General features: G+C 44.3%; 1 protein-coding gene across 1 annotated transcript; it reads left to right on the forward strand.

Moving 5' to 3' along the window:
* Nucleotides 1-3732: 3732 nt before the first annotated feature.
* On the forward strand, nt 3733-52448 carry SMAD9 (SMAD family member 9). The gene is made up of 7 exons (XM_075592088.1): nt 3733-3926; nt 36811-37412; nt 39504-39761; nt 44691-44795; nt 45555-45776; nt 50063-50319; nt 51306-52448. The coding sequence occupies exons 2-7, from the start codon at nt 37001-37003 to the stop codon at nt 51447-51449; spliced, it is 1398 nt and encodes a 465-aa protein (XP_075448203.1). The 5' UTR covers nt 3733-3926; nt 36811-37000; the 3' UTR covers nt 51450-52448.
* Nucleotides 52449-55090: the final 2642 nt, after the last annotated feature.

The following is a 55090-nucleotide window of genomic DNA, read 5'->3' on the forward strand; positions in this document are numbered from 1 at the left end:
GGGTGCACTGTGGGGCCTGCGGACACCCGTCGGGACCGCCCGGGAACCCCCGCTAGCCTGAGGTATTAATTATGTGTGTAAAAAAATAAATCATGGTTTTATGTGGGGGCACAGGGGTGGGTTGTGTATTAGATATTGTAATGTTTATTGGGGGCCTAAGAGGTGGGTAGTAGGTCTGTTGTGAGTGTTAGTGTTTATTGTGGGTAGCGGGGTGGGTGAAGGGGGTAGTAGCTCCAAAGATGGGTGTTTAGGCCTTGCGGGTGGGTAGTGTGATGGGTTAACCCCTTCATTACCTTAGTGTTATTAACCGCTAAGGTAATGAAGGGGTTAAATCTGCCCACAAGCCCCCCCCCCCCGAGGCCTAAACAGCCACCAAGGGCCAAACACCACCTTTACATACCCCCGCTACCCACAATAAGCCTGGCACTGGTGGTTAACACCTTCATTGCCTTAGCGGTTGGCCTTTTTCTGTTTAGCGGCTAGCCTGTAAAAGCATTTGTTATGCGTCTGATTCATGCCGGTGGTCTCCGGTGCTAATATTAATGGGTATCAGCTCTGGTGACCCAGGGATCAATCTGATACAGGAAACATGCATTTTTTTTCTAAGTCCCGTCTCGCCGCTCATCGCCGCTTCTCACCACCCTCCCGCTAACTTTTTCTGGCGCTTGTATTTGGGGAGAAAATCACCATTCTAGAGCCACAAAAGGCGTCGATAACCTACTCGTGGCTACTAGAATTGCATGAGTTTTATGAACATTCAGAAAAGCGGTGATAAGTGGCTTACCGCCGCTCACTCAGCGATTTGTTTTTGAACAAAATAGTTTTTGGCGATGCAGACCTTTATCGCCCACTTATCGAGGCTTACTGAATAGCAGTAGGCATTTTGGGTGATAAGTGGCTTATGAACAATTACTGCATAGGCCCCATAGTGTGTGTTTAGCCTTTAACTCGTTCCCAGGGTTAGCTGAAGCCCACCTCTTAGACCGAGAATGGTCTAAGTCTCTTTATTGAGCATGCTGCTAATCACCAGTGGCTGCAGCCTATGGGAAGAGGAAGGACCCTAGGCTCTGTACCTACATGGAGCTATGTCCGAAGTATGGCCCCTCATGTATCCTGTGGTGGCAGTAAAAATGGAGGAACCTAGCTCCGGTTCCGCTCAAGATGTTGCCCCGGTGGCTGAAATTTCCCTGTCCCAGACAGGTCCCAGCAGAAATGAGACTAGTCAAGAGTCAGTTAAGGGCCACCGGCCTGGTAGCAGATGCAGCAGCCCGTTGGGAGAACCAGCGCTCGCAGAAGTAATACAGCAGCTGTCTGACAATCTAGCAAAGTCATCACAGGCTCACCACTACCGAAAACTAAAGTAGCAAATGAATAGGCAGCTGACAGTTACACTGTCAATACCTGGTGTATTTATGAACACCTTAGCTGTGCAGTACAGGGTGTATATATTTACACCTTGGCTGTACAATAAGACTGTGCATGTGGTCAGCCTGGTGTATTCATGAACTCCGCTTGTAGAAATTAATGTTGAACCACAGATAATAGTAATCAGTTAGCACACGAGGAGGAATTAAGCAGAAATGGCAGCCTATGGTGTGTATATGAACCACCACCAAGGCTGTGATCGTTAGTAAAAAAATACTACAAAATACCTTGGCCACCTATGCCTATGCCACAGCTAAGGTGTTCATAAATACACCAGGTATTGACAGTGTAACTGTCAGCGGCCTATTCATTTGGTTATTCTGCTCTGGGATTTAATGGCAACTTCAGTGAGGGGTGCTCATTAACACACCAAGCTGACTATCCCAGCTGTTAACCCCTCAAGCCCTGGTATTTATATAGACACCCGTGTCGTTTTCAAGAGACTGAAACCAATCATCTAGATTGCTAGTCATATTATCATACAGGCAGTCCTCGTTTTACAACGCTTCGTTTTACAACGAATGGCTTATCCAACGCTATGCAATGTATACCTATATTCATTTTTACAACGGCTTATCCAACGCTCTTCCGACGCTTTGCGACGTTGTTTAGGTATATATATGTCTATAAACAACGTTGCAAAGCGTCATAAGAACGTATATATATATTTATATTATACTATATAATATATTATTTATTATGTTATAATATATATATATATATATATATATATATATATATATAATACAGTATATTCACTATATAATGTATGTGTGTGCTGCATATCTTATTGCCTGCGTAAAATATTTGGTGTATTTTAGTGTTAAAAATGCCTTCAGGAACGGAACCGTTCATTTAAACAGTGTTCCTATGGGAAAAAGTGTTTCGCTTTACAACGTTTCGCTATCCAACGCCATTTTGAGTAACGCATTGTGTCGGATAACCGAGGACTGCCTGTATTAAGCTCCAGTATGCCACATTGCTTGTTCCACGATTTTATTAAAACTCTCAGATAGGGGTCAAACAGGCACCTCCAAGGCACTTCTGTTTTGACTTCTACATATGCCTACTTCTGGTTATCACAACAGTATGTAGAAAGCATGATCAGGATATAATAGGGACTATACCATTTACTTACCTGATAATGTTCTAGGCTGAGCAAACCATCTGTGTGCCTGTACAACCTTTGGTACACCTTGAGCTGCCGAACCTACAGGTACCCTGTGTGCAAACATGATCTCTAACAGGAGTCTAGTCCTTGAGGATATATTGCACCACTCACTGTTTATACACCCGTCTGGTAGACAGTCCAACACTAATCATAGTCGGGCCCCTTAACCTGTGTGTACATCCTGGGTAGCCGACACCCTGTAGCTACCACAATATTTACCTACCCCTACGTCTGAATAGAAGCCAATCAGATATTGGATATTAGCATATCCTATAACTGAGTGAGCGTACCAGTTTAATAATAATTTTATTACATATCACTTTATCAGTGATCAGTTTGTTCATGTGCTGTTTGTTATTTTCTTTTGTTCACCTATATTTTATCCTCTATTAACCATTAAAGGTTAAGTTTTAAACCTACTCATATTTACATTTTGGAGAGTGCTGTACAATAGGGGGGATTTTTACTTGCTTTGGCAAGTTGTTTTGTTCCTCATATCTATACCTCTGGCACCACCAACTTAGCACAGACTGTAGCAAGAGCTCTCCCTCACCCCCTGTCCCTTTTATTAATACATCGTTGTCTTTTCCCTTTGCTCAGTCAAAATATCTGCCAGGTCTGAGGTGGCTTTATCTCTAACATTGAATCAAATTTGGGAACAATTTCCTTTGTCTATTCTTACAAAGCAATGATAGTTTCTTTATCCTCATATTTAATATGATTGTGCTGTCTTGAGATTGTCAAATGTTTTTTTTTGTGTGGTGATGATAATACTGTGGTGTGTGCAGTACCACTACTTTTTATTTCCAAACTTTCCACTTTCTCAAGGTGATTGTATTCCTCTGGTTTCTGTTTTTTTAGTGGGGAAAATGATGTCAGTACTCTTTCAGGAATTCAGGAGCAAGACCTTTCAAGAGTCACTTAAAATCAGGGATTTAACCTTCCCGTTTTAAACCTCACTGGATAAGTCACAGCACCTTAAAATTTGTATGCCACTTCAACCAGTAACAAAACCCCCACATGTCTCAACCATTTGGGTCCCAGGACCGTGGCAGCTGCGAGCAGTGTGAGTGCAGCAGGGGGTATGTGTGTGTGTGTCTGTCTGTCTGTGTGCGTGTGTATGTTTATGTAGGAGACGTGTCCTGGGTCAGTTCCAGCTCTGCGCAGTAATACTCACTGACAGAGCAGGCTGTGGGGCTCCAGCCTGACTGACGCCTCGCTCTGTGCCTGTGTTGTTGCCGCTGCTCTGCCTGCTGCAGCCCTTCCTCCTTCACATGCACACGGCGGCCAGGGGGGAACCAGCGCCCGGCCAGCAAGGGTCAAATCACAGGTAAGACATGGTCACCTTCTCTTTTGGTTTCGACACTTTGTGTGAGCGTTTCCCAACTTCTTCATCCCATCCCTGCAGTGGGATCGGGGCAAGCAGTGCAGGGCTGCAGCCAGATGGTCTGCAAAACTGGGACGGACCCTGAATCCTGTCTGCTGGCAGTGATGACCTCACCTAAGGCTGCATGGGGGTGACCCACTCAATGATAATGTACAATGTACAGTTCTTCTAATAGGTCATGATACATACACTCGCATGTCTTGCAATGACATGAACCGTGTTTCCTATTTATAGATTGCCATACAGTCATATTGTGACGATCAACTTTCAGTTCTCAACATATCACTGGTCTCAGAACTGCTTATTGTAACAAGTGTAACTATAGGAAAGGTTGCAAAATTAGTCACTGTGTGGAAAAACAGAGCAACTATGTTTAATTCCTCAGAAAGTGGGGATAGTATATACAGTATGATCAGTCAATACCCTACAGCACTAGGATTGATTATTGCAGCAAAAGGTTATATGTAACGAATACACTGATAATGCAATTCATGGGTGAAATTGATCAATACATTAAACCTCTTCACTGTTGGACAGGCTAGATACGCAGCATTTAGCTTTCATTTGTAAATATTGCTTATTGGAGCTGGCATTTTTATAGGATATTATCTGATCATGCAAAATACTGTGACTGATGAAGAAATTTAATCTCTGCGCTTCTAAAAGTCCTTGTTCCCTCAGAAGCCAAGGGGTTAACTAGTGCGTGTTTGTACTGTCTAGTGTTAAGAAAAATGAAGTGAAAGGAACAGTATTGGTATCTTGGAGGTTGCTTGACATGTTTTCAGTTTTACAGCGTGATAGTTATTTGCATTTTAGGGGAGGTGGGAGGGACGGAATAGAGGAGACAAACTGACGCCAGTATTGTGATCAGGAGAGAAGGAGAAGGAGGAGCTGTCCAGGACAGCATATTTCTCTTAGTGGCTAATCTCTGAAAAGACTCAGCATCACTTATTTCTATAGAAATAACATTATGACGCATTATAGACGACTTTGTGGTCTTGTGAAATGAGAAATGACTATCCTCTTTGTTGTTTGCTAAGTCTGTCTGATATTTATGAGTTGAACTGCACCTGCAGAAAGATATAGCACATTTCCCCCATCCCCCCTTGCAGAGATCCTGAGCAGACCATCTGCAGAACTCGGTTCCCTATTAATACATTCCCATGCTTGTGTCCAATGCTGCCTTACAGATAAAGCCCTAGGGATTCTGCCAGAAAATACAATTAAAGTAGAGGGCAAAGACCAACTAAAGGAAATATAAATGTGTAAATATAAAGGTAATATTATTGTTCAATTTCTCTGATGCATAGATTTTAAGGATTGAATAGTTATTACTTCTTAGAGTGAGACTTTACTGGTGAGTGTAATGTCATTGATTATGCATGAGTTCCAATGACTGTCACATTCCCAATGACTGATTCTTGATAGGCCTGCATGGCCATAAGGTAAAAGTATAGTATGTCACAAGCAAAGGAAAAATCAGCCATTCAATTACGATTTCCATGTACAGATTTTTAGGAACAGCATGTGAAGTAAACTTATTTTTTTGTTAAATATCAGTTACCTCTGTATTAGGCTTACCCACTAAAAAAATATCACAGACGCCAAATATTTGTTTTCAAATACAAAGGGGATAATGTATCAATGCCTCCTGGCTACAAGAGAAGGGCAAAAGTGGAGCAAAATAAAATATATCAAATAAAAAGGTCCAATATGAAACAGTGGTATTTTTCTTTCTTTGATTGTTTTGCTGCAGATTTTTGCTGCACGTTTGACCCACTTTTCCAGCCAGGTGACTCTGATACATAAACCCCAATGTTTCCATATTAAAATGGCATGGTGCAAACTGAATCCATGGTCCCCGAGGAAATAGGAATTGTTTTTAGATTGTTATACCCTGAACCAACAAGAGATTATGGACCGTATTTACTAAACATACTGTGCAGTGCTTTGCCAGAAGACACATTATGGCCTATTCAAGTAAATGGATAGTAAGGGGTTTCCAGAGCCAGAAGGTATTTTATGGCATAGCAGCACTTTACAAAAAAGGGCCTAACATCTTCATATCTGTAATAGAATGTACAGATTTCACAAATCATTCTTCTGCACCTAGGGTAAGCGAGCAAGTGGATGCAGCACACAAACCTTAGATTCTTCTCTACAGATGCCTCTTTACTAGAACCACAATACAAAGCACAATATTTGAATACAAAAGAGTTATGGTGCATTTAGAGCTGTTTTAATCACACTGTGGTCCCTGTCACTCCATAGGTCCTCAAAGACTTGTGGTGTTCCCTGAAAGTCTTGAAAAATTCACTTCAGACTGCTCTCTCCTGCAGTCTGAGCCTTTTTATCGCTACCAAGAGCTGTCGTTTAGACACAGATTGTTTTTTCAGATAGATTATGCATGTAAATATATTGATGAGGAGAGTTAAAGTAAGTATGAGAAAATGTGCGATTCACTTTGATACGTACACACAAACATGTAGGCTTATTAGTGATAGGGTAATTACTAAAATATTACGTTACCATGCTGCTCTTCTTTTTAGTATTAAAAATACAAACGCTTTTCAGAACAATATCTCTACTGACAATGGTAAAACTCTTTTCATTGACAAATCCTGATGTCACCTTGTTAATCCATTCAGACACTCCCTGTATGCTGGTTATTCAAATGAATCTCAGCTCATCTTGCGCTGCATTGTTCAGTATGCGTTTTTAGAAACTACTCTTAAAGAAACAATCAAATCACCTTTAAAAAAAAAAAAGCTGTGTGTGCTGTGCACGCGCATAGTAAGTGAAACTTCTTTGACTTTTGTCACAGAAATTTTATTTGTGTTGGTGATGTTTTAATTAAAAATCAAAATACAATCTCAATGACAAAACGCAAATAAATTTGACTTAGAATGCGCGTGCTCGGCACACATCCCCTGTATTAGCTATTTTCACTAAGTGTGAATTCCTCGTGTGACTGAGAGTGTGCCTGTGACTGAGAGTGTGCCTGTGACTGAGAGTGTGCCTGTGACTGAGAGTGTGCCTGTGACTGAGAGTGTGCCTGTGACTGAGTGTGCCTGTGACTGTGCCTGTGAGTGAGTGTGCCTGTGACTGTGAGTGAGTGTGCCTGTGCCTGTGACTGTGAGTGAGTGTGCTTGTGACTGTGAGTGAGTGTGCCTGTGACTGTGCTTGTGAGTGAATGTGCCTGTGACTGTGAGTGAGTGTGCCTGTGACTGTGAATGAGTATGCCTGTGAGTGTGAGTGACTGAGTGTGACTGAGTGTGCATGTGACTGTGAGTGTGTGTGTGACTGTGAGTGAGTGTGCCTGTGAGTGTGACTGAGTGTGCGTGTGACTGTGAGTATGTGTGTGACTGTGAGTGTGACTGTGAGTGTTATAACCGGCAGCCTGTCTCCTCTCCTGTGTGTGTCTGGTTACCTCTCTGTGTGAGCCTCAGTCCCTCTCCTGGTTACCTCTCTGTGAGTCACACGGTGACAGCCTCCCTGCTGGCTGTGTGCTCACTAACCTGTTGCTCTCACACTCTTTCTATCGAGGACTCCAGCACATCTAGTCTCCCCTCCTCCTCCTCCTCCTGTATTACACTAAGCAGCACCCCTAGTCTGCCCCCTGTCGTCTCTCAGCTCCTTCCCCCCACCTCTCCGCTCCTTCCCCCCACCTCTCCGCTCCTTCCCCCCACCTCTCTGCTCCTTCCCCCCACCTTTCCGCTCCTTCCCCCCATCTCTCCGTTTCTTCCCCCCACCTCTCCGCTCCTTCCCCCCACCTTTCCGCTCCTTCCCCCCATCTCTCCGTTTCTTCCCCCCACCTTTCCGCTCCTTCCCCCCATCTCTCCGTTTCTTCCCCCCACCTCTCCGTTTCTTAATCTCTTCCGGGATCTCCGGCTTTGTCTGGACTGGGGAGGAGCCGGGGACTTGGGAGGAGCCGGGGACTGGGGAGGAGCCGGGGACTGGGGAGGAGCCGGGGACTGGGGAGGGGAGGAGCCGGGGACCGGAGGAGCCAGGGAGGGGTGAAGAGGCCGGTACTGAGCCGCCCGAACGTCCTGCTCCTCTCACCAACGGCTCCGCTGCCAGCCGCTTCTGCGCATGTGCAGAAGTTCTTAAGCATCGCCATTAGTAGTGCGCATGCGCGGCATGGCAGCGGACATGTGGGGGGAATGGCAGCCATTAGGAGCGGCGGTGGCGGCGATATGTAATCGCCCGTGTGGGGGGAGCAGCGCCGTTTGGGGGGGAGCAGCACCCGTTTGGAGCGGGGCCGGCGGCTATCGCCGCCGCATGTGACACCAGACGTGTGGGGGGAATGGGGGGGGGGGAGCCGTGACGTCACTTCCGTTTCACACTTCACCCCCCAACTCTCCATTTTACCCCATCAGAATAGGTGCCACTAAAGAAGTTTCACTTAAAAAAAATGTGTGTGTGTGTGTGTGTGTGTGTGTGTGTGTGTGTGTGTGTGTGTGTGTGTGTGTGTGTATATATATATATATATATATATATATATATATAATTTTAATATATGCAGCCTTTTATTACCTTTATTGAAAACGAATTATGTAAGGTGCCGATCAATTGGTTCTCCTGTGACCGATCAGCAAGATCCTGTTTCCCAGGGTTCACTGAATGGCTGCCTTTCAGTTTCAAATCAATCCTTCAATCAGTGTAACTCAGCAGCTACAATGTATTCTTACTGTATATTACTAAGGTAACATTATCTATTGTTACAGTTTGCAGCTCAAACTGCTGAGAACTTTGGCAACAAATTATCACAAACAGGAAAGTGTTACAAAGATGTTGCACTGCGGGGGAGGTGGCTAAAACCTGCTATAGAAATCAAAGGATGCTCATTATATTAAAACCCATTAAAAATGGCTTTATGAGTTGAATTTTAAAATACAATTTTATAGTAAGTATTATCTAATACAGGGGAGCGCAAACTTTTGATGCTGCGCCTCCTGCCTGGCTACCCCCGGTCTCACGCCCCCTCTCCTACCTGGCAGCAGTGTCAAATGACGCTCTAGGGTCACGTGACATCAGGTCACGTGACCCGCAGCGTCATTTGATGCCAGTGACGTCACATGACCTCGCATGACCTCGCAGCGTCATTTGATGCCGCGTTGCCATGGAGACGCGTCTGAATCCTGGTAAGGTTTAGTGTTGCAGAGCCCCCCCCCCCAGACAAATCTCCCGACCGCACGAGGTCTCTGCAACTTCATCTTTCCGGGATTCAGCTGTCTTCTGGTCACGTCGCCATGACAACACGGTGAAAATGACGCCGTGGGGTCATGTGACGTGAAGCGTTGTCATGGAAAGGCGCACGTCAAATGACGCTGCAGGGTCACGCGACCTCGCGTCACATGACCCTCGGAGTCATTTGACACCAGATCACTGGAGAGGGGGGGCACCAGCTCTGGAGTCGGTACACAGCGGGGGCGCAGCAAAAAAACTTTGCGCGCCCCTGGTCTATTATACTGTACAACAGGGCTAATCAACAGCTGAAACTGCAGCATTTGCTAAATATGTAACTTAACCCAGCACACTGGGGCGCTTTGAAGACATATTCCCTGTGCTGGAGAAAAGTCCAGCTCCATCCAAATGAATGGGAATACAATCTTCCCAGCACAGGGAAGGCATCATCACAGTATATTGAATATGGACACATAGCAGTTACTGTATATGTCTCACGTAGTTGAGTTGTATGGGGTAAGGCTTGTACCAAAAGCTTAAGGCAAAGAAAGTTGATATGGTTCTCAGATAAGTATTGTAAAGGCAAAAAAAGAGTTAGGAAATATAGTGAGACTCATAAGGCTAAGGCCCGCTCCCTCAGTCAGCGCGCCCGCACTGCAGACAGGCGGGGCGCTGACAGACACAGACCGCGATATGCGGTCTGTAGGGAGCGGGAACCGGAGCAGGAGGTGGGCGGGAGTGGGAGGGGGGGGCGTGGCTTGAGCGGAGGGACCCGCTACTCCACCCCCCTCTCTCCCTCCACGGGCTCGGGCTGCAGGAGGGAGCTGCTGCGGGCTGCTGTAAGGTAAGCATCTCCCTCCCCCTTCTGCCACAAAAACACACACACACACACACTACCTTGAGTAGGAAGCTGCCTGATGACAGCTCCCGCTCCCGCCCCTGCCGCTGATTGGCTCATCAGCACACCACGTGACGAGTCACCGCTCTGGATCACAATTTTCTTGAATCCCCTGCCGGCTGACGCGTCACAGTGCGTAGTAAGCCGTCAACGAGGGGGGACTGGGACCGGCTAGGGAGGATTCCCCTGCTGGTGGGGAACGCTTGCGCGGCCGTCTGCGCCGCCGAGCGCAGCGGGTCCCAGCCCTAAGGCAGAAGATAGAGAACTACAGCAATATCAAGCTAGGCAGAAGGAGGCCAAGCAAATTATCAGATGTGCAAATGCCCAAGGAGAAGGGGAAATGGCTCAGTCAGTATGGAAGAGGGACAAAATATAAAAGGTGGAATAATAAGACTAAAGACAGAACAGGAAAGTCATATAGAGGGGGACAAACGTATAGCAGACAACCTTAATAATTAATTTTGCTCAGTCTTCACAGCAGAAAGGGAAGGAGAGGGACTACAGTTAGGGAACAAGAATATAAATGGAAAGAAGGTCCTAATAGACGTTTTACAAGTGAAAGTGGATAAATCAATGGGGTCAGACCATTTAGCAAGTCATTATCAACAATTATAAGCTAAAGCTGGTAAATTCCAGGCATTATTGAAATCCCTGCTCTCTGATTGGTTAAAATTCCGGACATTATCCAATCAGTAATGGCCTGGAATTGTTGGCACCTTGCCAAGTTTTACAGCCAATCAGCTTTCAGTTCTCATTCACAAAGAGTGAGATTTGCTCTTAGGCTGAGTTCAGGGTGGATGCTACGCGACGTGCGCGTGCACGTCCGTCACAATTTCGGGTTGTTCGGTGGGAGTTTTCAAACTGAAAACACCACCGGCGGCGAAGTACAGCGTTGACGCTGCTACATTTTGCTGCTACAACCCAAAATGATATTTGGGGCTACAGTTGCGCCACGTGACACGTTCGCCACACCCCCAAATGCCGCGACCCAACTCCTACAGCTAAGTCACAGATCGCTGAGCTGCAGGAGCAAGCGGCGGAGGCGCTGCACGGAAGCTCGCGCCCATAGCATCCACCCTGAACTCGGCCTTAGACAGGGGAGGTGATTGGACAGGTGGCAGCAGCAAGGCACTGACTCCTCCCCCTTCCTGCCTGCACAGAGCTCCGCACAGGAGAGTGAGGGGAAAGGTGTGTGTCTGTGTGTGTTTTGTGGGTGTACAGAGGGCCAGCAGAGTGTTTTATTGGTATGTGTGTCTTCTGTTGGTGTATGTTTTGTGGATGTAGAGGGGGCCGGCCACAGCGTCTGTTTTGTTGGTGTGTGTCTGCTGTGTGTGTGTTTTGTGGATGTAGAGGGGGGGCAGCAGTGTGTGTTTTGTGGGTGGAGGAGGGGTGCAGAGTGTTTTGTTGGTGTGTGTCTGCAGTGTGTGGGTTTACAGGGGGCTTCAGTGGGTGTAGTGAGGGTGCTGCTGGTGTGTGTTTTGTGGATTTAGAGGTGGCAGAGTCTGTTTTGTTGATTTGTGTGTGTCTCTGCAGTGTATATTTTGTAGGTGTAGAGGGGGGCTGCAGTGTGTGTCTTGTGGGTGGAGGAGGGCTGCAGTGGGTGTTTTGTGGGTGCAGAGGGAGGGCTGCAGTGTGTGTGTTTTGTGGGTGGAGGAGGGGTGCAGAGTGTTTTGTGTGTGTCTGCAGTGTGTGGGTTTACATGGGGGCTACAGTGGCTGTAGAGGGTGGGGCTGCTGGTGTGTGTTTTGTGGATGTAGAGGGGGCAGCATTTTGTTTTGTTGGTGTGTGTTTTGTGGGTGAAGAGGGGGGCTGCAGTGTGTGTGTGTGTGTGTGTGTGTGTGTGTGTGTGTGTGTGTGTGTGTGTGTGTGTGTGTGTGTGTGTGTGTGTGTGTGTGTGTCAGTGGGTGTAGATGGTGGAGGAGGGCTGCAGTGTGTTTTGGTGTGTGTGTGTGCAGTGTGTTTCGGTGTTTGTGTGTTTGTTGGTGTAGAGGGGAGGCTGCAGTGTGTGTTTTGTGAGTGTAGAGGGTGAGGGAGGGCTGTAGTGTGTTTTGTGGGTGTAGAGGAGTGGTGCTGCACAGTGTGCAGTGGGGACTGCAGAGTGTGTTTGTGTATATAGAGGGGGGGGTTGCAGAGAGTGTGTGTGTGTGTGTGTGTGTGTGTGTGTGTGTGTGTATATAGAGGGGGCTGTGTATATGTACAATTTCCTTTTAATAAACTTGCAGTAAAAGCATTAGAATGTAGGCAATCATGCTGATAAAAATCAATATGACTACAAAAATGTATCTTTTTTATAAAAATTAAAAAAAAAAAATATAAGCCTACGTTTAGCCTATAATAGTAATAATCCCCTCAGGGCATTCACCTCGCCTTGGGCCTTCAACTCTTCCAGCCAGGGCATTATTGGCCAGTAATGCCCTATTCTGAGGGGATTATTACTTAATTATAGGCTAAAGCAGGAAAGTTCCGGGCATTTTTGAAATCCCTGCTCTCTGATTGGTTAGAATTCTGGGCATTACTCATTCAGTAATACCCGGAATATTTGGCCACTTGCCAATTCACCTTTCAGAGATACAGGGAGAGCGCGTTGAGAAAAAAACGCCAATTTTAAAAGTTAACTGTAAATACCTCTCCTGGTCCATGCTCCGGCAGCACCTCCGCTCCTCTCCTCACTCAGTTCAGCAGCATATGCAGTCTCTCCCTCTCTCACCAGGGCCGCCAACAGAAATCGTGGGGCCTGGGACAAACATTTTAAGCAGCCCCCCCGTGTCGGCGGTATTGCCCGCCGCCCCCCCCCCCCTCCATTTCACACCTCACGAGCCCACTCCCCATGTATGTCTTGAAAGGGGACTCACGTGAGCGTCCGCAGGCGTGCTGAGGCGTTGGGGTTTTCAGCCAACAGCCGAAACTGTTTTTCAGCACGCAGTCCGCTGAAAACCTCCAATCACAGCAAAGCAGTGTCAACGTCACAGCGCCGTGACGTCGGCGCCGTGACGTTGATGTCGGTGCGTCGTGGGCTATTGGCCCAACGACATCAGTGCCCCGCCTCCCCCCACCTTCCGATCGCGCACGCTGGCTCGCCTGCCAGTCCATGGGATTGCTGCTGACCGGGCAGGCGACCCTCAGCGTCAGCACGGAGGAGCGCGGGCTGAGGCTCTATGGACACAGCCTGACTCCCTTTTCTCGCTCATCCCCTCTCTCCTCTCCCACCGTCAATTACCCCAAGCTCACTCATTCCCTCCCCCCCACACAATTCCCCCCATAAGATATATACCAAAAAACTTCCCACCCCCAATGCCAAAAACTTCCCACCCCCAAATACATTTAAAAAAATCCCCACCCCCTCAAATATATACAACCCCCCAAATGCATACAAAAAACCCACCTACCCAATACATATTTAAAAAAAATACATATAACTATATATATACACCCAACTCTATACAACCCCCCCAAATGCATACAAAAAACCCACCTACCCTATACATATATATAAAAAAAAAATATATATACACACACACACACACACACACACACACACACACACACACATATATATATATATATATATATATTATATATTATATATACACCCCAACAACCTCCCAAAACACATATACATAAATCATACTTACCTTCGGGATGATCGGTTAGGCCTGTGGCTGCAGGGAGGGGGGCGTGGCGTGCCGGTGGTGGTGGTGCTGCGGTGGAGGGGGGCGATGGCTGCGGGGGCCCCCGATGCTGTGGGGGCTGGTGGCACGGCTTGGTGCAGCGCGTGGGGGGGGGGGCGGAACGTCATTGTGCTGTGGGGGAGTGGAAGGACGACCCTGCACTGCGGCGGGGTGGCGGGACGGCGGGGGGGGAGGGGCAAGGGGGCCCTGTACTGTGGTGAGAGGGCCCTGTGCTGCGGCCGGTCTTGCGGATGGATCCTTTGCAGAGGGATCCTTTGCTCCGGGGGGCCCGGTCCTGTGAGGGGGGGGGGGGGTTGACGGTGCTGGGGGAGGGGAGGTGACGGCCCCGCTGCAGGCACCTGTTCCACAATGCTGCTCCCGCGCGTGTGCCGGGCCTCCCTCTCGCGCCGGAAGCTTAAGCCACTTGACTTCCGGCGCTGTCGATAGGGAGTCCTCTCACCTCTCTCTTCTCCCCTCACCTCTCTCTTTTCTCCCCTCACCTCTCTCTTTTCTCCCCTCACCTCTCTCTTTTCTCCCCTCACCTCTCTCTTCCCCCCTTACTTCTCTCTTCCCCCCTCATTTCTCTCTTCCCCGCTCACTTCTCTCTTCCCCCCTCACTTCTCTTTCAAAAACAAAAGGTAGATTAGAGAAATGGTCTAGACAGTGGCCATAATTTAATGCCACAAAATATACAATCATTCACTTGGGCCACACAATTCAAATACCCGATTAATGGCACTATAATGTCAACCACTACCGGGGAAAGGGACCCGAGAGCCATTATTTCTGCTGACTTAAAAGTAGGCCAACAATGTAAAAAATAAAAAAGCACTGAGAGAGCCTCAGGATGCCAGGTCCCCCTTCTTCCGGAGATACTTACCTCTGAAGAAGGTGCCAGTAGCTGTTCTCCTCGGCTGCCAGGGGTCACGTTATGGCCGCTGTTCAAAGATCTCGCGCCCTGCGGGCCAATAGGAAGCCATGATGTCATCGGTGCGGCTTCCTATTGGCCATTTGTGACACGGGAGCTTTAAACTTTAAAGCCCAGCCTGCTCAGCCGGAGTGGCTACCGCCACCTACTGCGGAAGTAAGTATCTCCGGAAGTAGTGAGTCCCCGGAGCTCCGGAAACTCTCTGCTTCAATGGTATATAAAAAATGATTCCTCCTTTAATATGTACATCTTGGAGGGGAGAAAAGAAATATGATCGAAATGGCAAAATAAAATAAATAAAGCGTTTTCAACAAGGTACACAATGGTAGCATATTTGAGCGTAAGAGATGGGAACAAGGGAACAGTATTTCTTCATGTAAAGGGTGGTGGATTCTCAAGAAATGCCCAGCGTGGGAAGAGAGGCAGGCCCGGTTTAGGAGACAGGGAGGCCCAGCGTGGGAAGAGAGGCAGGCCCGGTGTAGGAGACAGGGAGGCCCAGTGTGGGAAGAGAGGCAGGCCCGGTGTAGGAGACAGGGAGGCCCAGTGTGGGAAGAGAGGCAGGCCCGGTGTAGGAGACAGGGAGGCCCAGTGTGGGAAGAGAGGCAGGCCCGGTGTAGGAGACAGGGAGGCCCAGCGTGGGAAGAGAGGCAGGCCCAGTTTAGGAGACAGGGAGGCCCAGCGTGGGAAGAGAGGCAGGCCCGGTTTAGGAGACAGGGAGGCCCAGCGTGGGAAGAGGCTGGCAACAGTTGCTGAGAGCCGGTGCCCGGCGGCAGCAACCAAAGTTAAGTGGTAATTGTATCTGGGGAGGGAAGGGGGTTAGTGGTAATTGTATCTGGGGGATAGTAGTAATTGTATATGGGGGTAGTAGTAGTTGTATATCGGGGTAGTAACAATTGTATATCGGCGGTATTAACAATTGTATATCGGAGGTAGTAGTAATTGTATCTGGGGGAGGAAAGTAGTAATTTTATCAGGGAGGTAGTATTAATTGTATATAGGGATAGTAGTAATGGTATCTGGGGGGTAGTAGTAATTGTATCTGGGGGTAGTAGTAATTGTATCTGGGGGGTAGTATTAATTGCATCTGGGGGTAGTAATAATTGTATCTGGGGGGTAGTAGTAATTGTATATGGCGGGTAGTAGTAATTGTATCTGGGGAGTAGTATCAATTGTATCTTGGGGAGGGTGGTAGTAATTGTATCTGGGGAGTAGTTATAATTGTATCTGGGGGGTAGTAGTAATTGTATATCAGGGGTAGTAGTAATTGTAGTTGGGGCGATTAGTAATTGTATCTGAAGGGGTAGTGATGTCTGCATTTTGGGGGTATTATGTGTATTTAGGGGCAGTAATTAGTGTGTGTGGCAAGAGGAGGAGGGGAACATGAGTATAAGGAAGGCAGGGGGCCAGTGGCAGATTTTCCATTAGGCCCGGGCTTAAGGCGGCAAAATTTGGGGGCAAAAAAATGTCAGCCCCATATACATTTGCCGCGCTCTCGGGCCTATCGAGCCTGATGGGAAAGCACTTAGCTGTAGCGACCACCTCCTTGCTGCCACCCTACTCACCAACGTGACATCACACAGGGTTTCATTGCCATGGCAATGCGATGTTACAGCGTCAAATGGCGCCATGATGTCGCGTTACCATGGCAACGCGATGCCATGTGACTTCACGTCGGTGACGTACACACCATCATTTGCGATTCAAAAGGAGTAGAGCAGCAGCATGGAGGTCGGCCACCACAGCTAAGTGCCATGGGTCAGCAGATTTTGAAATCCACCGCTGCAGGGGTCCACATATGGGGGGGAGGGAGGTTGAAACTGTAGTCCTGGACCCCGGGAAATCTGTCGGCGTCCCTGTGTGTGAAAGAGCATGCATGTGTTTGTGAGAGCGTGCCTGTGAGAGAGCGTGTGCGTGTTTGTCTCTGTGTGAGAGAGAGTTATAAAGGCTTTATGCACCGTCCCTCCTTTGTGACGCTAAACCAAATAATGGAGACCACACAATGTTGGAAGAAAAGGTCACAGCTTTATTTTAACATCCGCTGTTAAAATCCTACCAGCCTGCCCGCCAGCCAAGTATGCTCCATGCAAAATGGGGGGGAGATCCTTGCCCAGACAGCCAGCAATTGGCCCGCTCCCTCCCCCCGCCCGTAGCATGTGAATGGGGGGGAGATCCTTGCCCAGACAGCCAGCAATTGGCCCGCTCCCTCCCCCCGCCCGTAGAATGTGCATGGGGGGGAGATCCTTGCCCAGACAGCCAGCAATTGGCCCGCTCCCTCCCCCCGCCCAAAAGCACTGTAAAATGGGAGGGGGAGATCCTCATTCAGCCGATGTTGGGCTGCTTCCCTCCCCCTCCCGCCCCTAGGGTCAGCTTAGGCCCAGCCCTAAAGCTGGTGCCCAGCCTTTTACCAGCGTTTATTGGGCATAGGCCGGCCCGGCCCTACAGCCGGCGCCTCCAGCCTGCCGCGCTGTTCTAGGGGCTCCAGCTGAGGGACAGACCCTAAAGTCCTCGCCCTTTCTCCGTCTCGTGAGCTTGGCTGGCGCGGCAGCTCCGCCACCCGGAGGCCCCTCTGCCGGGCACTGTCTACCCTGGGGCCGACACGCCCACCCAAAGCTGCGACCTCTGATCTTAATTCTTCCCGCAAAAAACCTTTGATGTTACTTAAGAACATCTCCAACCCTTTTGGTGATAGATGCACACAGTCCCTCTGTGCCAGCTGCACTCCTTGGTGTCAGTCTCTCTGCGCTTTAAGAGTTTTACCGCCGCTATAGGATGAATTTTGCCCATGGCCTTATTTACCTTCCTCCTAGCTTTCTCTTTCTGTGGCCCTTTTAAAATTTGCTTTGGACTAATTACAGACCAAATGATTAAAACCTCACTCCACCGAGCCTTCAAGCGAGCGCATTCCTGCTGTAACCGCTAAATCAACTCTAGTGTTTTGTTGTTGGCTGGGTCATTCCCCACGAGGTGTAGCAAAATAACATCCGGTTTCACCTGAAATTCTGCTCACGCCTTGTCCAGAGCCTATTACAGATCAACCAAGCACCTTCCTCTCTTCCCAAGCCAACGCCAATTCACCCCCTCCCCCGTACACCACAGCTGCTGGCCGCACCGCTGATCCTTCGCCCATACGTGCGCCCACTGAACGAAGGATGACCCATGATCCACACTTCCAGGGTCCTTGTGCAGCTGTCTACTGAGAGGGAAAAACATGTTAATCTTCTTGGCTCCGCACGTTGCTGTGCCCTTTGGCCCTGATGTTACCCCCTACAGGCACTGGGTTTCCACCTCCCCGGTTTCCACATTTGGTCCGGCATACAGCCGTTCTCAGCTGCCGCTGTAGCGGCACCAATTCTAAAGCAATGGGTACCAAATACACTGGGATCCATCCCCCCTAGCAGCAAGGCACCGCCTAAAACGCTTTGAAATTGGCACCTTGTGAGTGGTGTTGCGTCCTGATGAATGATGAAATTGCCCCCAACCTTGGGCCTGTGCCTTACGTACCCCTTACTCAACGCCACTGGGCAAACTTCTGTTATCCTCTATAGTGAGGTGGACCCACGCTCCCCTTCCCGCTTGGTCGGTTTTAGACCTGTGAATCTTGCATGCCACCGACGTAGCATTGAGAATCCTGCTCGTGAAAAACAAGCCCGAACCCTGGATTGTTTAAGATGCCGCCACTAGCTCGCCAACCCTGGAGGCACCAAGAAAGCCACGGCAAATACTACTCTGAACAGTCCCCTTTTCCGCTGTACTGAAACATAGCTCTTTTGCTGCCATCATCAATACCTTGAAAAAGAACGCTGTGACGTTCGAAACGCGTTGTATGGGTCTTTTTTCACATTAAAGTGCCCTTTTATTTATTTATTTATTTATTTATTTTTGAATCTGGGTCCTTCCTGCTCCGTTTTTGCTATTGCCCTTTTGTTCTCCATTTTCCTGTTATACTACATATCTGTAGCTGCACAGCCTGCCTACCACTCCTAGGATGTGAGTATTGCTTATGTTCAGGGGAACCTGGCAATGAGACTGAGGGTGAGTGGGCTTGTACCCTCTACCACCTGTCTTCAGGAGGATAGTACCCATACTATTGCATATTAAGTACTATATCATACTCATTTTATATACCTTGGCTTAGTGGTTTGGCTCACTTTATTTCATTATACCTGCATAGAGCGCTTTAGCCTATTTTACTATCATCAATACCTGAAGCTTGTCTGGCGTTATCGGCTCCCTACTGTCAGTTCACTTGGCTTCACCCCTATCCCAACCTATTATTAGGGTTCTCCTAACTATGAAATCCTTAGTTATGTCCCTGCAGATGTGCTATTTCAGAAAAACAGACAGTCCTGCCATCATGGCCCCAACCCTGGTCTGTGTCGCCCCAGCTGCCTTCTGGGCCTGTAGGAAGCTAATGATCTACGCGCTGCTACCTCGCTTACCCTCGACTCTGTCCTTTTGCTTGAATACTAGCCATGTGTGCCAAGCCTGGAGGTAGGTTCTCCAAGTGCGTGGGGCTAGCGACTTCTGGATCAGGTCCGTAAGTCCGCTATCCCCATCTGCCCAAGGTGACGTGGGCATGTATTAGTGTAACCTTCCTAGCACCCTAGCATTCCTGAATAAGGCTCCTCAGTGTATGGGCCGTGAGTGAAATGGTCCAGCCATGCGTCCCAGGCATCCTCCTTGGTCATTTTCTCCTGTATGACATGCGGGTATATAGAGGCGAATTTAAGATTGCGACTTGCGAGTGTGGTTACCAAATTCTAAACATATTCTTACCGCGATGTTCCCCCATATGTTTTATATGTGTCGCATCTAAGGTCTATGTATTTAAGGACGTTCAGACCCTCTTCTGGGTGCTTCTCCAGCACCTCCTCCTCCTACTTAATTGAAGCTCACCCCCTCCCACATTTAAATGGTTAAGGGCTCACTCCATAGCATCTTCCACACAGGGGAACTTGTTAGCTTGCAGGATGGTTGTGACAACTCTAATACAGAGTGCTTTTCCTGGTAATGTACAGGTTAATAAAGGCTTCAATCAGACTTAGAACTTTGCAACTAATATTGACAGATTTACTATAAATTATTCTTCCTGTTATTACACAGGTTATTAAGAATTTATATTAGCGTTAGGGACCCCTGAATTGTGGTCTGCCGTGAAGTTGGCTCAGGGGCTTACAACAATTTTGGCCAAAAATGTCATACTAAAAGACCATTTCACTTAATAGATATTTATACATATATATTTAGGCACTGTACCATGTATGAGTTTCACTGGATGTGCTAAAACTGAGCTTTGTCTGTGTTTTATGTTCTGTCTCTGGTTTTAAATGCTTCTCCAGCAGGCAGCTGGCTAACACAAGGTAACCTCTTAGCCAGTTGTCCATGGTTTTATACTTACTAGCTCTCTCCTCACCTGTAGCCTTTGCTTTTTCCCTGGCCTGAAACCCATCAGCAAAAGGTCGTGTACGTCCGTGAACTTTCCCTTTTATTATCTCACTTTGTGTGTAGATAGAAGAATCCGTCTAGCTACTTCCAGAGCAAGCAGGTAAATAGTGGCTGAACCAGCCCGGGTGGTGAAGGATTGATACTGGTCCCCCCGCGCCCCCTGCTTGGCTTCGCACCCAGAGCGGGTGTCTGGCTTCCCTCCTCGGTGTCCGTCCGATCATAGTGGTACGGGGTAGAATTGATCAGCAGTACTGCTGCTCCTATCTAGACTAAAACTCACCAGTGAAGGAATGAACAAATAATTTATTAAACCACCTAAAACGGATACACCAACAAACAGAAAAGAGAACCTCCTCCCACGCGTTTCAATTGAAATGGTCTTTCTCAAGGCGTGTAAACCGACTGGAGAGACGTCATAGCGCCGGCGTAAGTGTCCTTCCCTTTACATTAAAGTGTAAGCTCTTCCGGGCAGGGACTCTTCCTTAATGTTACTTCAATGCCTAAAGCACTTTATTCCCATGATCTGTTATTTATATGATCTGTTATTTATTTGATTACCACGTGTATTACTACTGTGAAGCGCTATGTACCTTAATGGCGCTATATAAATAAAGACATACAATACAGTACAATTGCTGGCGCTTACGCCGTCGTCCTTAATTTTTGGGGCCTTGCTCTCCCGCGCTGCCCCCTGCTTTGTACCGCTTGGCCTAGCCTTAAGTGACCGGTTAATCACCGCTGGCTCTTTAGGAATTTATACATACATGTTTTGTGAAATTGCGCTGCGCTCTCAGACGCTGAAATGTCGCTGTCACTATCTGAATCGCTATTACCCGTACTAGACTAGGATTTATTTCCTTACCTGGAATCTCGTTGCTCGGGTTAGTACCCTGCGCTGACCTGGCCTGAAGCGCGGCGACTGGCCTCGGCGCCTGTCCCCCTACTCGCCATGCGTCGGTGAAGGCGAGTAGGGGTCCTGGTCCACATTCCATGCATGCAATGACCAGTCATTGGCCGTCGCTTCCTGCGAAAACTGAGAGGACCCCATGCAGGATCCCGGGGCTGGGTCGCCTTAAATCCTCTCCTCCCACCCCCACCGGTGACAGAGCAGAACGCCCGTCTCTGCGCTGCAGTTAATATGCCCGACACAGCGTGGCCCATGGGTGGGAGGGGCAGGGGCCCCACGGTGGCTGGGGTGGTTATACACTGGACCGCCCGCGCCCCTGCCAGCTGGAGGTAAGTAGGTGGGGTGGTTGGGTATGGCGTGTGGCGGTATGTAGTATGTTGGTGTTTCACGGTAGTACCCTGCTCACAGTCTGTCCTGTACTGTGAGGGGTAAGGGAGTAACCCCGCTCACAGTCTGTCCTGTACTGTGAGGGGTAAGGGTGTAACCCCGCTCACAGTCTGTCCTGTACTGTGAGGGGTAAGGTTGAGGTCGCCCTGAGGGGTGAACTTGAGGTCGCCCTGCAGTACCGCTAGGGGCCTCGTGGTGGAGCTGCTGCAGAGGAGGGCCAAGGTAACAGCCTGCCTCTGCAGACCTGCCTGTGACCTCCTGTCTCTTTAATAAACATGGGGAGAGAGGGAAACACCCCCTCCCCAGAGAAACCCCCCCTCCCTCTGCTCACAGAAGCCTGGGAGCCCGCGCGGGAGAAGAGCGCCCCTCCCTCCCCTGCTGCAGCACATTGGAGGGAGGTGAGTCATGGTGCCGAGGAGCCAGCAGCACCGCACGCAGGCCAGAGGGGTGAGTGGGATGGGGGTGAGTGGGATGGGGGCGCGGGACGGAGCCAGATTGTCCCTGTGGTGGAGGGGTGGGGAGGCTGTGTGGTGGGAGCCGGCGCGTGGCCACCCCCAGCAGAGGGGTAAGCGGCCTGTTGCAGTGGAAGCCGACAGGCGCGCTCCCCGGCCGGCGCACGCGGTGCCTGATAGCCCCCGCGGTCGAGAGAGATGGTAGGGGGGGGGGACCTGGGCATCGGGCGCCCTGCTCGGCGCGCGGCCGTCACCTGCAGAGTGGTGAGCGGGCTGGCGGCGCTGGGGCTGGCGGCGGCAGCACAGGAGCGACGCCCCCCTCCCCGCCGGGACCGCGCTTGGGCAGAGGGAGCAGGGCGCTGGTGGCGGGGCCTCGCCGAAGCGCAAACCGGGAGGGGGGACAGGGCCTGGGAGCAGGGGAAGGAGAGGGTGTGGGAATAGAGGCCAGGAGGCTCCGTGGCCCGGCGGGGGAATCAGTAGTGAGGCGGAGGGACCTTGCAGGGGAAAAAGCCGAGAGGTGGCGGGGCACAGGCTGGGGGGTGGGGGGCGGATAGGGGGGCATAAGGCTGGAGGGGGCCCCAGGGAAGGCGCGGGAGCATGGTGGGCTGCAAGCAGGTGCCTGCACTTGGCGGGGGAGCTGGAAGGGCTGTGGGATGGGGAATGGGGATCCCTACCTGCACCTCAGCGCTGGGATCTGCGCGGGGCAGGGACACTTACCGGCTCCTCCAGTGCCACAGCATCAGCGGGCTCCTCAAGCTAATGGGTGAGGCTGGCAGGACTCGGGGTCTTCATACAGCGGAGAGCTGCTGTAGTCACTGCGGCCTTCCCTCGCGGTCTTGAAATGGCAGCTCAGCAGCAGCAAGCGTTCCTGCAAGGTAAGGGGAAAAATTCCATTAGCTCTGTCTCTCACCTCTGGGGCCCCACTCTTTATACCCTCTCCCCCTGCATGGGAGGGGACAAGCAGCCTTCCCTCTCCGCGTGGGAAGGGGGAGAGGGTTAGCCGACCCCCCCCTACCAGCTCTCGCCAATCAGGACGTCGCAGCCCTTAAGGAGCCTACGACCCCATGCTGGGGCCTCTGCCTCTTCATTGTATGTGTGTCACAGATACACAGTGACACACACAGTGACACAGAGCCGCTGACGGGTGAGAAGGGGCACCTCTACCTGATATCTTTTGGTTTTCAACAAAAATAGCGGATTCTAGTCAGTCTCCTTAACCCAAAAAATGTTCCTGGTATTTTTTTTCATAGCATTAGCCAATATTTGATAAATCTTTTCAGGGGAAATTGTCCGCTTCAGCCTATATAGAATATGGTGCTTAGTCATTTAAACCACACGTAGGCATTCTGAAATGTATGATGTAAAAGCCTAGGAATAAATCCAACGGCTTAGACTTCATGCCAAATACATACTATGGAGAGCCCAAAATATCTTATTTAATGCTTTGAAAGATTAAAAAAAAAAATTCTTGATAATGACCGTTGAACCCCAGAATTTTGGGATAGCCAAAAACACATCATTTACATGAAGCTCCGAAAACAACATTGTATTACTACTATTTTATTATTGGAAACAAAGTGTTCTTTATACTTGAAATATGTTTACCAAGGCTTAATAGTATGAGACTGCAAGGTTTATAGGGGTTGACCCTCAAAAGATCACTAATTTATTAACATAACATTATCTCATTTTAACGTATTGATATCGGTAACGCATATCCCCAAAGGTGATTTTTTTTCCAAGGGAGTAACTATTAAATGATTATTGATTGATTCAAGAGAATGTAATACATTTATCTATATAGAACAAAGAATGTTTTACAGTGCCACATTAAAGAAAGGTGCAACCATGTACAGTATATATACCAATTGGCATAAAGCTTGGAATAAAAACAGTATAACAATTACTATATTCAAAATAAATACGTAGGACAAGGACAAAAAGATAAATGAACCAACCTATGAGTTAGATTTGTGGATGGATAAATGTGTACCGGATAACATACAATACAAACACACTGAAAGACAAACAATCCAACAAACCAACATGACATGCAATGGGAAAGGAAGGAAGGGAAAGATAGGATGGGAAACAGAGTGAGAAGGGAAGGAAAGGAGGAGAGTTGTATGCCAATGAAAAGAGTATTGGAAAACAAATATGTTCATAAAAACGCTGGAGACTCCAAGCAGCTCTTCACAGGAACAACCACCTCCTTCAACAATCTAGAAAACAAAAATAGAAAGCGCTGGCTCAATAGCATAACTCAATAAAAATAGGTTTAATTCTGAACAAAGTAAAAAAGGGTCACTAGGACATGCGTATGAGAAAATGGTAACAAGGGTCTTCAATAAATGTTGTAGCCACGATCGAAGGCTGGAACCAGACCCTCATGGACCTGCCGGTGACGCACTTCCACTTCCGGGTGCGTATCGATGTAGGTGTTGTCAGTATTCCCCCAGAACTGATGCTGTGGACTCCTTGCAGACAGACCTCAAACGGGAGAACACCCTACGTGTTTCGTCACATGAATGTGATGCGACTTCATCAGGGAATGAGATACAAAGGGCACCAATAGCCCCTTTATAGTCAAAGACCAATAATCATGACAAATTGTCCATCAGGTGTTAACCCCTAATGGGTCGAAAATAAATGTTATTGCTTGCTAGTAAAACATGCCATACATAACCAAAACACTGGGATAATAAGATACGACAAACACTGATTAACTATATGACAGGCAGAGAGAAGCGTTGTGATAAATAACATAAACAATGATGAACCAATTATACACAGTAATACTATATATAAACATATGAGTAAAAAATATTAAAAGATATATGAATATATAAACTAAATGATGATTATTATAAAACTTAGTAAATTATTAATATTAATTGATACATGAATATATAAGATACATAATAAAAAATAATGACATTAAAAATACAATAAAACAAAATGATTGATCCATGTGTGAAATGAGCATTATGCATAAAGGGAGAAGATAGTGAATAATCATAAATAGTCACAAGGAGGAGACAAAAAACGGATGAATCCATCAACATGTGAGAGATGTACTGATCCAACAATAAGAAATATAACACGTGAAAAAAACCATAATAATGTGAAATTAATTATATATATATTATTTAATAATAAATGTGTTGATCCTATCAATGTGTAGCAACAACCATAATGGTTGTGAGAATGATAGAAAGCAAACGACAGAACACAGGGGCCGGCGGGGAACACAGGAGCCATTTAGGACCTATATGAGTGTACTGGTATATAAACACTCGTTGAATCCCCCAGGAGAAAGAGTACTATTTGGTGCTGTAGCCCTATTCAATTTTGCAGTGCACCACCTGTCCTCATTTTCGTGGATTTTTACTCCTTGCACTGCAAATAAGACAGTAATGTTTGGTTCAGATGTTCTAGGTTGTGTCTAAAGTGATGTATATATGAGATTGATAGCTAGTGCATTACCATATTTGCCCAAATATAGGTCGCCCCTGAATTTAAGGTGGCCCCCTAAATTTAGTAGTAGCTGGAAAGAAAAAAGTTTAAACACACACATACTGTACATATATACACTGTGTCTGTCTCTCTCTCTGTCTCTCTAACTATAAGGCAAGTATTTATTTTTCAACTTAACTTTATTGAAAAAAACCTTGCCTTATAATCGGACAAAACCACTATATATATATATATATATGTACTGTATTACCCTTTAGCAGGTATCTCGTGATCCGAGGTGTCCATAAACCCAGGTAATCCCACAACCTGGGAGCAAGCGATCACTGAGCTGACATGCTCCTCCATTTCTGTCAGGTGCAAGTGGACAGGTGAGCCTCCTCCAGTCTTCCTTGCCTCCCTAGCCAATTAAAAAAAAAAACTTACTGCCTGCCCATCGCTCTTCTGGCATATTGATCGTGTGGACAGTGTTTCCCAGAGCGTTAATGCGCTCCAACATGCGGACCCAAATGCGCTGCTTTTCAGCAGTGCTGGTCTTCTGGCAAAGAGTCCCCATTAATTTGGAGGGGTTTGCCAATACACCTCTACAGTATCAATCTCCTCCTCATTAAATTTGACACTTCTTATTCTGCCTGTCCCAGGAGCAATAGCAGCCCCAGCAGGGGAGGTAGAAGCTTATGCAGCCATCTCTGCTGTGCAGCAGTGGAAAATGGCTGAGGTCGGCAGTTGGGCGCGGTGTTAGGGGCGCGCTAATATGTAACGTGTCACTAACTGATGTTCCCTAATAACACTCTTTCCTAGTGCGCCTGTGCAGTGAATTTTTAACGCTACGATAATCCCTGTTCATCAAAGTAACGTTACAATGGTCGCTTTGCCAACACACGTGATTATTGTATCTCATTAGCTTTGAGGATCCCTGTTAATAACAAGGGGAAAAAATGTGTTCCCTATTCAGTGAACATCACGTTATTAGTTAGAAATTAATGACTTTCTGAGGATCTACCCCATAGAACTACATAATATTAGAGAGAACCCCCCCCCCCCCGAGTATAGAAATGAAAAGGGAATCACAAGACAGGGTATATTTCTAATTAATGAAACATATCTTGCAATCTTGTACTTACTAACCCTGTATATTTGTCATGTTTTATTAAGACAAGTAGTTGGCACAAAGAAAAATTGCACAGTAGTTTTATCTCTATCGATATCACACAATGTGCACAGTATTGCATTAGCTCTAATTTACACCCTTGGCTCTATTCCCATTGACAACAATAGTGTTCTAGTTCACACTGATGTCACCGGCGAGTTATTTCATTTGGCTGAAAGAGATAAACAAGCTTTATTAGTGCCTGGTAGGAAAAAAAATGCAATCATATTGCCAGAAATGTTTCTTGATCTATTGTCACGTAGTATCTTACCAGCTCTAACTGCTTCTATATGCCTGGTTGCAAAACAAGTAAAGCTTAGTAACTGGAATATATATACTCTATATATATATTTAATTTATCAATTATGTGAATCTCATACCATCCAACATACGCTTCACGTACCAGTATAGTGTACTAATATAGTGTTTCTGGATACCGTGGTATATAAGGAAAATAACGTATTGTGTAATAGAATACATACCAAGGACACAGATAAAAATACCCTCTTAGACGCTAAGAGTCATCATCCCCCTCCTCTCAAGAGGGGACTCCCCTTTTTGCAAATGCTCCGGGTACGAAGAATTACAAGCGATCCTACGTAAGTAGAAGAAGCATTACAGAAAATGGCAGAATGCTTCAGAGAGAGGGGATACGATCGGACAGAAATCAATCAAGCATTAGCCAAAGCACGTTTACCGGCAAGGGGTGATCTACTGAAATCTACGGTGAAAACCAAGGAAAGTGATCGGTTTCACATAGTATCAACATATAGCACTGCCTCCAGCCAGATACAACGCAGTATAAAGCAAAACTGGCATATCCTGGCGAACGATAAACGTATCAGAAAACACTTTAAGTCCCCACCCCTCTTTTGCTATCGGCGGGGTCGGAATCAAGGGGATTACCTCATAAAGGCGGACCCAGTGGATAAATACGCACGCATCTCCTATGGTGGCTTCTCTTTCTCTCATACACCACACCTCAATGTCCAGGGTGGAGGCCTAGGTTTCCTCTCCTCCCGCTATCAGACCCACCCTATGCCTCCACCTGTTTCTTTCTCATCCTTCGAGGTTCACAAGGGCCAGCTTTTCTACCAATGTCCTACCTGTAATATGTACTTGTGTAAACAGGTGAACAAAGAAGCGCGGACAGCTTAATAAGGAGTGAATAAATAATAATAGTATAAATGATGAAATTAAATAGATGTGATGACCAAAAAAAACCCCAGCTCAAACCTCACTGGTGGGACCTGTTTCACGGGTTCCAAAGTTTAGAAGTATCTCAGAACATCCAGGGGGAGCATATAGTGGGTTGAGAAAACAAAACAAGATACACAAATTTAAGGGCAGACGTATTACAATAAGTGAATAAATGTGGCAGTGTCTTGGCTCATATAGCTATTCTACTCACAGGACTAAAGTGTATATATAAGCAGTTGGCAAATAGGGTTGCCACCCTTGAAGGTATAAAGGCACCGGACCACCAATCGATACTCCGTCAGCATATACCGCAAGTATAAAGAGAGAGAAAACTACATAGTGCGATCAATAATATAAACTTTATAAAAAATGAATGGGTAAAAATGCGCACTTACAATGTGCTAATATAATAAAAGCATTGGTCACAAATTGTGAGTAGGAGATGTCCCGAGCAGCTCACCGCCTCCCTGGGTCATCAGGCTGGATGCCACGGCACTGTATCCTCGATCGGAGCCTCCCTCTGTGCGCCCGTCTGATCCTCTGATGTCACGGCTGCAGGTTTGGTTCAGCTACGGGTCGCCTCCAAGACCAAAATAGGTCTGCTGGTTTACTCTACGCGTTTCGCCCAGCTACCAGGAACTGTTCTCGGCTTCGTCAGGAGAACAGTTCCTGGTAGCTGGGCGAAACGCGTAGAGTAAACCAGTAGACCTATTTTGGTCTTGGAGGCGACCCGTAGCTGAACCAAACCTGCAGCCGTGACGTCAGAGGATCAGACGGGCGCACAGAGGGAGGCTCCGATCGAGGATACAGTGCCGTGGCATCCAGCCTGATGACCCAGGGAGGCGGTGAGCTGCTCGGGACATCTCCTACTCACAATTTGTGACCAATGCTTTTATTATATTAGCACATTGTAAGTGCGCATTTTTACGCATTCATTTTTTATATTATTGATCGCACTATGTAGTTTTCTCTCTCTTTATACATGCGGTATATGCTGACGGAGTATCGATTGGTGGTCCGGTGCCTTTATACCTTCAAGGGTGGCAACCCTATTTGCCAACTGCTTATATATACACTTTAGTCCTGTGAGTAGAATAGCTATATGAGCCAAGACACTGCCACATTTATTCACTTATTGTAATACGTCTGCACTTAAATTTGTGTATCTTGTTTTGTTTTCTCAACCCACTATATGCTCCCCCTGGATGTTCTGAGATACTACCTGTAATATGTAACAGTTACAGACCAGAAAATAACATGGTTCAGCTCTAGAAGAACCCATTATATATAAAAAAAAAAATCAATGTTAACAAAACATACAGAATGTTGGGATTGCTTTATTACCAGATCTCACTAAGGGCTGTTATATAGTGTGTGTGGCCGTGCGCGCGCGCGCCTGTTCGAAGGTGCGTGCACGTGCCGCATGCTTTTTGTGTGTATGCTGTGAGCTGTGATGGTACTGTGTGTATGCTGTGAGCTGTGATGGTAGTATATATAGATATATATGTGTGTGTGTGTGTGTGTGTGTGTGTGTGTGTGTGTGTGTGTGTGTGTGTGTGTGTGTGTGTGTGTGTGTGTGTGTGTGTGTGTGTGTGTGTGTGTGTGTAATGTATGTGTATGTATATATATATGTGTGTGTGTGTATGTGTAATTTATTATTTATTTAAAAAAAAAAACACACTGGTAAAAATAAAATATTTATTACATTTGTGCAGACACACAAATACACACACATATACACATGTATACATATATACACACACATATACATACATTCAGCGCCGGTAGCAGCGCGAAAAGCTTATTTTCCTTCTCTTCCCCGCTGTCTGTCGGCTCCTCGCTCCCTGCTGTGTGTGCGCGAACGGCCCTTGTATAGAAGGGCTGACTAACCACAGCCATCTATAAATGCCGTGCGCGCGCACGGCGTAGCACGCGGCCGCACTATATAACAGCCCTAAGGCTGGAGAAGGAAGTAGAGTGCAGTAGAACTCTCTTGGGCCTCCAATGAATGACTGTACCTCTTCCTCAAATGTGTTTCTCCCCATTACACACCACTACTCTGCCACATATCTTGCCCCAATTATTATTATTTATCTCCCCTTTAACTGTGTTTCTCCCTTTGATCCACATATTTCTCTACCATATGCCCTGTGTCTCACTTAAGCCTCCTCCATAGTGGATCTGATGGTGCGAGCGACTGAGCTCATGCCAAATACAAACCAATGGAGGCTAATGCGCGTTTCCATAGTTTGCACGTGAGCACCGAGGCAGCCGATGTGTGGCGAGACAACCTGGTTTGAATTTGCCGCACGACGGCTGGGTCACGTGCACGGTTCAGCCAATGAGAGTGAACCACTTATGTGATGTCACTGGCACGCCCCATGGCATGCCCTCGCCACACCCTCCACCACGCAACCCAGCAGGACACAGATCTCGCAAGTATAGGCATGCGTGACGTCACACGCTCAGTTGCGAGCGCCTACTATGGACAAAGCCTTATACTTCTGTCTCTCTCTTACCCTGTGCCTTTTCTCTGTCTCTCTTGTGTCTCTCTGTCTTACCCTGTGTCTTTTCTCTGTTTCTCTTGTGTCTCTCTGTCTTACCCTGTGCCTTTTCTCTGTCTCTCTTGTGTCTCTCTGTCTTACCCTGTGTCTTTTCTCTGTCTCTCTTGTATGTGCCTCATGCCTTTCATCTGTCTTAGGCCCGTAATATAGTGGGCGCACTTGCTGAGCCGCGCGCGGCACTTATAGTTGGCTGTGGTTAGCCAACCGTCCTATACTCGAGCCGCGCACGCGCACGGCAGTGAGCGTGGAGCCGGCTGATCGGGGGGAAGACTGTGAAAAGTAAGATTTTGCACCGCTACCGCTCAGTCTGCAATGTATGTATGTGTGTGTGTATGTGCGTATGTATGTGTGTGTGTGTATGTATTTATTTATGTGTGTATGTGTGTGTGTGTATGTGTGTGTGTGTGTGTGTGTGTGGTGTGTGTGTGTGTGTGTGTGTGTGTGTGTGTGTGTGTGTGTGTGTGTGTGTGTGTGTGTGTGTGTGTGTGTGTGTGTGTGTGTGTGTGTGTGTGTGTGTGTGTGTGTGTGTGTAATGTATGTGTATGTATATATATATATGTGTGTGTGTGTATGTGTAATTTATTATTTATTTTTAAAAAAAAACACACTGGTAAAAATAAAATATTTATTACATTTGTGCAGACACACAAATACACACATAAATACACACACACATACACATGTATACATATATACACACACACATATACATACATTCAGCGCCGGTAGCAGCGCGAAAAGCTTATTTTCCTTCTCTTCCCCGCTGTCTGTCGGCTCCTCGCTCCCTGCTGTGTGCGCGCGCACGGCCCTTGTATAGAAGGGCTGACTAACCACAGCCATCTATAAATGCCGTGCGCGCGCACGGCGTAGCACGCGGCCGCACTATATAACAGCCCTAAGGCTGGAGAAGGAGGTAGAGTGCAGTAGAACTCTCTTGGGCCTCCAATGAATGACTGTACCTCTTCCTCAAATGTGTTTCTCCCCATTACACACCACTACTCTGCCACATATCTTGCCCCAATTATTATTATTTATCTCCCCTTTAACTGTGTTTCTCCCTTTGATCCACATATTTCTCTACCATATGCCCTGTGTCTCACTTAAGCCTCCTCCATAGTGGATCTGATGGTGCGAGCGACTGAGCTCATGCCAAATACAAACCAATGGAGGCTAATGCGCGTGTCCATAGTTTGCACGTGAGCACCGAGGCAGCCGATGTGTGGCGAGACAACCTGGTTTGAATTTGCCGCACGACGGCTGGGTCACGTGCACGGTTCAGCCAATGAGAGTGAACCACTTATGTGATGTCACTGGCACGCCCCATGGCATGCCCTCGCCACACCCTCCACCACGCAACCCAGCAGGACACAGATCTCGCAAGTATAGGCATGCGTGACGTCACACGCTCAGTTGCGAGCGCCTACTATGGACAAAGCCTTATACTTCTGTCTCTCTCTTACCCTGTGCCTTTTCTCTGTCTCTCTTGTGTCTCTCTGTCTTACCCTGTGTCTTTTCTCTGTTTCTCTTGTGTCTCTCTGTCTTACCCTGTGCCTTTTCTCTGTCTCTCTTGTGTCTCTCTGTCTTACCCTGTGCCTTTTCTCTGTCTCTCTTGTGTCTCTCTGTCTTACCCTGTGTCTTTTCTCTGTTTCTCTTGTGTCTCTCTGTCTTACCCTGTGTCTTTTCTCTGTCTCTCTTGTATGTGCCTCATGCCTTTCATCTGTCTTAGGCCCGTAATATAGTGGGCGCACTTGCTGAGCCGCGCGCGGCACTTATAGTTGGCTGTGGTTAGCCAACCGTCCTATACTAGAGCCGCGCACGCGCACGGCAGTGAGCGTGGAGCCGGCTGATCGGGGGGAAGACTGTGAAAAGTAAGATTTTGCACCGCTACCGCTCAGTCTGCAATGTATGTATGTGTGTGTGTATGTGCGTATGTATGTGTGTGTGTATGTATTTATTTATGTGTGTATGTGTGTGTATATATGTATGTGTATGTGTGTGTGTGTATGTGTGTATATATGTATGTAAACTTCCTGCTGCTTTCAACATTTTTTAAGAGTTGCTGCTTTCATGCCATCACTGTTAGTTAGTTAGTAACTGTGTGTGTGTGTGTGTGTGTGTGTGTGTGTGTGTGTGTGTGTGTGTGTGTGTGTGTGTGTGTGTGTGTGTGTGTGTGTGTGTGTGTGTGTGTGTGTATATGTATGTAAACTTCCTGCTGCTTTCAACATTTTTTAAGAGTTGCTGCTTTCATGCCATCACTGTTAGTAAGTTAGTAAGCTGTATCAAATGTACAACATTTGTTTATAAAGTCTCATATCCATAACGTAAAGTATGTGTGTGTGTGTCGCTCACAGCAACATGGACCGTACACACAAAAAGTGTGCGTCACGTTCACGAGCGTTCACATAGGCGCGCGCGCCCACTATATTACGGGCCTTATGCATCTGTGTCCCTGTATACTTACCCTATCACTTCTGTCATGTTTATCTCCTGTGTGATCTGTGATGCCCCTATCAGTAGAAATACCATATCTCTCTCCCTGCAGTTTCTCTGTCCCTGCGCCATATGTCTCTCTCCCAGCACTGTATCCTTCATGTGACCAGTCTGACTCACTGTACTGTCTCTCTTTCTGTGTCTCTTTCATATGAACACTACATTGTGTCTCTCTCCCCACAGTGTTTTTTCCATGTGTCCAATGTCTCTCACTGCCCACATGTTCCTCATTACATGGTTAAAACGTAGCTAAGGTGGAAGCTGCCCCACAGCAGGACTAAGGCTGCATTCTGTAGGAATCTCTCTTTCTCACTTCCAGCAATGCAGAAGGAAGAAGCAGCTCAGAGAGAGGAGAGCTGACTCTTATTAACAATTCCCATGTATCCTGCTGCTTGCTGGTTTGGTAGATTGCTTAGTTTGCACAAATACCGGAAAAAAAATGGTGGCCCAGAGGGAAATTGGCCCACTGCCACCCAGACCAGCCCGAACCCCGGTTCTAATCCTGTTAAAATATATATATTAATGTTGGGAGGATTGCTCCTTTAATATGTATTCAAAAGCTGTTGTGGTATTGTTCATTAAATATTTACATTCTTTTCTTGCATCTCCACATTCTTCTAATGCCAAATGCACTTAGCTATGTAATTTTATCTTAAATATTTTACTAATCCTTCAAATAATCTGCACAATTGCTTCTGTAAATTTGCAAATGAAATACTTGGTAGAGAGATTTTCTATTTTGAAGATTAACCCTTTTTATGGATTCTCCAATACTATTGCTGCAAACCTTTCAACGAATATCCAGTATAATGACGTTTCCTGATCCCTACAATGCATACAAAAATTATTACACTTCTTCATGCTTTGTGAGCAATACTTAACACAGACAACAAACCAGTGATGGTGACTGTGCATTTATGTATGAGTATCCTGTAAAGAAATACATATTTGCTGTATTTCTCAGAGCTGAAACTTAAAATATTTGCATATTCAACAAATTATCTAGTAGTCTTTTATATATTTTTTGCTGTAAGGATAAATTACATTTTGAAACAGTGGATTAGCTGAGTCAGATGCACATCACTTGTTTTTTGGTAGCTCCTGAATAACATTACTGGGAAAGTCCTAGTCACAGAAAAGAAGCATTATGGTAAACAGTGCCCTTGATCAAATGTATACTTTCTGGATCAAAGTCTGAATAACGTTAAATAATGGTAATTCTTATGGTTATTTAAATAAGTTATTTGTCCATTACTTTTTAAATGAAAATAATAGATGTGATGATAATGCGCTGAGCAAACAAGCAGTCACTGTACATAGTCAACTGTCTTGATGTGACTGGAAAAGATTACCACTGCTTGATACTGCGAGTGATTCCGTTGTTTCAGTCTCTGTAACATGTACCATCCTTTATAAGTGTCTTATATAGCCCATCCTCTCAGGGCTACTAATATTACTACTGATATTATAGCCTATAATCATAATTATGTGTTCAGGTTATTAGGAGGACATAAGACCTGTGACAGAATCATAGGAAATGAATTATGCCTCTATTTATTCTCCCTGACATAAAAGTTATTTATGAGTAATACCGTTTCATATCAAAGGAAAGGATGAGTTAGGAGCTTGTAAAAAAAGAGTTTAATCCACCTAAAATACTGTAGATAGTTATTTTAGGGTCCTTCCTAAATTATGTAGGTCTAGTGTTTTGTTAAAACTCCTGCTGAAAGTGCTGCAGTACAGTGTTACGTTGAAGACTGCCCCAGTATAAGGGTCAAAACTAAAGGGAAGAATACATTTATGGGTCAGAGACTTCCCTTATCCTCCCTGAGGAGGGGAGTTTGAGTAAATACCCTGAAGGTACTGTATATGCCTGATATTTAGGAACAGGTTCAATCCTATATTACGGCTGCCCCGTTCAGTAGAATAACAATGAGTGCCCCCTTGGTTAAAGGCCAGATGTATAATGAAGGGAGAGGTTAATGTGTCTGAAGTTAACTGTGTGAAGGATCACCATTTTCTATATTTGCCAGGTGACATTTAATACACTAATGACTTATTAAAAGAAAGCATCTTAGCTAATGTGGCACCACAATCCCAGTGTGCAATGGCTTTCTGTTGCTAAATTGATTCTACATAAGAGTGTGCTTGCAGGACACCACTGGTAAACAACAGTAAGTGGCGACCAGAATATACAGATACATTGAGTTCGGTTTCCCTTTACTTGCCGCAAATATGACATTTGGGACATTTTTGAACATTCATGAATTTGAGTTTTTAAAAAAATCACCAGAAGTCACATATTTGGAAATTGGAGATTAAAATATTTGCAAATAAGATGTAAAAATAAAAATGAAAAAAATAAATGACAACCCCCCCCCCAACCAATATACTGTACAGTATAAAATTGATCCAGAGGAATAACAATGAATATATATATATACAGTGTTCGACAAACCTATACATTTGCTCGCCCCGGGCGAGTGGATTTAATCCCCGGGCGAGTAAATATTGGCCCAAGCAGCACACGTTTGGTACTAGGTGGCGAGTAGATTTTTTTGTGTGGCGAGTAGATTTTTTGGTGATTTGTCAACCACTGTATGTATATATGTATATGTATATATATATATATATATATATATATATATATATATATATATAAAATATGTATATAAAAAATGGTATAAAGGATAAAAGTTAAAAAGAGATTGCTTGTTTGTACTCTTGTCCTAGACCCATCTCTCCTTCTGCTGGTGCCAGGATCACCTTCCTACAAGAGCAGCACAAGTCAATCATATTCCATGGAGGATTTGTTTGACATAATACCACTACTGCCACCCTAATACTCACCATATGCTCCTTTACCTCATTTTGATTTCATTTTATTATTTTTCCATATTTAATTCTATTTATGATTGGTTTGATTAAATCATTCATTTATTTATTTCAATGTATTATTGTTTGGGTTTGTGCATACTTGTATCCCTACAATCCCCATCACTATCAATACAAGTGTCATATACTGTAGTTTTGAGTACTGTACTGTACACATAAGCTTTTTTTTCCTATGTTTGCCTCCTACAAGATGTGACTGGTTGAGAAACCAGTAAGCCACCACTACAAGCTTGGCATGCTCCACAATGTAGTCAATCACTGCCTTGTGCTGCCTGTAGAGCTGTTATGTAGGTCTAGTGTTTTGTTAAAACTCCTGCTGAAAGTGCTGCAGTACAGTGTTAAGTTGAAGACTGCCCCAGTATAAGGGTCAAAACTAAAGGGAAGAATACATTTATGGGTCAGAGACTTCCCTTATCCTCCCTGAGGAGGGGAGTTTGAGTAAATACTCTGAAGGTACTGTATATGCCTGAAATTTAGAAACAGGTTCAATCCTATATTACGGCTGCCCCGTTAGTAGAATAACAATGAGTGCCCCCTTGGTTAAAGGCCAGATGTATAATGAAGGGAGAGGTTAATGTGTCTGAAGTTAACTGTGTGAAGGATCACCATTTTCTATATTTGCCAGGTGACATTTAATACACTAATGACTTATTAAAAGAAAACATCTTAGCTAATGTGGCACCACAATCCCAGTGTGCAATGGCTTTCTGTTGCTAAATTGATTCTACATAAGAGTGTGCTTGCAGGACACCACTGGTAAACAACAGTAAGTGGCGACCAGAATATACAGATACATTGAGTTCGGTTTCCCTAACAGATACTTTATACGCATGTTTAAATGTAGGTGATCGTCATGTATTTAAAAATATCAGACAAGGATAAGTATTTTCAATCATGTTTTAAACTGCCCTCATTATATCCAAATGTTTTGAATGTTTTTTTTTAACAATCTTTTCTAATCTTTTTATGTGATAAAATTGAATTATGGATCCTATAATTAACAGATAAATTATTTGTTTGTTCCTCTTTTACGTTAATTAACAGAGTAATACACAGAACATTCATTTTCCTTAAAACACAAAGTTAAATGGTTAATTTAAGGGTTTAGAGTGATAACGCTATTTATCTGTATATAAAGTGAAAGCTTCACAAATCTAATTGCAACTAATATTTCTTTACCAGGACAGACCGGACACATTCTCAGACAATTGCTTGGTTTATAAAGACGTACTCCAAAAAAAATCACAGATTTGAAAAATCAATGTTTCACAAAGTGTGGAAGAGGCCCTCCTAATTCTACTGGCACCAAGTCTTACCGGGCTATACGGAAGACCTATCTTCATAAAGCTTTCAAGCGACATTACCAGCTCTTATGCACTCCAGCACCCCCATCAGTTCCTTGTTCTCCTTTACTAGCCCGGCAGTGAAACGGCTGCTGGGCTGGAAGCAAGGAGACGAAGAGGAAAAATGGGCAGAAAAGGCAGTGGATTCACTTGTGAAAAAACTCAAGAAGAAGAAGGGGGCAATGGAAGACCTAGAGAAGGCTTTAAGTTCCCCTGGTCAGTCTAGTAAATGTGTCACGATCCCTCGTTCACTGGATGGGAGGTTGCAAGTATCACATCGCAAGGGTCTCCCTCATGTCATCTACTGCAGAGTCTGGCGGTGGCCGGATTTGCAGTCTCATCATGAGCTAAAACCACTTGAATGCTGCGAGTTCCCATTTGGATCAAAACAGAAGGATGTGTGCATAAATCCCTATCATTACCGTCGAGTGGAAACTCCAGGTAACAGGGAAACCATCAAATGCTTTTTATAAACGTTTTTTATTTTTTTAGAGTTTCATTTTGTGCATATAGTAAGTTGGTACTTAAAAACAAACTGTATCATAATTCAATGTCTCATTTTTATGAAAACTAAACACCTGTGCTGAAAACTAAGACTTAAAAGCCTATGCCTGTAGCTCTGAAGTGTGATAAACCGCTTCTAAAGTGCCCTTTCCGATCGGATTGGCTTGCTTTGCTATTCTGTAAGCCCTTCTCACGTGTCCAATCTGTGTCTAAAAGGCTTTTTTTAGAAGCCGTTTCACACCGGCTCTGCCATTCCCGTCGGTTTGTCAAAAAAGCCTCCAACTTGCATTTTTTTTATGACAAGTGCAATGCTCATAGCTATGTTATGCAAACCACTTCATGTTTTGCACGCCACCTCCAGGGTGGCGAGATTGGTATTGCAAGTTACACCCAGAGCCTGAAATATAGGTTTCACTGAGAGAGTGAAACCAATAAGTCAGACGGGGGATGGAGTTAGCACCACCTCAGGTCATTCTGCTCCTAAAGCAAGTACAACCCCGGTCCTTTTGTCTGTTAAACCGTGCGGCTTGTCACTTTTTGTCGACGCGGTTTAGAAGATGAGATTTACAGTATAGAACAGGGTTCTTTCTCACATTTCATTTCACTTCTTCTGAACGTGCCAAACTGCGCGGTTCGGCAATGGCAACTTCGTAGCTACGAAAATAGGCCCCCTAGAGAGGAATCATTTCAGCATTGTGCTGAAGCCTCACTGATGATTTCTGCCTTGACATGGCAAAAATCTCATAATCAGCTTTACTTTTATTATCTTTCATTCAAGTGCTAATGTATTAATATTTCACTATCCAACCAACCAGAAGAAGTACTTGGGAACAACATTTTCCCAACTCCACAAAAACTGTCACCATTCTCATTGTGTCGTGACACTATTACGATCAGTAATATTATTATTATCATTTATATGTAAAGCGCCAACATATTTTGTAGTGTGGTACAATTGGGGTACAGCGATATGTAATTACTACTATGTATCACTTTTACTTATTCTGCTAGCATGCAGTGCAAAGTATAATTCATAGCTGAATGTAAAACAGTTTGAGGAATGCCATTCTAAATTGTACTTTTCCGGTAACATTTGTGGAATATTGCTCCCTGTTGAGCTCTCATTTGATTAGAAGCCCCTAATATGTATCCAAAAAACACAAAGCATTGTTAAAAAATGTGGTGCTGTCAAGTTTTGCTTATGTAACCCATTCCCAAGGGAATTGAAATGTACTTTTAAATACGTTAGCTAATTTTGTGCAATAGCAGTGTTCATGTTAAAATGTGAATTTATTGTCTGCATCTTACACCTGTAACATTTTGAGCTAAGGAGAATTCTGGTCTTATGACGATACAGAAAAAGATATGGTTGTGAACCTTTGGTGTACATGACACACATCAATTGGTATATGCATTGCCTGATATGCATATATTGTAGTCAATTTTGAAAAAGGCATTTTTGTTGTCACCATAACATGCCATTTTTATGCTTTTCATAGTGACTCCTGTTTCTTATATTTATTTCTATTTTGTTAGAAGGTGTTAGAGATGTGTGTTCTGGTCCTGTTTTAGTTGGCAATTTTTTGCGCCCCTTTTTCTAACTTTTTCAAAATATCGCAGGTAGATGCAAAATCTCACTATTTTTGTCAATGTTTTCGTTAATTTTATTACAAATAAATGGGCCACATGATTTACCGATGGGACCTTACACATCAGGGTCCCGGCTAATTTTTGAGGGCAAACTTTTTTGCAAAAAAAAAATTGACATTTTCCAATCATTTGTGAAGATTTTGCACAGACGTGTGTTACAAGTACCCATGTTGGAAAAGGGAGTCATTTTTACCACGTAATATTTTTATCCTGGTTACAAAATTTAAATAATGAGGCAAAGTCTGAATTTTTGCCAGAATTTCAGTCATGTTACAACTAAATGTTTTTTTTGTATGACAAAGTTTGTCTGTGATTAGAAAAGACAATGAAAAAAAATTGAAGATGGTAATGCATTTTATTATTTGTGTATTATTTTAGTATTACCACCAGTACTAGTTCCAAGGCACAGTGAGTTTAACCCACAGCTCAGCCTGCTAGCCAAGTTCCGGAATACCTCCCTCAACAGCGAACCACTAATGCCACACAATGCCACAATTCCTGAATCTTTCCAGCAACCAACGTGCACTCCATTCTCTTCCTCATCCAACAACATCTTCCCTCAATCACCAAACACCATTGGCTACCCCGATTCTCCAAGAAGCTCTTCTGACCCAGGAAGTCCATACCAGATCACAGGTCAGAAGTTACAGTTCGATGCATTGGTCACTCGCAACTTGACATTGTTTTGAGTTATATATGTATATTATTTCTTACTATTTTAATACTTTTTAGATTATCAGTCACTAGCAGCTATGGTACCGGCAACACGTTCACTGTTTATTGCAATTTAACTTAAATGGGATAATCATCTTTACTGTTAGTCTTTAATCATGTACTGAATGCATTTTGTGCTTTCATTGGAAATCATGTCACAATGTATTTCAGAACATATTATATCCATGTCCACAGATAAGTTAATTATAGGCATATATGATAATAAAAGGCAAATAGATAATTGATATTATCTGTCTTGCATCAAAATTCTTGGTTCCCAGGTAAACATTCCCCCAGAGAACCAAAACACATGTATAACATATTATACTTCTTTGTAGTTACGTTCCAAACTCATACACAATACATTTTTTTGGATGATTTATTTGTATAACCAGCTTACCAGATGGCATGCAGATGCAAGGAGAGCAACTGCATGGATCCTTAGACATTAAGTGAAATACAGACAAGCCCAGTAACTCATCCCTGTTCACTGGAACCATATGACTTTCTCTGCCTTTCCTTTTCAGTTTGTTTTTTCCCACGGTCAGGCTTTTAGTAAGGGTGGGAATTCTCACTGGTATTTTGGGTCTAAAAATATTTGATTTTAATTTTGCTTGAACTCGATTAATTTATTTATTTATGAATTATGGAAAAATCAAACCTGCAGGAAACAATTTAGCTTTTCTTTTTTTAGTTTGGTAACTCAACAGTTTGTCCAGTTTTGAGGGGGTGGGGAGGGTTTGGCTCGAATTTTGCTCGTATTCGAAAATCTTTTTTGAAGTTCAACTTAAACTGCCGAATGAACTTTGCAGTTTGGATTTTGAACCCGTAAGCCTGCCCATCCTTTCAGATCAAAATTTGCAGTGCAAATCTTACATTTTTAAATACCAGTGACTGGCAGATTTTTAACTGGGGAGCAAATGTATCCTATTGGCCCTGATATCACATATCCAGGCACCATAAACATATAAGCACATGCACACACCTTGTACATTCACCACATATTGAATGAGGAAAGATATAATTCCTTTGTGCTGCACTAGAAAACACCCTTAACAGAGTAAGAAATATATTTTATTATTCAATTTAAGAAATGTAATGTTTGGGATAAAGAACAACGACACAGAAAAAAAGAAAAGTAAAAAACAAATGAAAATGGGGGTAGGCGTGTATGTATTAGGACGCTAACTTAAATGTGTATACCACGAGTATAGTACTGTATGTCTCTTATTTAAACTTAAATTTACAGGTGGATTTACACTTAATTGAGAGAGGAGGTGTCCCTTGGTGGAGACTTGTGTTAATTGAGCAGTTAATCTAAGCTCTGTACAGTATATCATCCCACGTTTAGTAACAGGGGTGAACCACTAGAGCTGCACAGAGAATATATTGAGTTGGCTGGTGCCTTTTATTTAGAAAATACTTTTTTTTCCAAAATAGTGGGTAGGTTCCTGATGTTAGGATCACCTCCCCCCCCCCCCCCCACTACCACCAAACAGATATATTGTTTGGTCGGTAACAGTATATTAGGCAGAGAGATGTATCACTGTGTGATCACTAGGAATACTTGGGTAGTGTGGCACAAAGATATTCCCATAGCCGTTACTCTGTATATAAATTTAGATACAAACTGTTACTTGACTCTATGTACTATTGCTTCAAGTAAGGCATAGCACATTGAGCAGTTAATCTAACCTCTGTGTATCATCCCACTTTTAGTAACAGGGGTGATACACTAGAGCTGCACAGAGAATAGATTCAGTTGGCTGATGTCTGTTGTCTAGAAAATAATTTCCCCCCCAAAATAGTGGTCTGGCTCCTGTTGCTAGGACACCCCCCACCACCAAACAGATATATTGTTGGTCTGTTTGGTTGGGTAACGTGGCTGAGAAATGTATCGCTGTGTGATCACTTAGAATCCTTAGATAGTGTGGCACCGTGATAGCCATAACTCAGTATTTAGACTGCTACTTTTACTCTGGTGTCCGGGGGCCATCGGGTGGTCCTCGTAGGTGTCTGTGGGCCTCCAGGTGGTCCCCGTGGGTGTCCGCAGGCCTCCACGTGGTCCCTGTGGGTGTCTGGGGTCTCCAGGTGGTCTCCACAGGTGTCTGGGGTCCTCGGATTCTCCCCACGGGTGTCTGCGGGTCCTCGGGTGGTCCCTGCGGGTGTCTGGGGGTCCATGGGTTGTTTCCTTGGGTGTCCGAGGGTCCGCGCTGGCCTGCGGTACCAATCCTGTGCCCAAAGGGTTTTTTTGCCAACAAAAATACACCCCCTTCCTGCCCCCCACCCCCCCTTAACACATACAGTACAGTAATGGGCAAAATTACTACTATCCAGATTTCCCATTTAAAACAAAACATTAACAAGCAGAAATAAAGTAAATAAAACTTGTACTCACCTCTGCCAGCCTGCCACAATGAAGGCCGTCCTCATCCTCATCACCGTCCATGTCCTCCGTTGCCAGAAACAATACAATAAAAAATACAATCTTATGGCCCCTAACCCCTTCATCACCTTAGCGGTTAGTAACCGCTATAGTAATTAAGGGGTTAACCCACCTTCCTCCATATCTGGATAATAGTAATTTCGCCCATTTCTGTACTGTATGTGTTAAGGGGAAGGAGGTGTATTTATTTCAAAGTATTGGGGAAACATTTTTTGGGCACAGGATTGGTACCGCAGGCCAGCGGGGACCCATGGACACCAGCGGGAGCCACCTGAGGGCCTCCAGACACCTGTGGGGACCACCCGAGGACCCCAAGACACCCGTGGGGACCACCCGGGGACCCCTGCTTTGTGAATAGCGCTTACTTTTTGCCCGATTGTACTTTTTTTTAATTACTGACAGTTTTTTGGTGATAAAAAGCCATTGTAGCGCGATACTGCACTGTTATCACTGCTTTGTGAATCGCACAGCAGGAAGTATTGCGCTATAAAGGTATATATCGCACTTATAAGCACTTATCACTACTTTGTGAATTGGACACACACACACACTGACCTGAACACACTCACTGACCTACACAGCACTCATACACATACAGACACTCACACACAATCCCTGACCTGTAGAGTACTCTCTCACACTGACCTACAAAGTACTCTCTATCACAGATACTGACCTGCACAACACTCACACACATAACTAATGATATGCACAGGACTCACTCTCACAGATACTGACCTGCACAGCACTAGCACACATAACTACTGATATACTGCCTTAAAGCAGTATTCGCATGCATGCGGCGTGCGCGCAGAAGCGGGAGGGGGCGCACATTGCGCAAGAAATCAGTTCAAACTGATTTCTTGGTGCGACAGGCCGGTCATGTGAGCAGTTCGCTCGATGAGGACGAACCTGCTCTGTGACGCCCCTAGGCATGCCCCAACGGCCCATCCACCATGGCCAGGTAAGCGACCGCTCACTGACCAGCCTCCGCATGGGCGAAGGCACCATGGCCCCAGCCTTATATGCACAGGACTCACTCTCACAGATAATGACCTGACCTGCACAGAACACACACACACACACACACACACACACACACACACACACACACACTGACCTAAACAGCACTCGCACATAAAAACACTAACCTACACAACACACACACACACACACAAACACACACACACACACACACACACTGACCTAAACATCACTCACACATAAAAACACTAACCTACACAGCACACACACACACACACACACACACACAGAACTAACACACACACAAATAGAGACACACACGCACACACACTCAACAGCGTACCTGCATAGCACTCACACACACACACTGATCTGCACAGCACAGAAACTAACTTGCTCATACCCACATAGACACTGACCTGCACAGCACTCACTCTCACAGACGCTGACCTGCACAACACTCACTCATACAGATATTGACCTGAACAATACACACACACACACACACACACACACACACACACACACACACACACACACACACACACACATATTGACCTGCACAGTACTCAGACATAGACCCTGACCTGCACAGCACTCACACACACATAACCACTGACTTGCACAGCACTCACACACACACACACACACTGACCTGCACAGCACACACACACACACACACACACACACACACACACACACTGACCTGCACAGACACTCACTAACAATGGCCTGCATAGCACTGACACACTGACCTGCACAGACACTCACTAACACTGACCTGTACAGAATCACACGCACACAAAGACTAACACACAGGCACATTAACCTAAAGTAATGTTTGTGAGCGTGACCAATAAGAGGCAGGGCTGATAAAAGGGAGGAAAAGGGTGTGTGTGGGGGGGAGAGGGGGTGGTGGGATTGAGTTGGGACAGCTTTCCTGGGTCCTTACAAAAGTAGTGGGGGGCATTACAGTGTTGCATTAAACATGCATGCCTTTTGGTGTGTAGGGATCGCATTTTAGTGCACGTGTATTCTTTATTTATTATTATTGTTACATCACTATCATCAATATAATATATCTATAAAATTATATTAAAAATCCTGTGAATGATAGTTGGGACAGAGGGGCACATTTATTAGGTGCTGGTATGGGTTATCATTATCGCACCCATCCAACCCGTTAACGCCTTCAGACTTAAATGGAAGTTAACACAAAAACGAGTGTGATAACCCATGCCAGCACTTGATAAATGTGCCCCTAAAACTCTTCACCATCATTGCAATGTGCGTGCCTAAAAATATTAATTTGAAGTCCCTAAAACTTGATAAAGATACAATGAACAGAAAATCTAAATGCTTTGTATATTCCAACCAGAAAATTTATATTAAATGTATTACATTTTTTTTTGGGGCTGCAGATACACCTCCTCCACCGTATAATGCACCAGAGATTCATGGAAACCAAAATAGACTCTCTGTGGACTCTCCCGATTGTCAATTTGTCTTATCTGCGACAAACAGAGGTAAATGTAATGATGCCACACTCCTTTATGACATTGTATATGCATATACTTCCGAAGAAAGACAGGGTTTTTTATTGCTGGTTAGAGGGGTAAATGCTTGAAAGCTATTTTTAAACAGAACTGAGAAGGAGAGAGAGAAAATATTATCTTTTTAGACTCTATGTAACTTTGCTCCAGATTTGCCTTGTTTCCACCAGCTTGGGATGTCAGGAGTGTCAGTATAAGGTGTTTTTCTTTGCACTTATATATTTTTCCTGTACACCTCAGTTAAAGTGCTTTACTAGGAGTATTGAAAAAGTTATCATATTTCTATTGTTGGTGAAGGGTGGGGGGGGGGGGGGGAGGGGGTGGTCGAACTTGTACCCATGGGCAAAAAAAATGGAAGGCTGATTTTTCATTACCCTACAATTGAAGTACAGTAGGTAAACCTGCTTGGAATTCAAGTATCAGAATGACTGGCCTAATGTCACAAGAATCTATCTGCATATGGCTCAGTCATCAAAATGATATTGTAACATATACAAGGCCTGTACTTCTACTGCAAAAAAATATGCACAGTGCTATATAAACGCTTTGTATATTCCAACCAGAAAATTGATATTAAATGTATTACATTTTTTTGGGCTGCAGATACAAAAGAAGAAAAATATTATTAAAAACTTGTATATTGTAGTTTATCTGATACATAGTCCTCTAGCTATTTAATAATATCAAGTTTAAGTAACAATGGATTTTTTGTTGTATTCTTTCTTCTCTCAGAATTTCGCCCTGTTTGCTATGAAGAACCTTTGCATTGGTGCTCTGTTGCTTACTATGAACTCAACAATCGGGTGGGCGAGACTTTCCAAACGTTGTCCCGCAGTGTACTCATTGATGGATTCACAGATCCCTCCAATAACAAGAATAGGTTCTGCTTAGGACTTCTTTCTAATGTGAACCGAAACTCTACCATAGAAAACACCCGTAGGCACATTGGAAAAGGTGAGGTGCACTTTGGTAAAGTTTAACACAGAGCTGCACTTTGGTAAAGTTTAACACAGAGCTGGACTAGAAGATCTTTTGTGTCTTCAACTACACATGTATTTAGTCATTTAATCATTTTCATTGCATTCACATCCTCTTATAACTTGTTTGTGGTGTCCTAGTCTGCAATATATTTTGGAGATGCAATGGAATACAAACTGAAGACCATGCAATATCATTAATTCCATTTGATTCTGTTTTAGAATTCAAGATATGTCTCTTAACTTTTCAAATGGGCCCCAAAATCTAATTCTGCACAGCAAGCAAACTACAACATATATCAAGGAATATATGGTTGCAAAAGGGTACAGAACACTTGATTATAGACAATGAGACTCTTTTCTTATTGAATAAGATGGTACAGATTAAATGAATCCTGTAAACCTATTCAAACGTTAAAAAAAATATTTATATTTCAGTCTCGTCTAACTTTAGAGACCAGGAGGCCTATTTATTAAACGCCAATAAGTGCATTTACGTGGGAAGACTGACCTTTTCCCCCGACTTTGCATCTTTCTATACTCATCAAGATTTTATCTTCAAACCGTGCAGCAGCTGCAGTCTATGTGCAAGATTTTGTTTCTGCTATGCAAACATGGGCTATATACAAATGAAGCAAACTTGCAAAATTACATATTCATGGGTTATTCATTAAGCGGCGACTTTGCAGGTTGCCCTTAAATCTCATCTCCCGCAGGTGAGGCTGAATTGGGCTTTTGCAAGAAGGAAAAAGAGACCGACGAATGGACAACCAATTTAGGAGAGGACCCAAACATTTATATACTTTCAAATAGACAAACCTATATTCCAGATACCTGGGAAATATGCTCATTTGAAAATGTTCAATATATTCAAATGATTTAAATTAGCTTATTTCCTAGGTATCTCGGGTGCTGTCACCGATATCTGCCTGGAGTATACAGATGGAGTATCATTTACTTGAAATTTGGGCGCAAGGAAACTGCAGCCGATTGCAGCTTCCCCACGCCCAAAAACTCAGTACACTCATTTCCCATACAGATTAACACAACGGGTACCTGCTTCTGAATGGGACTCCTGCTGCATTAACCCTACTGGAAATATTGAAGAAAATACCAGCTCAAGCAATCACATACTAGAATTTATGAAAAATATCAATATATTGAATAACTTTAAAAGCACTTCAAACTTGTGCAGTGCTCAAGCAGTAGCAAGGGTAATAGACAACCAAGTAACAACGTAATTTAAATATAGTAACAATGCAGCTTTCGAAACAATACAGTTACCAGATCACAGACTGCTCCCTGTAGAGTTGCTTATTTGTAAAACAATGTAGAGAATGCCAATACTCCAAGGAAGGCACCCGCTCTAGATTTGGGGTTGGAGGGGAGTGGGGGGGAAAGGTGAACAGCTAGGGGGTTATGCACTAAGCAGTGATAAGTGGGTTTTCTGGGTGCTATGCACAAAGCAGTGATAAGTGTTTTTAAGTGAGATAACTGCCTTTATAGCTTGATACTGCCTGCTGTAAGATTCACAAAGCAGTGATAACAGTGCAGTAACCTGCTATAATTGCTACTTAAAAGAACTTATCACTGCTTTGTGAATCTCACAGAACGCAGAATCGCGCTATAAAAGCATTTATCTCCCTTAAAAGCACTTATCACTGCTTAGTGCATAACCCCCCTAGACTTCAAACGTGATGAAAGGTAGGTTTGATTACAGGTGAAGTTAGACCTCCGATCGTCACTCCAGCTAGGCGTCTTTTTACCGATGGACACACAGGTTCCGGTTAGGGACTGCACCCGCTTCTGGTCCTCAGCGCTGAATACCATGCCTAATCTGGACAGACTCATGATTTGAACCGTAGCAGTGTAGACTTGCTTGCAACAGTATCTGCAAATTTCTAATGTCCCATAGAAAGATAGTATCAGTATTCATATATTTAGATACTATAGCAGAGGGTCCTTCATAAAGATACACTATGTCTAATAAGTATGTAGCTATAGCCTGTTACTGCTGTGCTGTGTAATTAGCAACGTATATCAGCTTATTGCCTACTAAAGTAGGAATTAGGGTCATAGCAAAAACCATATACATAAACTGTATTACGTCCCTCACAAAGAAGCACTCTGTTTGGTAAATGTACAGCTATGTACTGCTGCTGTTTAACATGTGCAGTTAGCGACTATTGTCTGCCTTCCGCCTCAGTAAAAATTGCAGACACTAGAAAATCACTTCAACCCACCCAAATATACACATAATGTGCAATTAGCGAACCCAAAAAGTAAAAGTTAACTGGTATTCAAGCCACAATGCTAGGACTCAACTGGACTGCAGCTACTCCGTGACGTCCTACTTTGCCGACGTATATTTCGCGTGTCCACCACGCTTCTTCAGGGGAAGGAATCTACCATTCTCTTCCCTTTAGTGAGTATTTATCCTCTGTGTGAACGGAGGCTCGTTGCTGCATGAACCAATATGAATAGAGTATCCAATGTTTGCCCAATCAGGTTGGGTCGTCTGAGGTGATCAATATCACGGACACCTATCTCTTTCACTGGTCGCACTTTTTCTATTGGGATAGCGTATTCTAGACCAAATATATGTATATATATTACTTATATTACAGTATTGTAACATGACTAGTTCCCCGCTAATAGCAACCGAGCATCGATACTGGTATAAATAGAACCAAAATATTAGGGGCAGTATTGAGCATAGGACCAAAACCAATGATAAAATAAAATAGGATAAGAAATACCGGACTAATGATACAGATGCAGTCAGCAGTATTAGATAACGTGCCCTGGAAACTCTGGGGCAGTCTCACAGTAAATGCCTCCACATTTCTGTGAGATTCCTAATGGCCCATCGAATTAACACAGCGGGGGGTCCCTGCAGTCCCATTCAAACTGAATGAGACTGCAGGGACCCCTGCTGTGTTAATCCGATGGGCCATTAGGAATCTCACAGAAATGTAGAGGCATTTACTGTGAGATGCCTTCGTTTTTACCCAGGTAAGGGATCGGATACTGGTGGCTGCACCTGTAGGTCTTAAAGGGAAAAAAATCATGGGGTACAGTAACCCAAGGGACAAAGGGTTATACATCTGTCTTATCAAGGTACAGACTCAAGTAGATAGTGGTGTTGTAATATATAGCTAAAAAGTACACTTATACGTAATGGACCTCCAAAATCACAAAATAGGGGTATGTAGTGTGTAGGAGTGTGTGATCCATTAATGCGATCTGCGCCGAATGGCCAATACAGATCGGAGTGTTACTTATAGTTGTATCCCTGGATCCCAAAACACAGCCCATAAAGTGAATAAATGTCTATACATAATTACACCTATGCATAAATATACACTGGCGACACACTTTATTCGAGCTCGGCTAGTCCCACGAATTCGGGTATACCCGGGTGTATTGAGGTTTGTGACTGTTTTCTGCCCGAGTGCATTGAGTTATTTTCCAAGCAGGGATTGAAGCATTTTATTCCCGCTGGCTGCAATACTGCACAGTATATATATATAAACTGCATTACAATTCATGAATTTATGCCATCTGGTAGACACGCAAATCATTGCAGCCTATTAAATCCTAATCATTATCATTTAACAGATCAGCCGCCCATCAGCCAGGCATGAACCCAGGCTGGGAAGGCAAATGCAACGGGGCTTGTCAGAGGTTAGGAGTGGCGCATTCCAGGTATCTGCCAGGTACATACCGGGTATTTGCTCGAATAAAGTGTGTCGGTGCAGTATATATGTACACGTATATAACAAGGTCCATTCGGTTACTGCCCTTGTTAGTATAGGGCAGACGTGTCTGATACCTTGATAATCACAAAAAATATGTAACTATAGATTCCTAGAGGTATGAAGAATAGAGAAATCCCTCGTTTAGACCAAAGGGTGACTGGGTCTGTAGTTGGAAAATCCAGCGACTTTCTAGCTGGAGCAGTTTTTTGTCCCAATTGCCACCCCACGGGTTACGTGGGACATATTCAATCGCGACGAAGTGCATCACATTTTTATTTCCTTGATGGAATTCAGTAACGTGTCTTGCTACAGGTGTGTTAACAACATTCCTAACGTTCCCTATGTGTTCTAGCACTCGCGTCTTTAATTGTCTGAGTGTTTTACACGTACATTTTTCTGCCATCGCAGACCATGAGGTAAATATTAAGCTATTTTTAAGTCTATTGACTAGATGATAAAGCACACAATTAAATATCTTTATCCTCTTTTTTTTTTTGCCCAGGAGTTCATCTATATTATGTTGGCGGAGAAGTTTATGCAGAGTGTGTGAGCGACAGCAGCATTTTTGTACAGAGTCGTAACTGCAATTACCAGCATGGCTTCCACCCGGCAACTGTCTGTAAGATACCCAGTGGCTGCAGCCTCAAGATATTTAATAACCAACTATTTGCCCAGCTTCTTTCTCAGTCGGTTAACCAAGGTTTCGAGGTGGTGTATGAGCTGACCAAAATGTGCACAATTCGAATGAGTTTTGTTAAAGTAAGTGTCTTTATAAAAGGCCTATTCTTCATAAGTATCTCTTTAAGTTAACTTATAATTAAAAACAGTTGTGTATTTATTTTCTTTTATTTGACTCGAGCACCGTGGGATCTTAAATCAGAATGTTGAAATGGATCAATTTCACTAGCTATGAATTCATTAGTAGGTTGCTCATAATTGCCAATGGAATTAAACATGGAACACATTTTTAGTAAGCAACGTAAAGATAAACACTTTTTATTACGTGTTCATATACATAAACTTTTAGAGTTCTTTAATTTTCTTATTACATTGCAAATGACACAAAGTCTACAGCAGAATTTATGGGTAATGTTTGTCGCTTTGATGTAATAATATTACCTTTTTGTTGTTGTAGTTGGTTACATGATCAGAAAAAAAAACAGTTAACCTTTTTTATTAAATTATTAGGGGTTCCTTTAAAAAACTGTCAATTGTGTTTGAGTGTATGATATGTTCTTGCAGCTATGAATACCTAATAGAACTGAACCATTTACCCATAAATAGCTTAAGCACTATTTGTTGCTACAGATTAGAATTAATGTTGTAAATCAAAATAAGTCAGAATGTGTTTATGTATATTGTTATAGTGCCAACCGTGTATGAAGCATTTTCAAAATATGACACTAGAAAATACAAACATAAATGTGAACATGAGGAATAAGGATAGCTTGCCCTAAATTTATAGTGTAATGAGATTATTTTATATGCACCAAAGTGGCCAATTGGGCCATTTTCTGACAAAATTTCCCATTGCAGTCAATGCCCTTATACTTTAACCTGTGATAGCTATTGCACAGAAAGTAGATGGGGCTTCCTATGCCAAGCAGTTTATAGAATAAGGATCTAAGTACAGATGTAGCTAACAAACATACAGAGACCGGAAGACAAGATGAGAGTGCAGTGGTTTGCTGTGTTTGGCCAGAAGGCAACCTTTGTATTCTAAACTGCAATATCTATGATTTTAGGGCTGGGGAGCAGAGTATCATCGGCAGGATGTAACAAGTACGCCTTGCTGGATCGAGATCCATCTACATGGGCCCCTTCAATGGCTGGACAAGGTTTTGACTCAGATGGGCTCACCGCATAACCCAATCTCTTCTGTATCTTAATCGGCGTCACCAGGGTGCTATTGCAGGCAGTGGCTTAAAGAGTATCAATTTTTCATTCAAGACTTATTTGTATTGTAAATACATATATTTCAGTATGTGTAATGTGGCTTCTAGGTAATATGATGAAAACATAATGCTGTAAAGTTCATGTTGTATGTTTTTGATATATTATACATACTATTTCTATTGAGAGAGCACCTCACAAATATTGTTTTCAGGGGTTGTATAAATGTTCTTAAAAGGGCAGAATATAGCTTCACTTTTCTAAGAATTATTGGCGCTCTGATAGAGATGAAAAATATTCAGACTCATTGCACTTAAACACGGTACATGACCTACGCTTTTTATGTTAATTTGATATATTCTTTATCTTTCTTTGTCTTCTCTGATGACTCCACACAATTAGCCACTTATCAATCTAATTCTTGACCTTTCAAAATAGTTTTTTTTTTAAATTTATGTATTGTATATTGCAGTGGATAAAAACCGTCATTTAATAATATTTTGGGAACATTGCTGCTTTTGACATGAAAGAATGAGCCAGAGGGGCCTATATTACAACCACTACAGCTCTATCTCGTTAGAGAGTGAAAGTATGGCTAAACGGCCAAATCTAGAGGAAGTATCAACTCACTTGGGCAGGGCACTGTTGCTCAAAGTTACTATGCGGTGCTAAGCTTTAGCACACTTGACTATGTCCTGAATTTATATCACTTGAACTTTCAAGTCCCATGGGATTTTAGGTGCGCAAAAGCTCTGCATCATTTAGCACGTGTATCTCCTTTGTCCAGGACCCCAAAACCATACGTTGTAAACTTTTTGGTACAAACCAGAGATGACATCTAAAGCCATATATCTGGGCAGACACAGCACTTTATATGGTTCTGTGCCTTTAGTATCAAAATGAGATTGTGAACTCTTTGGGATAAAAATAATATCTATGCTCTTTTTCCATGTCTGTTGTTGTATGCACTGTATAAATAAAATAAATGAATTAAATATTCGTTATTCCATTACTTGCAAAATCTATGCATTCTATAGAAAATAGCATATAGCTTTACAAGAGAGATCACAAAACTGACACAGAAATCATTGTTTGAAAATTGTAAAGGTAAAGTAGAAAATTCCTGTGGCACTCAACAGGCTTATTGAACAGCAGCAACAATCTGCGCGAGGATGCTTGCGAAACACTCAGGAGCGCCGGTGAACAACCCCTTACTGTCCCAACGTATGTTTCGCAACGGTGCAGGTGTATTTCCCTTGAGAAAGCGCCATCGCGAAACATACGTCAGAATATGTGCTGATGTCAGACCAAGTAAGTTCCCACCACTTCACAGTGACTGCCAGTAAGGGGTTGTTCAACGGCGCTCCTGTTTCACAAGTGATCTCACGGATGTCGAGAATCATTTGGTGACTGCCCCTGCTCCATAAGTATCTGTCCCGCTCTCTGTTTGCTGAGGTGGAACGTCCAGACCTGCTCACCTCGCACATATCACGGAGACTTAGTAAGTACAATTTGCGGTAGCTGCTCACGATACATTAACATCTGCCTGACTATCAGGTATTTGTTTTCTGCTGATATCTAGTCTAACCCAGAACTGACTCACAGACCCTGTATGCTAGTTTGCGCTACCCTCACTTCAGCCGTTTCCAGTCCACCTATGGGTCCCTTCCACAGCTGAGTAAAGTACTTACCCGTGAGTATTACTCTTGTGTACTAGTACTGTGGAATACACACTCTACCTTTGGCATATACTTTAAAACACAGAGGTGAGAGTCTCATTGAATTGTATTTTCTAGTGTTTGACTGTTCTCAGTCATAACCCCATAGGATCCGTCTGTTCCAGCTGCGGGAGTTTTAATTACCATTCTCTGAATGGTCCTGCTTTTCAGTTATTTTTGCGCCAATATTTTTTATACATTTCTCTTAAACCAATAACGATATTTTTACCCTTCATCAGATTGCCTGTTTATCATTCAGGGTCTTTTATTCACTAGCAGGGTGTGCAAACTGGGGGGCACATGGGATTTTGTTGGGGGGGACGGGGTGTGGCAGTTGCAGAGGCCCTGTGACCTTCCCCGAGGCATTTAAACTGAAATGCCGGGGGACCGTGCAAGGCCTCTGCAACCTCAACTTACCGAGATTCAGCCAGCTCCTGTATGTATCGCCATGGCAATGCGCCATCAAATAACACCGTGGGATAACGTGACATACCACCATGTTAACGCATGTCAAATTACGCTGCGGGGTCACATGACGTGACGTCACATGACCCGCGACATCATTTGACGCTGGTTCACAGGAAGGGGGGGCGTGAGTGCTGGGGCTAGCAGGCAGACTTTGTGCGACTAGCATATAGTACCCCTGAGTGGTATTGTTCTCTCATCAGTCTCTCTCTCTCTCTCTCTCTCTCTCTATATATATATATATATATATATATATATATATTTACTACTGTTAATATCTCCACACATTTGACAGAGTAGAGAGTGCATGCTACTGGGTTTTCTAGTCTCCCTTCCGTCTTTGGAGTAATTGACCTCTTCTTTGCTACTGCATCTTATCCTATTGCACCCTGACTGACATATTGGTCGTTCAGGTGGATCCTTGCTTAACATTAATTCAATCAGAGTATGTAGAATATTTTACAAAGTTCGTTCCAGTGAAATTACAATATACTGACTGAGCTGCCAGTAGTGCTGTCCCACCCATGGCAATTCACCACCACTACCATCTTTATCATCAGTGTGCGTTGTCAACTTGCCAGTGGCATCCTTTCATATTTTAGTTATTTTGTGAGGATCCAAATAAGCCAGCACGGACAGCTACAGATTTAACATCCATGTTGGTACAGTGCTTGGCTTGTTCTGTTTCCTGTTTTATCTCTGTAGCAAGGGTGGGAAAGCCCAAGGACATACTCATTATATTTTTATATTTACCCTGTGAAAAAACACATACATGTACAGAACAGTGTCTTATTGAGAGAAACTTAATCAGAAGTGAGTATTTTCCAAGAAATACAAAATGAGCAGCTGCTTACGAGGACTCCATAACCAGCAGAACTGCTTGTACGGAAAGGGTCAGAGACATATTCCTCAGCAAAACATGCAGGGGTGCATGATCACAAAACAAACAAAGGAGCGCAAAGACCCAATTACTACTAGGCAATAAAAGTACAGTGGTAAAACGGTACCAGCCTCCATTCTCCCCCAAATGGACAGTGGGACCTCCTCAATACAAGAGAGTCCTTGAGCAAGAAAGTCCAAATAATTTGAGCCTTGGGTGGTATTTACATGACACCCGTACCCTTCTTGTAGAAGATCCTACTCCTTCAGAACAGCTGATGGTCTTCACAGATCTTCAACGTCTGGAGGGCGCTTGTGCACCGCATCCATGCACGCAAAGTGAAGGTTAGAATCTGATCTCTGGGAAAGTACCACTAGTGCAAGCTACGGCAAGCACAATAGTCCAAAAAGCCCTACACATTTCACCATCTCTGCGGCTTCCTCAGCAATTCTAATGTGATAATACACCCACTCTCCTTTATACCAGTCCCCATAGTAATGATAGGTCCCAGAGGGTAACTGATATTGGGTGCAAACAATTGAACAACATTAAAGCAGCATGAACTCAATATATG

The sequence above is a fragment of the Ascaphus truei genome, chromosome 3 (genome assembly GCF_040206685.1).
Source record: "Ascaphus truei isolate aAscTru1 chromosome 3, aAscTru1.hap1, whole genome shotgun sequence".
In the NCBI taxonomy this organism is placed as follows: Eukaryota; Metazoa; Chordata; class Amphibia; order Anura; family Ascaphidae; genus Ascaphus; species Ascaphus truei.

Excerpts from the sequence above, each read along its gene's own strand:
- SMAD9 (XM_075592088.1), top strand. The coding sequence starts at position 37,001 with ATGCACTCCAGCACCCCCATCAGTTCCTTGTTCTCCTTTACTAGCCCG. Across the intron at positions 37,413-39,503 it reads CCGTCGAGTGGAAACTCCAG|TATTACCACCAGTACTAGTT; the intron begins GTAACAGGGAAA and ends GTATTATTTTAG. Across the intron at positions 39,762-44,690 it reads AAGTCCATACCAGATCACAG|ATACACCTCCTCCACCGTAT; the intron begins GTCAGAAGTTAC and ends TTGGGGCTGCAG.